General features: G+C 35.3%; 1 protein-coding gene and 1 non-coding gene across 2 annotated transcripts; both read left to right on the forward strand.

The window, feature by feature from the left end:
• Positions 1-19,151: 19,151 nt before the first annotated feature.
• On the forward strand, positions 19,152-54,662 carry LOC117923486 (katanin p80 WD40 repeat-containing subunit B1 homolog). Its single transcript, XM_034841799.1, is given in 20 exon segments — positions 19,152-19,509; positions 19,598-19,771; positions 19,984-20,114; positions 20,343-20,460; positions 20,567-20,793; positions 21,568-21,670; positions 23,616-23,686; positions 23,819-23,893; positions 23,996-24,139; positions 24,265-24,499; positions 24,677-25,192; positions 31,367-31,426; positions 31,503-31,624; positions 34,615-34,740; positions 42,294-42,309; positions 42,312-42,367; positions 42,528-42,640; positions 53,697-53,813; positions 53,913-53,981; positions 54,100-54,662. Coding segments are annotated over 19 exon segments (2,391 nt in total). The 5' UTR covers positions 19,152-19,509; positions 19,598-19,743; the 3' UTR covers positions 54,164-54,662.
• LOC117924418 lies at positions 22,087-22,215 on the forward strand. The gene has a single exon (XR_004652785.1). It is a non-coding gene; the product is annotated as a U6atac minor spliceosomal RNA (small nuclear RNA).
• Positions 54,663-72,089: the final 17,427 nt, after the last annotated feature.

Below are 72,089 nucleotides of genomic sequence, written 5' to 3' on the forward strand. Positions count from 1 at the left end.
CAATCAATTTGACCAACATGACACTTAAACTATGGACAGTGTCCTCTATGTTATTCTCCATTTGTAGGGTCTTACCATTGGTTCCCATAGATGGGGTTCAGTTCAACATCAACCATACTGTGCACTCCATCATTCCAAACTGACTAATTTAGCAACAATTTTGACTGTGTATACAGTGACAAACTTAACTTTATAAATTATCTAAAGCAAGGAAATCTAATGTACTTCAATTTTTGTTAGTGAATATTGGTGTTAATTTTCTACAAAACAATGTTGGCTGAAAAGCATAATCTTTTACAAGTAGGTTTGCTAATTATTTTTAGTATACTCATACAAACAATATTATGCTAATTATTAACTAAAAGTCAATTTCGTCTTAACATCCCACCTTAATTCCCCAACTTTAGTCTGCTATATGAGTAATAGATCTGATAGTTTGTTATAATGACAAAAGAATAAAATATTTTGTATCTTTTGTTAAATGCACAAAGTTTTAGTTGACCAAGAATAGTTTTTTTTTTTTTTAACATTAGTTGATTATCTTTGTTGATAATTTAGAGTTAAGCATTGTGTTGTGTGATTGTTTGAGTTGTATGGCCTCTTTGGTAAGAAACCAAATCTAAATAAATAATTTCATTAAAATACACCAAGAATTGTAGAAGAAGGAAAGTATACTAGTGATGTTGAATAAAACACAATGAAAAACATGAATGGTAAAGTGTAATTTCCATACAACTAGTTTCATATGGCAAATAAAGACATTTTGAAGATAAACATAAATTATGTATAATAAAGTAATAAAAAATGTAATGTGCTTTGTAAAATTAACAGTGAGAGAATGTGGAGAAGAATTCCCTTAATCTCCTTCTTTATAACCCAAAGTAATAGATACAATTAGAGTAGACCATGGTAAAAAGAAAAGACAACCTATAACAAGGTTGGTAATTTTAACCAGAAATAGAACAATTACCTAAAAAAGCAAGTTGGCAGTATAAATGAAAAGAAGGATACCTATAACTTGATTTTAAAAATCCAACACAGTCCCTTACAACCCACCAATTACTTGGATCATCATACCTTTGACATCACAAACTACATGACAACAAAATTTATTAATGTACAATTTTCTCATCCTGCCATCCTGGAAGTTAGAATAAAGATGAGAGTCCATTCAATGACAATATAAGCCTGAACTTCTTCCAAATAATATTGTACGATTGACTATTAACTTTGGTAGCTTTAAAATTGTAATTACTTCGAAAAGTTATCAAAATTAAAGCATGCAAAAGTTGCAGATTCGTGAAGAATAAGTCATTTGATTGACAATCTGTCAACACAAACATATATGACTGTAAGAAACCATTTGTTCAACTCAGGGTATAATTAGGGACATCAAATTTGCTCATGTATCCTATTGGGTCATTAGCAAATTGGAAATCGAAATTGGACAGTAATTGAACAATGAAGACATGAACTGTTAAATATTGTGGGACATTAAGAATTCACATGATATATAATAACTCACTTCAAATTGATAATGAATTGTAATTCCCTCTACCTTATATTTGATGCATGGGAGTATGGTGTTTTTAGGAGATGTTATCATGAAAAAAATGGATTATGTTCTTCCTCCAGGTTTTCAACTGCTCACATGTGGGACTTGGATGTTGGTTCATTGGTGGTCATATAGGTTTTTTCTTTCACACAATGCTCTAGACATATCACTCATCAAAGATATGTATCAAAGCAAATAAGTGGGTGGGTGGTCCTCATCATCATGAGCCATCTACCATGTCATCCATTTCACAGCAGGAAGTCTATAGAAATTAATGCCCTCTAATAGTACCTTAATGCATTCTGGATATTTATGGAATAGAGCAACAACATTTATGAAACAAACCCCAAAAAAGTTTACACAATTGGGACACTTCCACAAACAGTGTAACCGTAAATTGTCAATTTCACATAGAAGATAAAATGATAGGAAAAGGCATGGAACAATTACACAGTAACAGTTCAGCGCAAGGAACTAGTTTAAACACCTCAAACAAAGAATATAAGTGAATGCGAAGACAAGTAAATGAAATATGAATGTGATAACCATTTGGAAGGAATATTAACAATGATAACACACACATGATTAAGTTTACAGACTTGGTAACAACCTATGTACAGTTTTTCCCAAAAAAGTAATGACAATACAGTAATACAAAGGTTTAATAATGGAAGAAGGTGACAACAATAGACTTAAAACAAAAGATTCTTTCACGTTTTCCTGTTATTTCCGAACATATGACATCGAGAGCAATAGACACTCTATTTATCTTGAAATTGGGACATTTTGTATGGAGAGACTTTAGAGAGAAGAAAACCTCATCGATGATAGTTCGTACCAAACCATCGTCATCCACAAAAGACATGTAATGGGTCTCTATATCGAAAAAAGAGTCTGTGTAGATCAACTCTTGCATTGGGAATTTGTAGCAATTGTCTACAAAATCAGCAACATAATGGCCAATGGAAATAATAACAGTTGTTGCATATTCACAAGGGATTCCCAACATTTGCCAACCCCTACATGTGTAAGTACGCTTTATAATGTCCACATTCAAGAAGGTTTTCCCTATATAAACCCCAAAAATGTCATTTCATAAAAGGAGTGACTGGATGTACCTGACCCTTGGCAATATTCTGCAACACCTTATCTTCAATTTTTGGCCCTATAGACCCTTTCAATTATTGGATTCCTCTTTATGCTTCACAAGCATAGAGTCTAACTTAGCCATGTGCTCTAATAAAAAGTTACAAATCGAGTGATGTTTTTCATTCCTTAACCAAACATTTAACAACTCGACAAGGTTGGTGGTCATTTTATCTCATCTTTGTTTTGAGAGTTTTGACATGGCCCAATGATCGGGTGCATTTTCTTCTACCCATGTGGCTAAAGCATCATTGTATTTTTGTAGTTCATACATGGAAACATTATAATCATGCTCTAACCTTACATAGGCAATACTATCTAGGAATTGAAGTGCATTTTCTTTACCCCTGTTCCCTTTTGTTTATGGTTGCTTAAGAAACTACTAAAATTCTACTTTAAGTGACAGTAACAATAGGCATGGTTTTCAAGGCCAAACACCTCGAGAACACTATGAAGGAGGGTAGAATTTTTATCGAAGATGATAACAACTTCCTTATCTCCAACAACTTTTTTCAAGTTTTGAAAAAACCAAGACCAATTCTTATAATTTTCAGATAACATCACGCTAAAGGCTAAAGGGAACATGGAGTCATTAGCATTATATGCGGTGGCTGAAAATAACGCACCCCCATATAGGTCACTCATGTGGGTTGAGTCAATAGCAATGATAGGTCGACACCCTATTCCAAACCCTTGAATAAATATTGCATAAGCAACAAAGAGTTGCTCAAAATGGCCATCACTTGAATGACTCGACTCAACTCAACGACGATTCCTAGATTAGTACTAACCATTCTCTTGCACATCTAAGGCAACAATTTGTAATAATATTTGGGTTGTCCATAAATGTGATCCTTTGTCTTCTCCTTTATTTGTCATGCTTAAAGATAAGTCAACTACATCCCATGTTGTCTTACGAAGTCCTTACAAATTTGGCTTGGTTAGTAATTAGGAGATGACCTTTTGACATCATCAATGACTAATGAGGCATGCTTGGATCTCATTAAAGGTTGGGAGGAGGTGACATCTTCCAAACTATGGTTGTGGACATTTCGAAATGTGTGAAACTGAATGATTTTGAAACCCCTTAATGTACGAGCAATGACTTTCCAAGGACATTCGTTAATTGTGCAAACTTCTGTCATGTGTTTTGGGTTATTCCTCTTGAAGGAATATCGGAATCTATAAGCCAACAACATCAAATAAACCGTATTTCGAAACTCAACAACATTAGGAAAGGTTTGTCTACTACCTATAACGGCATTTTCAAATTGTCTTGACTCAAGTTGAACTATATTTGATTGAGCACATCTTTGGGAAAACCCGTATAAGTCAATTGTAGGGGAGTCATTACAAATTTCCATTGGTGGATCGACATGAGAGGAAACTACTTGTATCGAATTAGAACCAACAATAGGTGTTAGGCCACTACAAATAAGACATGGAAACAAATTTGTCAATTATCTACATATGTTTCAAAAGTGATTAAACAAAGTTAATATGATGATGCTAAGCCCATATGTACCTAGTTTATGCGTTCAACCCTTCACCAACTTTTGTACATGGGGAAACATAGACAAAACAAAACATGTTGTTGAATTTGAACATCTTGAGTACGACAACTTCATCATGCAATAGTAGTATACATGATGGGTCAAATGGAGTTACCTTCTAAAGGCTAGAGTGGCGAGCTCTCAGAACATAGCACTTGACCGTGAAATCCAATTTGATTGATTTTAGGTTAATGTTCAATTTACCACACAATTTTGAAACAAATTTTGCATGTGAGATATTTCCGCTAACAACAATGCATTTGGTCTGACCATATTTATATTGTATGGACCCATCAGCACACTTAACAACCTCACCGCCTTCGTGAATGTAATAGAATATGTCTTATTCGATTTGCTTAATCACAACAAAATTTGTTACAAACAATAAAACAACGAATTACATAAGAATTAGGTTTGGTAAGCAGCTAAGGTGAGATACTATGCAACAATAAAGTAATAAGTACCACCGAACAAAGTAACTAAGGTTCACATACATAGTAAGACAAAATGTGCATAAGTAGTACCTAAGGTTGATTAAGGTAGTACCTAAGAATGGTTAAGGTAGTACCTAAAGTACAATAACTACTATAGCAAAGGTGAACATACTGACCACACAATCTCTTCCAAACCTTCAGCGATTTAGTAATGGACTAATAATATAGATTCAAATTTGGGGTATGCCTTCTTACCTATTATCAGGTTGAAGAAAAAAAAGCTTGCTAAACAATTGATACTTCAAAACACAATGAAATTATAAATGTGGTCGGTTTTTCACAACACTTTACCATGCATTTGTTTTTAGAGGTAGGTCAAAAGGTACAAAAAAAAAATAAAGTTTTTTCAAACCTGTAATCTAGAGTCCCAAAATTCTCTAAACCACAATAAAGTTGCATATTTTGTGAGAATTTCAAATTTTTTTAGACAAATTCTTTGCCAATATGGAAATTGCAACCAACTTATAGAATGAACGACATGTTAATTATCATGTTCTTGTTAAAGCCAATTCTTAAAGTAAATAGTCACCATCCTAGCTCTCAACAACAGGATTTGGATAGTCTTTCACTCTCATATTCGAAATCAGATTTACTATATCAAACAACCAATTATAGATTTAATGGTCATTTCAAATAATAGATTGAACAAGTTAGAAAAAGAATTGAAAGTAAAGATTCAAATTGTTTATTCAAAACTAAACTTCATTTAAAGGATGTAATTTGTAGCCCATAAGCTTCTAAAAACTTAGGTTAAATACATTCAATAAGTGCTACTTCAAACAAACTTACATTAATGAAAATAACAAAAACATTAAAAATAAAATATTACTTTTGGGACCCAATCATTACCATCCCTAATTGTCATAATGAACAAGACATTTCTCATAAATATCTATAAACCTAAAGGATGGACAAAAGTAATAGTAGGATACATCAAACCATCAAGCACGATGTTGACCTTAAAATCATGTTAAAACAACATGCATAAAACCTGTTCTTATTGATATGAGCAAATAAACCAACCTCAAATGATTCTCAAAAAAAACTGTTCAGCGTTCATTCACACTGACAACTAATTAAGACAACTCCTCACAATACTAACAACTCTAACCAAAACCAAATTTATCTCATTCTAATTGCATGCTTAACCCTTCCTTTATACCCAAATTGTATTTTTACGTATTCATAACTATGTTTGTTTTTTTTGAGAAAGGACAAAGGACCTCATAAAACTGTTTGAATTTTAAAATTTTATTGACATGAAAACATTTTGAAAACAACATGTTTGCTAAACATGTGATTTGTTATAAAAAAAAATCAATATTTATACATAAAGTAGTTATAAACCTACCATTACATAGACCTAAAAACACAAATCCACTCAAATTACTTTTTCATTTCTTAAACAAGAACAAAAAAGAAGTTAATAAATCCTAACACGGAAATTTGTCTATTGCATATCAACCACACAACATTAAGTAAACTCATTCTTTCAAATTCAATTCATTCATTGAAGTTGTTGGTGAACCCTCCACAAAACTTCTATAGGTCAACCCTTAAGGATAACACCCAAAGTACTACAAAAGTTGTAATGACTCTTTCTTTGGTTTTTCTTGGCAAAATTTATTACATTAAAAGGTTTTATATTTTGGATAACAGAGAATCACAATCAACCATGAAAATGAATTCCAAAGGCGCCTAAGCCCATATGATGACCCTTAGTCATTTAAGCCAACTAATGGTTTATATAAACCCTTTTAGTGTTTAAGGTTAGATAACTTTTCATTTTCCATCATTTAGAGAAAAAACCCTAACCATCATTATAATATATTTCATTTGGTTTGGAAGTCAATTATTTTAAAATTTAAAAAATCCCAACTTATTATGTAATTCAATAACCTTAAATACTTCTAACATTGGGGATTTATGAGTCTTATTATTATTATTCGTTATATACACAATGTCATCTCTTATTCAATAAAAAAACTTTCTTTTTATCTTTAAAATTACCCTCAAATATCTAGATATAATTATTCTCTTCTTCATATCTCATAGTTTTTGTTTTTCATTTCTTGTCTTTTCATCTTGACTCTTTATATTTTTATGGACTACTTGATTATGGTTATGTTCTTTATTGTCTTCTTATGGACATGCCTATAGAGAAGATTTTAACGTGAGTCAATTGAGGTTATATCTTGAAATTGCTATTGATTGTTAGTACCCACATGTAGGGAGGCAATAACAATTTTAAGACAACGTGTTCTCATGTGCCTCACCAAGTCAGGCTAGTTTTTCTTATCTTTGTTAATTTTATTTTACGTAATCTTGATTTATCATTTGTTATATGTATTAAAAGTTACATGTTTTTTATGTAGTAGGAAAATTCCTAACAATTAAAACCACTATTCTTCCTAAGTAGAAAAATATAGCATATTTGATTTCTATATAGGTAACTATGTAGTGTTTCAAATTAATAGACATTGGATTATAAATTATTGTAAGAAGGAATAAATTTTTGTCTTCTATTTAATTTAAATGTTTTAAAATTCTTTCTTTTTTTCCTTTTTAAAATCATCTTTCCTTTCATTTGACATTGGTATATTGGTGTTTGAATAAATCAAGTGTTATAGAGGAAAAATAAGATCATGCTCTAATGTTTCTTTGAGCTATTTGCATGAAGATGTGTGCAAAAAGAAATGAAAACTTTCTTGAATCTAGAAATTAATTCTACCTTGACATACTCGTTAGAAATTTTTAAATATTGTTGATGTTTATTTAGTTATTCATTTTTCCTAAGATTATTTTGAAATTGTTGGATAGTAAAAGTATATGCTACAATTTTATTTGTTTGTAGAAATTGTCCTATATGTGTTTGATTTATAATTTATTTGTTGAAAATTGTTATTAAGAAATTAAAGTTATTAGCTAAGTTATTTTATAAAGTTTATAAATTCTCCTTAATCTACAACATCAACTCTTATGTGGGAAAAATCTATCATAAGGTATAAAAGAATTATCAAATTAAGTTTTAGTATTGAAAATTACATGTATAATACAAATAGCCTTAAAAGATTTAGAGTCTGTTTGGTAGTGATTATAAAAAGCGTTTTTAACCCTTCTAACACTAGAAGATAAAAATTTTCAAGTGTTAGAAATGCTAGAAACGTTTCTTATAATTACTATCAAACACACTCTTAATCTTCTATACATATATAGTTGTAAAATTTGATAGATTATGTAAAAGGTAAAGATTGACAATTTTGTTCTAGAAGGGAAAAAAATGAATTTTTCATATAAAAAAATCCTGCATTAATTTAATCTCTGACCGAAAAATTAAGGAAAAAGGAAAAAAAAAATCAGAAAATATTTCCTTATATATTAGTATTATTATTATTATTATATTATAAGTAGATTAGGCAAAATCATTGGATTAAGATTTGTTTTGATAGATTCAAATTTTAAGAGTTATTTAAAATTTTTATTATTTTTAATATTTTATTGAGAATTTAATTTATAAATTATAAGTTATTAAATCAATTAATATATAAGAAGAACTAAAGATTTAAAGAATTTGAACCTGTTATAGTCTCTAATATTAAGTAATAAAGGTCCAAATTTTGGTTTTGTTTTGTAAATGTAATAATCTTCTAATAAAATTTCATATATATATTCAAAACGTATATAGAAGGTAATATTACATATAATGGATTAAATATTTATTTTATAAATAAATAAATATAAAGGAAATATTTTTGTGATTATGATAGGATGAGAAAAAAAATGATTAATGGTCAAAATACATTAAAGAATCTAGACTACATTTTTAAAGGAAAAGATAATTTAGTGATAATTGATATTAATAGAGAAAAAAGTATACAATGACAAATGTTAAAAAAACATTTAAACATTAAGAAGGTTCTATTTTCAAGGAAGTAATGAAGAAATATGTTTAATTTTTAAATATTCATATATACTTGTTATTGGAATCAACTTAATATGAATGTATTATGATCATCTTTATATTGATTTACTGGGATAATTTTAGACTATAAAAATATACTTGAAAAGCAAATTATTTATATAGTGGTATGAGAATTATTTTGTGAATGGTAATGAAAGTAGAGAGAAAAAAAAAAACCATATAACTAAAAACATGTTTATTAACTTGGAAAAAATATATTTTCTAAACGGATCACTTTTAAAAAAATATATCTAATATTAACAATGGTAAATGCATTTCAACTTATCACATGAAATGCAATCAAGATTCTCTCTTTAAGGTATGTTGGTCCTATAAGGAAAATATTTATTGTGACAAATATCTCAAAAGTTTTCAAATATGAGGCTGAACTATTCCCTATTAACTCTTATGAGAATCAAGATGCTAGTGCTTGACTATTAATAGTGTTAACTTGCTTAAAATCAAGTCTCATATCAATATTATATATGTGACATGAAGAAGTTTGGTTTAAGGACCTAGTTCAAGACATAATTTACTATGAATCCTCAAATAAAAACTATCAATACTAAGTTTAGGTTCAAGTCCTAAAGAGACTTATACTGATGCATAATATAAAGTTTCTCAATTCTTTCTTTTGTTATTTATTTTATTTATTGTTATTTATAAAGTTTTAAACCTTGTGGGGATTGTTGGAAATTTAAAGTTTAAAAGTTTAAAACTTTGATTATATAAAAATAGGATAATTATAATATATTTCACTTTGGAAAGTCAATTATTTTTAAGGTTAAAAAATACAAACTTAATATGTAATTCAATAACCTCAAATATTTCTAACCATTAAGGAATTATGAGCCTTATTATTATTATCCATTATATACACAATGATTATCTTTTATTCAATAAAAAAAGACTTTCCTTTTATCTTTGATATTATCCTAAAATATTTACATATCATTCTTTTCTTCTCCATATCTCATAGTTTTTCTGTCTTTTCATCCTAAATCTTCATATTTTTTTGGGCAACTTGATTGTGGATGTGTTCTTCATCATCTTCTTATGGACATGCCCGTAAAAGAGATACTATTGTAAGCCAATTGAAATTGTATCTTGGAATTGTTATCGATGTTGGTACTCACACATAAGGAGGCAATGACAGTTTTAGGTCTCTATTCTCATGTGTTTTACCAAGCCAAACTAGCTTTTCTTATCTTCATTAATTTTATTTTATGTAATCTTGATTTATCTATGTGGAAAGTCTCTAGAACTCTCCACATCCCTATTCTGTGAAGTTGTGGTGTAACCGAAATGCACACAAGTGACCCCTCTCAGAATGCATGATGGCCACGTGATATGATGACATACGTCTAAGATGCAACCAAGTGGTCTTAGCTGGCATATGGTAAAAAATCATTCAAATGTCTTGATCTCTTCATCTCAAAGACTCCTTAGCTATGTTGAACCTACATCCTCATATCCTTAAGTAAATAAAGAGTACCACAACACTAGTAAGTAATACATATCTATAGCCATAAAGCAAGTCACACATTAACGAGAATTAAAAGTGATTACATTCAAAAATATAGCTAAGGTTAATTCTCATGCAAAATAAAATTTAAATATATTCACATGCCATTTAAAATTAAAAATAAACTTCACGTAATCAACAACAAAGATCAAAGCTATGTAATTAGAAATCAATATATATTAAATCAATATAATCAAATATCAAGATTTCCATATCATGCACATAAAATCAAATTATCCATTGCATGTGATCAAATACCAATACATCCCACATACAATACTCATCTAATCCTAAAACCAAGCAAGAAAGGAAACAAAATCAAACCTAAGTGCACCAAGAAAAATAATTAGAAACAAACAAAATCCTAAACTAAAATCAAAGTCCAAAGATAATGACTGAAAGAGTCACAATATACCATCAATAAAAGCTCAAAAACAACTTGGAAAATGACCATAAGTGCACAATAGGGCAACAAAGGATGTAGGAAAGAAATCTTGGATGGAATGTGCCAAGAGGACAAAATAGAGGGTCTATAATAATCCTTTGCAATCTCTTCCTCAAATTTTATTCTCAGTGTAGCATGCAATAGAGAGCTTACAAAATAAGCTAAGAAAAAGAAAATCAAACCAAAATGAACAAAAGGAGAAATAAAAGACAAAAATGGAATTAAAAAAATAAGATGAGAAATGGATCATCAATCTTGTAATGTGGATCACATGGGCAAATCCTCATTGAAAAATTCCCTCGATCACCTTAGCACCATCCCCTGCAATGACACTATTTTTGATCGATGGATTTTTGTCATTTATCATATCAAAACAAAATTTTGGCCAATCAAAAATGGATTTTAGCAAAAGTTACAATAACATAGCGATTTTAGGAGTTGTCCATTGGAATTGATTATTTCTGATAATTAACACTTGAATGGGAAAAAAGAAATGAATATGATCAAGTGAAACTGGATTGACATTTAATTATGAAAATGAAAATAACAATGATTTCAAATTGGGAACAACAATTCAATGTAAAACAACCAAATTTTTAGAGAAAACTAATAGGAAAAAGAAATTCTTGGAGTTAGAATTTTCTAGAAAACAATCTCTACGGTCAATAGGTGTTGAGATCTATTTTTCATCAGGTTAGATTAAGAATTTAAATTCTCATCTAAACCGATTTTTTATTTAGCTTTAAGTCTAGATATAATTTTTCTTCAAATTAGGTAATTTAATCCAAAAGACCAATTCAATTCATGTGTATTTCATTCATCTTAAATCATATTTAAAATTCAATTAATCAATCAATTTGATCAAATTACCTTTGCAATTAGAGCTCATTTCTCTAATTCACCATAGATCTTGACTCTAAATCCTCCTTCCTCCTAGAAAAATGAAATTTAGTCACTCATGCTTGGAGATTTAGACTCAAAAAGCATATTTGGTTAGTGATGAAGTGTTAGAAAATAGAGAATTCTATTGAGAAATTTTTTTTTATAAAATTCCAAAATCCTTAGTGTCAAAAGGATTTTTATGAGAAATTCAAGTTCCTATTTATAGGCCAAGGTCAAGTGAACACTTGGCAACCTCTCATTGGTCTTCTAGAACTTTCAAGATTGAAAAATCTAGAACTTGGAATTAAAAACACCATTTCGTGCAAGTTTGGATAATTTTGTATAAGGACTATCATTTTTGCATAGTTGTGCAAAATTCAATCCTGAGCAGCGACAATAGGTGGCCTTCTAAACCATTTCATTGCTTCATACGAAATTTCGCATTGTGTTGTGAAATCCATTTTTTTCACTACAACAGATTCCTCTTTCTGAACCAATTCACACAGTCATACAAAATTTTCGTATGATATGCGAAATTGCATTATATGGTTTTTTTAGCTCCTTTTTGTCATTAATTTCTTCAATTTCCTTTTTTGACTCCAAGTTAGTTATCTCCAATCAGCCCAAATCCTAGTCCAAACCAATTGCATTACTTCATCCATTATGCATTTAGATTATAAGACACATTATTTACCCTTTTCAAGTCGATTAATATCTTTTGTCACTCAATTCATCCAAATCACACCTTGAAATGACTTCAAACCTCACAAAACTTGTTAATAACTCTTACAAGTGCAACAACATATTAATTGGGTATTTTAGGCAGAATTACTATTCAAAATATGTAAAATGTATAACAATTGTTATTTAGAATATGCCATTTTTAAGTAGTAATTATTTCCCCCAACCAACATATTGCTAACCTCTTAGCAATGATATGACAAAAAGAAAGAGTACTCAAAAAGAAATTATGAGTCACATAAGCAAATCATTTGGAAAATATCTTGGAAATTTCCATAACATAAATGGTTGATAAACAATCACACCTCATTATCCATAGGTATCATCAAAATCTCAACTTATTTACTATCTCTAATGGAAAAAATATCATGCAAATCAAAGTATCAAATTAAGAGACATCCATCCCGATTCCCCAAAATAATCTTTCTAAACAAGTCTTGAGTGTAATTAAGCTAGCCCTTGAATATAGTACTCAAAAGTAATCCTCTTGCCAACCTAGTTCAATTCATCTCAAGCAATAAAAATCACTCTTTCATAGGTAAAAAAACTTACCTATCTTTATTTATTTATGTTTTTTTTTCAAATGACTTATTGTATGAGTGCAATGTTAAAGGTATTTCTAAGTATACGGTTCATGTAGTGGGGATTCATCGATGACTAATAACCAGAAAACATAGGGCACCAAGTTTATAGTACTATTTCACCAACCACTAACTCCTCTAACTTCACCTCGAACTACTTAAAATAAGATTCAATACCTTAGCACCTACAATTAAGCTCATAGTTCACTTATCCACCTATGTAAAGAGCATTGAGGTTGGTGACTTCCAACTAAAATAGCTTAAGGCACTGAGCTTCAAAGATCTTTGGGTCATATACCCCTTGGACCTTTCTTGGGTTTCAAGGTGAACATAACTCAACCTCTTTATTCATTAACTTTTTTTTTTCATTTTTTTTTTCAAATTAGGCACATTGGCCTATTTTTAAGGTGCCTTAACTCAATTTCGAAAGTAATCCATGTTACCAAGACAATTGAATCAAAGTCTCAAGGTTAGATTAGATTTTCATTTAATATCCGAGTCTAAAGTGCACAATGTATGTCAAAACTCAAATAGAAATGATCCTTGGAAAATTGAAAACTTCAAAGTCAAATTGACTTCAATCTACACAAAAAATCTTCTAAGATCAAGCAAATAAGCTAGTATTCTAAATCAATTTCTTTTAAGTTAGGTATGTTCATTTATCAATCACAAATGTTATAGTCTTCTAAAAAGAAAAATTCCAAATAAGTCACAAGATTTATGAAAAAGATTTGGGTTTAGGATCATTCAAACCCTTGATATGGTTTCTAACATACCCTATGAGACCAAACTTTTAATTTTTAATTGTTTCTTTTGTACTTAAGATCTTAGATGCATGTACCATAAAGCCCTAACGGATATAAGATCACTGAACAAAATTCACCTTAAATTTTTGAATTCAAGGCCTTATGTGTACAATCCAAGTTCAACCAATTTGAAATAGGCTTCCTAAGTATTTGTTTAATTCAAATTGCCTTAGATTATTTAGATTTTATAATTTCTCAAGTTTTTAGTCCAATTATAATATAATTTTGGTAAAAGTGGTCAATGAGAGTGTGCCACATGTTAAGGTTATGCAAATACTATAAGGAACCATGGATTTCTTCATCCCCAAACCCTGAATTGAATAGGTGCATATAATCTACCTTAACTCTCTAAGTTCTATGCAACAAAAGCGAAAAATAACATTTTTCTTATTCTAGGATCTAGATTAAAATTATTAGAAAACTTAACTTTTAATTTAAACATTCCCAAATTGATTCCATAAAGTGAAAATGAAGCCTAAAGAGTTAGTTATCTGGAAGTCTTGTACACCCAAAATCTTTAACTTGACTAAACTAATAGGTCCAATTGTCAACCAATCATCGTTTCGGTTCAATTTGGCACTTTGAGCCATCCAAGCTTTGGACTAGCCTCGAACCACCGAAATTGGCGATCAGACAAGTAAATCAGCCGAATTAGTCGATCCTTCCTAAGCCGAACAATTCACCCTAAATTGATCAATTCAAAAGTTTTTTTTTTCCATCTAAATGATGTCATTCTATGTGAGTATAAAACTTCTCCTTTGTCCATTTCCCCCCCAATAAAGCCTTAACCTCCTACTGCTACTACCCCCTTGCTGCTCCAACTGCAATACTACCGATGTTGATAGCTCAACGACTACGTAATCAACAATCCTCTGAGTCTTCAATAGTGAGTTGCAAACTTGGAATGTTGTATTTTAAATTTTTATTTTAATATTTAATATTTTATTGCATATTGAATATAAATATTCTTTATTCATTGAATCATTTCTACATTTTGTTTAAATTTTATATTTTTGTTTACTTTATTTGAATTTTACATTGATTTTTAAAATTTGTGATTTGAATTTAAATTAATGAAATCGTTGAAAACATTAGGAATTAATTTTTTTTATTTTAATAATATATAAAATATATATTTATGATGTCATCGATTCGATCGTTGGTTCAATTAGTGAACCATGAAATGGTAACTTTTTTAATTCAATGATTGGTCCAACTCTGGAAACATTGCTCCAGAGTGTGGGTTTTAAAATGGTGAATGCCTTAGCTCTCTCTCTATCTCTTTGGAAGTAGAAGACGACCATCAAAAGCCTTGAAAACCCTAACCTCTAAAGGGTATTTATAGGGTTCCCCTACTAGGCTTAAGTTACTTGAGCTCACCAAGGCTTGAGTCATTTAATTTAGTCCAAAATAGGTCTTAATTGATTAATTAAACCATACATTAGCCTAAGTTACTTGAGCCCACCAAGGTCATCTAGAAAATCAATTAGCCTAATTCAGAGACTTTGTTCACTATCCCTTGTGCAACTTTGTTTAATTACCAAAAGTCAATCTAAAGCCAATCTAACCCTCATAAACATGTCGTCATAGTATATGCATTCAGAGTGGGGACCATTGGGACCCATATGAGTACTAGTTCCCTCATAATTCAATTTTAAAGTTGATTCAATATTTCACAAAAAAAAAAAAAAATCAAATGAGATAAAGTTTGAGTCCATGACCTAGTATCCATTGCATGCAAACTTCCTATGAACTAGTGTCTATAATCTAACAAGGTAGTATTATCACCTATCAAGATTACCTCTTCAATCATTAAGTTATAGATCCCACTTATTATGTGATCAATTGACATACTCTAGTTCCAAGGAGCATGTGTCAAATTTTCACTAAGAAAAATGTTATGACCATAGTTTTCTAGATCACATGTCCTTTGGATTACCTAATGGGATACATTGTCTTAATTTATGAAATATCATAGTGCATCTATTGAGAATACTTATTATCACTAGCCTTTATCAACGGTGACCCAGTAAATAAGGATACGTAACCATTTTAGGGTCTCATCCATAGGTCAAAGTCTCATGTTGACTTTAACATATACTTAATATCCTCTCAATGTTAAGAGTTCATACAATATAGTAGCTTGGTGAATCATGATAACTGATAGTTGATAACCTTACGTCATGATTCACCATAAGTCTTATTCACTGTGCATCACATACACTAGTACACTCACCATGCAAAAATAATCTTGATGACCAATACAAGTTATTCCTTCAATTAAGAGGCAATGCATTATAGTCTCAAAATGGATTGCCCAATTCCATGAATCGATTGTGAACTACTCATCACTTTGCAAGGAACTTATAACTTTTATCTTATGTACAACTCCTAATACACCCAAGTCATGTACAATGCAAGTGATGTGGGTGTGTATACTCAAATAATCAATTAATGTAAATGAGATAATAAAAGGAAACTAAGAAACATAAATAAATAAAATTATAAATGAATCTCTATCCATTGCATCATATCATTAAATCGATGGTAAATAGAAATCATAAGAACAAAATCAAGTTTCGAATGCAAATCTTGAGTTATAGAATTCAAATTGATTGTGATTGACCATCGACCCTAAAAACCTTAAGATCACTATAAATAGAAAACCCTTATCTACTTTGAGTTTTATCCCTAAAACTAGATTGTGAATCCCCTTGACTTAAACAATTGAAGTCAACAATCAATTGTTGCTTATTTTTCTTTAATTAACTTCAACTATCACAACCAATCCACTCATCATTTTACCTTAGGATTTAAATAAAGTGATCACCCTAGGCTAATATTGATCAATTTCATAAGCCAACTTTAGAGAACAATACCTGAAATACTACGCATCTGAGATGACTCGATCATTGTTTTTTATAAGTTAGAGTTATCACGTGTTAAGATGTAGTATTTAGGAAAAACATAGATCAATTTAGACAAATCACTTAGAGTTATCATCTCCACTAGGCTTTTTATCTCTATGTCCTTTTTTTTTGTAATATTATATTACTTGCATATTAATTGACCTAGTTCTTGTAAGGATGTTTGATTATGTTTAAGTCTAATAAAAAGTATTTAATTAATAAAAATTAAGTTAGATGCTTGATTAATAAGTATAATCAATTGCATATTATATGAAATATGTTTTTATCTACTAAAATTGGTTTAGATGTTTGATCAATGAATTTGATGACTCATTATATGAAGAGTGTTTATAGCTTTCTAAACTTGGTTAGATGCTAATTAAAGAATATAATTGATTACGTATTATCTCAATCGGGCTCTTTATTTTTTAAATTAAAAATTGTGTTATGAAAAATTTAAACTCAAAGCAATATGTTTAGCGAGACATTGAAGTGATTATGTTGACTTTAGCATTTTCATTTAAGAGATGATTGTCAATTCATGTGAATTGTATTTTTAAATCTTAAAAAGTACTTTTAACTTAATTTATTTATGTATTAGAATTTATGATTAGTAATTTTTAAGATGTTGGATTCCATATTTGGGAGCTTGAAGATTGGTTTTAGTGTGGATAATCTAAATTTTAGTTATGCTAACAACCCTGTTGAAACACAATTCATTGAAAGTGAAGTTCAATGGATTGAGATTGAGGGATCATTAGAGATCTAACTATTGTGTTTACAAGGCCCTAAGGGCTCATAATAAGGGACTTGATGAAAATCACTCTTATTTAATAAGAGAGTTGAATCTTCATATCTCACATTTAATATGGAAATGGTAGGACAATGACGGTGGGGTAAAATGATCTAAAAGAGACCTTAATCCGAAAATATTTTCTCATCATATCTTATTTGTACCAGGTAGCCGACACATGTCCTTCAAGTTAAGTCACCGCACACGACATTGAAACATTACATTGACACAGAGCAGAAGAAGAGTAATACGACAAGACTATTGGTTGAGAATTGAGAGGTTAAAAGAACATATATGAGAGTGCTGCCAAGATGGTAATCGAGACCTTAAAATAATGATTGTTGTAGATAAATAAATTTTAACCACGAGAGAAAGAAAAGGCGGTGGCAGACGGACATCCAGCAATTTTTACCCTAGGAAATGAAACAAAACTTTCTAGAAGCTACGATTGAAGAGATTCCAAAAGTTTTAGTAACAATTAGGCTACTGGCATTGCAACAGCAGAGGGAGATAAACAAGATGAACGACCAAATTGAGTTTGGTGGAATCAGTATTTGGGAGGCAATGCACAAAACTTGGAATTTAAGTTCCCTTCAATCACTATTTTTGAAAACGATTTTTAGTTTTTAGGCAAAAAAAAAGATACGGTTTGACAAATGAAAAATACAAAATAATTTTCTATTCCTAAAAATAAAAAATAAGATGTTTTTAAAAATATTTTTTAATTATTTTATGATAATTGTTTTAAAAATCAATCATGAAGAATAATTAAAAATAAAACACAACATATAAAAGTCATTTTACATTTATAGGTAATATGTTAAAAATATTTTAAATTCCTAAATAGATTTTTGTTTTTCAAAACATCATAGAACACTTTTTAAATAAAAGCCTCAAGACTTGTTTGACAACTATATTTAATAAAAATTTTATGTTTTTTAGAAAAAAAAAATGTTTGACAACCAAAAATTATTTTTATAAATAAAAAACAAAGCGTTTTAAAATAAAATCATTTAATTATTTTTACCTATTTTTTAAAATATTGTTTTATAAAATAATTATATAAATATATAGAAGGATTAAAAAAAAATCGGATATAAAAATTATTTTTAAAGTATATTTAAAAATATTAAAACGTTTTAATTTTTTCAACATATTTTTATTATATAAAACATTTTTTAAAAACTATCTTTCAGAATTGTTTTTAAAAACAGGTATAAGATTCCATTTATTAAGGCTTTCAAAAATAGTTTTTAAAAACCTTTGTATAAATATCACAAATTTATATATAATGCAACAAATTTTAATTTTATTTTTTTTGATGTTTTCAATTGTTCCCAAAGAATGTTCAATAAAAAACATCTTAACCTCAATTTTGTTATTAAAAATGACAGATTTTTAGAATAAACTTTTAAAAATTGATTGAATGAAAAAAATTTGCAAATATGTTTCTTAAGTTAAAAAACTAAAACTATTTTTTTTTAAAATTTGTAAAACATAAATGTTATCTTCATCTTTTAATCAACAATAGTGGCAATAGAAAATGAAATATTAAGTTAATGGAGGGGGGAGACCAGGAAATGGAGAGAATAAAGGAAATTAGAAAAGGTAGGGAGATTCATGAGTAAGAGGAAGTGGTGGGGTAGCGCAGGTACAGTTTTGATTTTGATTTGGCGAGGGAGGGAGGGAGGAAGGTAGAGAGAGAGAGAGAGAGAGAGCACTTGTTCTAATTCTAAGAAACAAAAGAAAGAGGGGGGTAATTTTCACGTTGGGCTTATATCTATCTTTTCTCTTTCCTTTATATTTAAGATAAGATTAAAAATGAACGCAAGAATTATAATGGTGTTGGCATCGGTGATGGGGGTGAGATCCTGAAAGCGCCCCGTCTCTTCCCTCCCACCCCCCTGCCCCCTTTGATTTCTCCCCTACACATTCGGGAAATCCCTCCTTTCAGTGCCCAACACCCATAAAAATAGAAAAAAATCCTTTGGGTATTTTTGGAACGCCCAAGGAGTGAGAAGAAAGGAGAAGAGCCGAAGAAAAGCCCTCCCGAAAGACTTGTTGGCAGCAGCTGCAGCGGCAGCTACCCAAGTGAAAAATGTCGGAAAGGTGTCAGTGGTGATGACTTTGAAATTCCTTTTCTCAGAATCTTTCCTTTCTGATCTATTGAATATATGCAATGGTAAGCTGATAATGCGGTTGCCAGGGGAGGAGATGTCGGATGTGGCGTGGGTTTTTGAGATCTGGAGTGTTCCAGATGGAGTAAGATAGAGTGAAGGTGCTGAGAGAAATGCTGTTAGGTTTTTGCTTTCGTTTCCTCCTGCAACTGTTTTTCTTCTCATCTCGCTCTACATGACGACCAAACGTGCTTACAAGCTACGTATCCTTCTCTATCGTTTTGGGTTCAATTTCTAGGGTTTTGATTTCCACATTGCAATGCCGTTGCTTGATCTGGGTTTATTTTTTTATTTTTATTTTTTGAAGCATTCGCTTCTGCAGATCCCTTCTCTACCCTTGCTTCACAGCATTTGTTATTTTGAATTTTGAATTTTTACTTCTCGAGAAAATTCCTTGACCACGGTTTTTGAACAGAGGAATTTGTAGCACACTCTTCCAGTGTAAACTGTCTCAAGATTGGGAGGAAGTCATCCAGGGTTCTTGTCACTGGTGGAGAAGATCACAAGGTGAATCTTTGGGCCATCGGCAAGCCCAATGCCATACTGGTAACTACTTCTTACTCTCTCTTTCTCTTCTATTCTGATTTCCCCCTTTTTCGTAATCCATCGTTTCGCATCGGCTGGGAATTTCAATATTTGGTGGATAGCACCGGTGTGTTACAAATGCCTTTTTAGGTGAACAACTCATGAAGCATGACATGTAATTTTAGAAGACTAATGAACTAGCAATCTTTGACTGTGGATTGTGTCTCATTTGATCTGGTCTCTATGCAGAGTTTGTCTGGGCACACGAGTGGAATTGATTCGGTAAGTTTTGACTCTTCAGAGCTGTTGGTGGCTGCAGGAGCGGCAAGCGGCACAATCAAGCTATGGGATTTGGAGGAGGCAAAGAGTATGCACATTAGACCTTGGGTGTTTAATATATGAATTCTGTTCTTTTGATATGTTGTTAAACTGATATCTAGAGATTTTCTGTTGTAATGTGGTTTTTTGTATAGTTGTTCGCACGCTTACTGGCCACAGATCAAATTGCATATCTGTGGACTTCCATCCATTTGGGGAATTCTTTGCATCTGGCTCTCTGGACACAAATCTTAAGATTTGGGATATCCGAAAGAAGGGGTGTATCCACACTTATAAGGGCCATACACGAGGGGTCAATGCAATCAGATTTACACCAGATGGCCGCTGGGTTGTGTCTGGTGGAGAGGACAACACTGTGAAGGTTAGAATTGCTTTTCATCCGAGTTCATGTTTTACATGCCACCGATTGCTTTATAATCTATATGTATGCATTCAAATTTCCTGTAGTGTTCAGATAAAAATGAAGATAAGTTCTGATCTTACACCAAGAAAAAAAAAATGAGATTAGGCTGAAAACTTTGGGAACCTATGTAATCGGAGCTCAGAGCTCTACACTTGGCCTTTGTCAATTTGGATAAATTGACATGGATATATTATGTGCATATGCATAGCCATGCAACCAACCTTGTGACTTGAACTGTGGAATTTGGTGGAAGTTGGTGGTAGAACTAAAGGATGGCTTGTGCTGATATTTAACTCTTTGTTGCAGTTCTTTTTGATATGATTTCATCAAGTTAAACTGTTTGTATATTCATGTTTTTCAACCATGGCTACAGATGCATACTCAAACACAATTAATACATGTACACGTGCGTTGCCAGGTGTAGGGTCTGACTACTGGAAAGCTGTTTAATCATTTCAAGTATCTATATTCATGTTTTGCAACCATAGCTACAGAAGCATATTCAGAACACAATTAATACACGTACACATATGTCATCAGGTGTAGGGTTGGACTACTGGAAAGCTGTTTAATTATTTCAAGTATCACAACAACCACCTTAGTTCATAGATTTGCACCATGTTAACTTTCTTTTTATAGCTGAAAAATATGCAGCTTCCCACTTACATGTTTGTGGTTAACCTTGTAAGTGTTTTTTTAATCATCTTGCCAATAAAATGACTACTTCAACAGCTGTGGGATCTGACTGCTGGAAAGTTGTTGCACGATTTCAAAAGTCATGAGGGCCAGCTTCAGTGCATAGATTTTCATCCTCATGAATTTCTGCTGGCAACAGGTCAGAAATCTTATTGTATACTGCATTCCGTGTTCTCCCATTTCTATAATTAAATGCAAATTTCATTTTGTTTATTGCATGCAATCTCTCACTATGGCATGTTGGTGATGCATCTCTATGTCCCTTATATATCTTTGGCATAATTATAGTTAATGCATGATATGTTTTTCTGTTTCCCAAAGAAAATGGGCATCTAGACATTGGGAAAGTTATAATTACCTTATGATGATGACAGGTTCAAATCCCTCCCTTTTTGAATCTGGTTTCTCAAAATGTTTTGCTAGCTTTGAAGATCAAAGAATGATATGTTTGTAGAGATATCAAAATATTTAAATTTCTAGTATGTTGCTACATTCACTTCAGTGAAGTTTTAGTGATTGCAGGCCTTGGAAGGGTCAGACTCCTTCAACCTGATTGAATTGCACAAATTGACAAGTTGGCATCTCCCCTGACAGGGACGGGAACGGCCTTTGGGCTTTCCTGTTAGCACACATCCTAGATCTAGCTAGCAGCTTTGGTTGTTCCCTCTCTTGGTCCACTTGTTTAGCTAATATAGTTGCAGATCATTAGCTAAACATGGAGCCAAGGAGATGGTTTCTTCTGTAGGGGATTTTTTTTTTACCCCTTTTAGCTGTTCATTGTTGCATATTTTGTACATGTTCTTGTTTCATACTTGATCAGTATAGCTATCTTGCTACTTTTGTTAGGTTTTCCTCTTTTTGATCATCCTTTGTATTTTGGAACGATTTCTCATTCTTAGCTTGTACTTAAAAATTTATTGTTGTTAGGTTTTTCCTCTTTTTGGTCATCCTTTGTATTTTGAAAGAATCCACCCCTTGTACTTAAAATTGATCTCAGTGAGTAGTTTTATTTCTGATTAAAAAAAAAATCTTTGTCATCTTTATAGATTCCCTAGACAAAAATAACAGGGAGCTTTTAGTTTGTGGAGATATGATTACAGTGTTTCTCACCATCGGATGCAATTAGGGTGGATTACCTTAGAAAGTAATCATGAATCTGGTTCCTTGATTGGGGGGAGCTTGAGCCTTGTTGGACTTCAGAGGATCTTTTCACTGCTTGGTTACACTTTCTTTTCCTTTCTGGGGTTGGAGTTTTGGGTTTCATGAGATGGATTCAAAATTTAATTAAGAGAGGATTGTAATTTGCAATCTTCAACACTGATCATTGTACTCGACTCTTAGAGTTTTCTGCCTTAGCATTCATCTCTATGGTTCTTTCACTTGTCACAAGAATTTCTATTGTTTAATTTCTTATCTTTTATCTTGCTTCTGTACCAATTTAATGTCTGAATTCACAAAGAGCTCATACCTATGGTTTAGATATCAGTTCATGAAATTTAAGCTATATACAAGAAAGCAAGAAGAAAAAGGATTGAAAACCCTAATCTAATCTATTAACCCATGAGTTTCATCAAGGTTTGAACCTAGAATTCTGTATATTATTGAATGTCTCTTGAGCTAAAATCTAGATACAAGTGTGATCTAGTCATTATTAAATATCATTGTTCAGAGTTCCTAAGCCCTATAACTGCTTTAGAAACTCAAACCTGTTCCTTAAACTTAACTCTATCAACAATTGTTTATTCAGTTTAAGAATGGGATTTTAGGTATGCTGTACATGCCCCTCCTGTTGTTTCCCTTTTTCTTTTATAACCCTTTTTAGAATTAATAGCATGAAAATAGCTTAGTTTTTTATGAGTAAATTGTTTCTTTACCATGCATCTTATCTTCATTGTTCTATTGTGTATTGCATACTTTAATGCAGTATTGAGAGAGGAAAGTCTTCCTAGCCTCCTGTTTTGGCATAATCAGCATAGATCTTGTTTTATGTTTTATGCTCTGGCATATCACACTTTTGTTCTGTCATCTAAAATTGTGTTTTATATGGTTTATTTTACTTTAACTTTGGTCTTGTCCTTTCACAGGTTCAGCTGATAGAACTGTTAAATTCTGGGACCTTGAAACTTTTGAGTTGATTGGTTCAGCTGGACCTGAGGTAAATTTATGCTTTATGGCTTTGTCACTGTTGGCTCTTAATAAGATAAGCCTAAGTTTCAGCGTTGAAAAAGTATCTGTATTTTCTTTTTATGTGGATGATTACCACCTGACTTCTTCTCTTCTATTCTAGACCGCTGGAGTGCGTTGTATGACTTTCAATCCTGATGGGAAAACTCTACTCTGTGGGTTGCATGAAAGTCTGAAAGTACGCCCTTTTGTGTTTTATTATATTAAGACCCTACTCTGGATTATATGAAGACATTCCATGTTCACTAATTTTTACTCAATTTCAAACGATACTTTATAGGTTTTTTCATGGGAACCAATAAGATGCCATGATGCTGTGGATGTGGGGTGGTCTAGATTATCAGATCTTAACATTCATGAGGGAAAGCTCCTGGGCTGCTCATACAACCAAAGTTGTGTTGGAGTCTGGGTTGTAGATCTCTCGGTATTACTTAGTTTCTCACCATCTCTATATTACATGTGACTTTATTGTTTCCCTTGCACTGATGGTGGTAGATAGTCTGAGTTTCTAACTGGTGTATGGTTTGTGACACTTAACCTCTTGAACAGCGCATAGAGCCATATGCAGTTGGTAATGTGACTCGATTAAATGGTCATTCGGAATCTAAATCTAGTTCAAGTGGGAATTTGTCAGTACTGACAGAAAACACCACAAAGGCTAGTTTGGGCAGGTTATCCATTTCACAAAATACAGAGCTGATTATGAAGGAAACAAAATCTCTGGGAAGGCTGTCTGTCTCTCAAAATTCAGATCCTGTTGACAAGGAGACAAAATGTTTGGCATGTATGACAAATTTCTTTTGTTCTTCTTTTTTTTTTTTTAATTATTAGTCGTTCACTATTAGTTTTTACTCCTTGTATATGTTTCATGTGTGTGTGTGTTTTACTTGGTGAAAAAAGCTTTTTCCTGAGCTTCAGATTTTGACACTGTTTCTTTCTTGGTTGTACATACTGGCTGAAGCCACAGGAAGTGTACCTGGTACTCCTCAAAGGGTCAATTTAAACACTGGTCCAAAAACAACTTTGGCAAGTTCAACAACAGCTCCAAAGAGGATTTCTGCAAAGGCCCATTCAACAGCAAATGTTTCAGCCTTTAATAAATCAGATGTGATACCTGTAATTGTCCCCAGAACTAATGTGAGGTTGGATCAGGCAGCTGAATCCAGAAAGGAAGTTGGTGTTTCTGGAAGAACAATTCCATTCTCTTTGCAGTCAAGAACAAGTGATTTCCGGAAGTCTCCAAATAGAAGAGATGAATTAGAGAGACCAACTGTTTCTGTCCCATCTGAAAATGCAGGTTCCAAAGCTACTGATCTTACCACAGTTGCAGATAGGAATATTTTTCCTGCGGTTAAGTGCTCAACTCCAGGAATTTCTGCAGCTGAAAGAAATGTGAAAGATGATAGGTGTATTGGATCTGGCAGGCAAGAAATGAATTCAACGATGGAGCCACCTCCTAACTACCACCATGAAAATTGTATGTCTCACTTCTTAGAAACACAGTTTTTCACCTTGTGTTTTCGGCTGCTTGTTTGTTGCATTGTTTGCTGTATTGAATCTTAGAAATATTTGTGCCAATTACCAAAGGGACAAGATAATAGTCACATTTGAAAAAACAACCTCCACTTGTTGAAAATTGTAAATAGAACCTTAATTTAACATTTTTACCCTTTGGATGTGAGATGGGGATAAAAAATTGGATGGAGGGTATTTTTATCCAAAAAAGGTTATATTTTATGTTTTTAACAGATGAAGGGTATTCTTCTCAATATGTGATTGTTTTATCCTTTTTAATTGTAGAACCCTTTTAAGTACCATCTTCATAGTTTAAGGTATGAATTTTATATTGTTACACAATACATTTTGAGCATAATAGGATTTCTGAAACCAGTGGTATGTTTTTGTCATCTCATTTCATCTGTGTTACTTATGCCTGGTAGCATCTTTCTGTTGTCCAAATCAATGCTTCTTTCTTGTGCATTTTGATGAAAAAGATGCTGCAAATTCAGTTCATGATTGGCTTTTTTATTTTTGATAATATGATGGGTTATTTTTATTTTTGTTAAGGTGACAGTTTATCTTTATTTTTGATAAGAGGACAAATTATCTTTATTTTGGTGCTTTTATTTATAATCTGTCTCTTTCTTATGCATGTATTCTACCATATCAGACATTATGTTGTAAGTTTTATTGTTTCTGTTAGTTTTAGGAAAGGGTTTATTCGATGGTCATTACTTTGTTCATAAGATGATCATATTTTCAGATCAGAAATGAAGGATAATACCTTTTTTATGTGTGTTAGGGAGAGAGAGGGGAAGAAAACAGGGGGATTGCCTGGGGGTTGGGGGAGTGTGTTGAAATCCCCTATAAAAGACACCATCTGATTGGCTCCTTGATTGGCTAAGGGATTTGCAACATGATTTTCTAAATGAGGAGTCTAAGAGAGAGCAATCTGCTTTCACTGTTTTTGCTTGTGCTAGCCATGGAGGCACTCGGTTGCCTTCTTAGAAGGGAAAGGGAGGGTGGTTTTTTGATTGGTTTCAAAGTAAATGGTAGAGATGGAGAGGGATTGGAAGTTTCTCATCTGTTGTTTGTTGATGATACATTGGTGTTTTGTGACGCCTTTTCAGACCAAAAGACATACTTAAGTTGGTTGCTTATGTGGTTTGAGACTATTTCGGGTTTGAAAATTAACCTAACCAAGAGTGAGCTCATTCTGGTTGGGAGAGTGGAGGTTTTGGAGGAGTTGGCTTTTGAAGTAGGTTGCAAATTGGGTGTGCTACCAACCACTTATTTGGGGCTTCCTCTAGACGCCGCTCATAATTCTTTGGGGGCTTGGGATGGGTGGAAGAAAGGTTTTGTAAGAAATTGGTAATGTGCAAAAAACAATATATTTCCAAAGGGGGGAGACTAATGTTGATTAAGACTCTACATTAGCTAGCTTGCCTCTACTTTATATCTCTATTCCATGCTGAAGATAGTATGATTAAGGTTGGAGGACATTTAAAGGGATTTTCTTTGGGGAGGTGAGACCTTAGAGAGTAAGCCTCATTTAGTGGAGTGGACTACCATTTGTTTAGACAAGAGAAAGAGGAGGAGGAGGAGGGGGTTTGGGGTGTAGGAGTTAGATACCTTTACCTGCTCGACAAAGCCCCTCCTATGTAAGTGGAATTGGCGTTTTGCTACAAAAAGGGAGGTATTCTAGAGACAAATTATTTGTGGTAAATATGGGGAAGTGAAAGGGGGTTGGTGATCTAAGAAAGTGAGAGGTAGCTATGGCGTTGGCCTATGGAAGGCAATAAGGAATTTGGGGGAGTTAGTTAATTATAGAATGTCCTTGGTGGGCAATGAGAGAAGGGTTAAGTCATGGAAAGATAAATGATGTGGTTATGAGCCTTTATGTGTTTCTTTCCCCTCCTTATTTGCCCTCGCTAGCTCCAAAGAGGCTTGGGTGGTGGACTGTGGATGCATGCTAATGAGAGGGAATTTGGGTTCCTAACTTCTCTAAGCCTCTAAATGATTGGGAGATTGATATTGTGGAGTGCTTTTTGGCTAGGCTGTAAGATAAGGAGGTAGTTGAGGGAGGTGAGGACAAGGTGTGTTGGGTAAAGACAAAGAGTGGATCCTTCTTTGTTAAATCTCTTTACTCTAGCCTTGAGGTGGGAAGTTTAGTGTTGTTCCTAGTAGGTGTTGTGTGGAATGCGTGGGTTCCTCCTAAGGTAAGTTTTTTTGCTTGGAAGGCAACTTGGGAAAAGCTTTGACTCTAGATGAACTATAAAGGAGGGGTTGGTCATTGGCCAATAGATGCTTCCTATGTCAATCTCTTGAGGAGTCTATTGATCACATCCTTTTGCATTGTGGTAAGGCAAGGTTGTTGTGGAAGCTCTTGTTCTCACTTTTTGGGGTTTATTGGGTGTTGCATTTTACTATTAGAGAGACTTTGTTAGATTGACATAACTTTTTCGTTGGAAAAAAACGGAAAAAAGTTTGGAGAGTAGCGCCTTTATGCTTTTTTTGGACAATATGGAAAGAAAAATAGAAGATCTTTTGAGAACATGGAGTTGTTTGTTCAAAGGCTGAAATTCTTGTTTCTATGCAACTTATTTATTTATTTTTTTTGATAAATAGTTTATGTGCAACTTATTAACTTGGACCAAATTGATTATAAGGGAAAACTCGATGTCTGTAGTTGATTTTATGGGGAGGGAGTAGTTTTTTGTTTTCCTTTCCTTTTTTGGTGTTTTTTGGCGGCCGTTGTATACATAGTGTGTACTTGGTGTGCCCCTTTTTGGTACTTTTCAATACTAATCTTATTTATTTATTAAAAAAAAATTGAAGCTACAAATTGCGCTTCCTCAATTTTCTCTTTTCTGGATACTTGAGAAATAATAATTGTTGAATCCCCCTTCATTTAAAGATTGGAAGGACTAGAAGCCTTACCTTGACATCTGACATCACTAGGATCTTTGCCTTGATGGCCAAATACTCTTTTGCAGGTTTGGAAAAGGCCCTCAAAACTGTGATCTCTAATCACACCTCCATTTCTTAATTTTGCTGGGTTACCTAGAAAACACCCATAAAAATTTAACTTGACAAAACCCACTGGCCATACACTAAAGAACTCTTCCTTTAGGGAGTCCCCCAAAGTCCCTAAAGGAGGCGACTGTTATAGCTGTCACACCTATGAGGAGACCCAATCTATCCCATTAAGTCCGAACAATGTATGCTCCAATGCAATAGGGCAGTGAAGGACTAAATGATCAATGGGTTTACCACTCCCCAAGTGCATACCAAACTGCTTTAGACTGAAAGCTCTCTCTTTCTCTCATTTTTTATTTTTTTTATCAATCAACCAAACAGATGGAGTCTTTTATTATTTAGAGAACATTTAACAACACAGTCACTTAAATTTGTGATCTCAAAAGCTTTTGCTGCCGCTTTTTCTGTTTCACCTTCTTCCTTATCACGATTAAAAAAAAGAATGCTCCCTAAATTCCAAAATGAAAGGAAAAAAATTAGAACTTAAAAAGGTGATAGGAAGAGTGTCAAGAAAGACGCATCATGAAAATTCATTTCTACAATTATTTTCTTCTTTATTCTTCCATGGAAAAATGCAGGTGGTTTCCTTTTGGTGTTGGCAAACCCTTCAAGTGCAAAACCCCTGGCAAACCCTCTTCTTCTTCTTCTTCAACAAGATTGTCATCAGTGTTGTACACAAATTGGGTGTGCTTTCCTCTAAACTTGTGTATTCTATTCTCATTCATGCTGATCTTGCTCATTCCTTCGCACGGTTCATCAACAATTCCTCCATCATTTTCATATTTTTCTTCCTCAGTTGATTTCTTCATGATAATCTTCTTCTTCTTCTTCGACTGCCTCTTATTCATCTTCGTCCTTGATATTTGCATTATCCTGAATAGACCAAACTGAAGCATCATTGTCCTCATGGGGTGTCTTCTCTTTGCACTCTGCAATTTCTGATTTTTCAGAGAAATCCAACAGTAGAGGGTGAGTTACTGGACTTGTTTCCAATTCAATATTCTTTTTCTTCTCCCTGTCAAAAATATTACTGGCCACCTTGGAGATCTTTAGTTCTTAGCCCATTGGAGAAGGCATCACCAAAGTCATGCTGCTATTGTTGATACTTTGCTCCACTGTAAGATTCAAGACTTGGGGTGTGTTTGTTGGAGTTGGGGCAAGAAGCATAGGGCAATTGATGAGACCTTGAACATGAAGAAAGGGGCAGTCTTCCAATGAGAGTCTCAAAAGCCCGGCCCTTTTTCGACCTTCTGCAATAGGGTCTTCACCTGACCCCTAAGCAATGCCTCCCCAGACCGAGGGGTCATCTTGGCTTGATTTCTCTTTTTCTTTGCGATGGATGACACTGGGGTTTCCAAGCTTCCCATTGAAAGTCCAACAATGGGAGAATCATTCGTTACATCAATGAGCGTATACCGTTCTTGTTGCTTCTCACGTCTTTTTCTTGATTTCACACCCTCATCAGATTCTTCAAATATCTTTGATATGGGAAATTTGTTTGAAGCAGCCAAGGTTTGGAACCTTGTGACTCTTCTTGCAGATGATTGAGTCTCCATTGAAGATGAATCAAGAAAGAGGTTGCTGGAGAACGATTTGGATGACAGAGAATGTGGGCCGAAGAGGAGGAAAGTAGAGAGAGAAAGCAAAAAATATAAAGGGAGATGTTGCTGAAAGCTTTACCTATCTAAAAGAGTGAGAAGGAAGGGAATGACATGAAATAGATGGGATCTAGGGATGATAAGTTGTTGGTCAATTCCTTCTATGTAATTCTAGGAGAAGTAGGGAAACATCTTTTCATTGAAAGGTGAATGGTATATAGCAAAGTGCCCATAAAGGTTGCACTTTTTGCATGGGCAGCTTCGTGGGAAAGTATCTTGACTTCTGACAACCTTGTGAGGAGACGAAAGATTCTTTCAGTCGGTTTTATGCTGGCAAAAGCAGAAGAGACTGTTGATCATCTATTGTTGGATTGCTGGTTGGCTTAAGGTGGCATATGTTGCATGATGTCCAAGTCAGCTAAGGAGAATTTTTTGGTTGACTTTGCAGATTTGGGCTGAAAGAAAGCTGCTTTGGTATGCTTATTTATGAGATTGAGTACTTGGAATTTGTATGCTTATTTCCCGTGTCCTGTTTTGGTTTTCTTTTATTTTTTTTAAGGAATTTTCTTTCCTTCTTGAGGTTATCTCTTTTGCTTTTGGTGATAGTTGGTTCTCATAAAAGAGTTTTAGCAGTCAGTTGTTGAAAAACTGACCTCCTGTTATGAAATTCCTTGACCAAACTATGTTCTATTCTCATCTCCCAAACTGCTTTTCCCATTCACTTTCTTTTTACGATGAAATATTTCTTAGCTTGTTTGAACCACCTGATAAATTATAACCTATTGATTACATGGCAGACACTTGAAAACTCAGCAAAATAAAACATTAAGGTCTTATGCAACAAAATAAATCTTATTACAACACTCATTAAAACTGGGATGAATTGACAGAAAATGTGATTACCAACTTATCCACTAGCACCTTGAATACACCTGTTCTCAAAGTTTACCAAGTGCTTGCTACCTTGGCCTCTTTTAGATTAATCACTTGCAAAAGGAAGAGTAGACTTTGGTATACTGATGTGAAAGCTAACTGGATGGAATATGGATCAAAATAAGATGAATATGACAAGAACTGAACTGCTTCTCTAGGAAAAGGAGAAATGTTTCCGGATAGTTATGGTACTATACAGATTTTTTACCATGTTTATCTACTCATCTTGATGCAGGAAAGCCTTAGCCCAAAAAGGTTCTGCTACATGAATCCTTTTATTATAGGTAGGATGAATCCTTTTTTGCCATTCAGCTTGATTGGAGCTATATCTTCTCATTTTTCCCCTTTTACCCTCTGGGTGCTTTGAAGTGGAGTCTAATCACTGCTATGAACTGGTGAATTTGTTAGTTTCTGTTGTGCTAAGTTTCTTCACTGCCTGATTCTTTTTGCCTTTAATATGATTGAAGGGTTGATGGTCTTCCTACTATTATGAGTGAGTTTCTGTATAAATGTTTTGGGTATCTGTAGCTTGACTTGGAGTCATTCACCTTGATTCTTAAGCTCCACAATTTTTGTTTCAGATGACACACGGGTGCATAGAGCAAACAGAGATGCATGCTCTATTGAAGTTCAAAAAGGAGGTATATCCTTTAATATTCATGGCTTGGTGCTTGTAAGTGATGAAGTCTGATCCTTTGTACTGAACAAAAAATGCAGGAAGAACCCGTTCGCTTGTTGCTAACTGGGAGAAGAGAGAAATATCTCCCACTTATGAGGGACATACATCCAGTAATTTCTCTGGGACTGTTTCTGCATCTAACATGCTCCCATTTAGTGCGGTATGTGATTATTGCTTTCATATCCCCTTTTTCTATCATCTTTCTTTCCGTCCCTTCTGGCAGGTAGCACAATTTTCAGTAGAGAAAATTGAATCTAATAGTAGTGGCTCTGGGTGCATGATCAATGATTATATTATTTACTTTGGAACACCGTGAAACATAGAAGTTAAAAAGAAATTATTTTTATATTCTCACTTTTGCTTGATTCTAACTGAGAAATTGAAATGTAAAATGATTTATTTATGAATTTTTGCTTATATTGGGAAAGACTTTTCTGTTAGATAGGCAAATAAGTGAAGACATTAATTAGTTCCTAGCAACAGGGGGAGTTCATGTACACAGGATGTATACAAAGAATGCCAACATAAGCTCATGTTATTCAGTAACAAAATGTATAGCTTCAACGGTTTTAACATTTTTCTTTCTTATGCTTGAGTTGGAACTTCAACTTGAGGTGTAATTCTGATTTTAGATTGGAAAGGATCTCTATTCTCCTGGTTGTTATCAGTGCTTTTGATGTCTTACTTTGTTTCTTGTTAAAATAATTTTGCTAGCGATGGGTGGTCTATGTTATATGAGTTTGGGTACAAGTGTTGGGTGCAGGTATGTGTCTATGTGTTTGACTTTTTCTTTTTCGCATATAAAATTTTAGGATACAAGAACTTGTTTGAAAAATAATTTTGGATGGTATTTAAATATGATATAATAAAGAAAATAATTAATTAGAAAATAACATCTCCTTGATAAAATGCTCTCTTTCTTTTTTTCTTTTTTCCCATTCTTAACAAGAAAAAAAAAATTCTAAATGGTCAATATCCAAAGCAAAAATAGCAATATCTACAATGATCCCATACCCACTCCTTTGTCATGTTGTGTTAACATGGGCGCTTAGGGTGAAGTTGAAGAGTCCAAGTATCATAGATGATGGTAACCGTTTCTCCTACAAATCAATTTTTTTTTTTTCCCTTGACCAAAATTCTTAAGCATGAGCCAATTGGAAAAATTAGAGAAATTGTATTCTTTTTTTCAATTTAAGAAATGATAATTATTTATTAAAAGTGAAACCAACAATAGGAGGATGAACTATCCTTCAAGGGAAAATGCAAAAACATAACTGTGCAAGAAATAAAACAAAGCAGCATAGTGCCCCCCACCCCCCTCAGGTAGGTATGGACTCCCCTTCATATGTCACTAGCTATGAATTGCCTAGCTAAGCCAGTCAATCCACTGTCTGGTTAGCCAAACAGGGGATCCAAGTGTAAAAACTACCCAACTCTCCAGACAAATTAATGATTTTACTGATCTAACTTCCAGTTTCCAAAGTCCTTGCTTTTCCTCTGAGAACCAAGAGAGTTCAGTTTTCTTCCACAAAGAAGTTATGGAATCCCCAAAACCTTGCCTAAAACAAGCCTTCTGATAAGGTTAGAATCTCAGCCCCTATCACTCCAGTGGGCTTGGAGAGGATTCTAACCATTCTGCCCCAATTGATTCTAATAACAACTGGTGTTATTTATTTATTTTATTGATTTTAGATTATGTATATTGGCTGAAGATATAATAACCCACTTTAAACCTAATCTGACACAGTAATTTGAAACCTTGGTCCTTGTTTTCCATTTTCGTTGATATATCCATAAACCTTGAGGTGCATTTGGTTCAAGGATATAGGCATAGGTTGTGTATAGAGATCCTATTCCCACATCTGGTATATTAGTAGGCTGCATATAGAGGGTGTGATAAGTCATTCATATTCATATTTGTATCCCTTCTTTATGAAATCCCAGGGGGGTGGATGGGATCTCCAGTAGTAAAAATATGGAAACTATGGCAGAACCTTGATGTAATTATGGTCTATGTTTCAAATCCGTTTGCATGTCAGTCACTACATTTTGCAAATAACTCCACTTTCTCAATTAAACCATCTCAGTTCCCAACAATGAGGAGTTTTTCTCTATTCAATCAACCCTATTATCCAAATTACTCCACCTTCTCAACTTGATAAGCACAACCCTCCTTTCTACCCCAACTAGTAAGAGTCCATTTCTATACAACCATTGCATTTGCAAGCAAAAGGGTAGATGAACAAACATTAAAAAAAAACAGTATCTGAAGGTTTACAAGTGGCTGAATATTTATTCCATAAGGGATTATTTGATCAAATCGTACCACTTAATACTTCAACGGGTGTTTTGAGTGAGTGAATCCAACACTAGCGCGCGCCCCCCCAAAAAAAAAAAAGAAAAAGAAAAAATCAACTGCTTTACCAATAGTTGAGACCCAATCGGGAGATGTTTCGGGTTATATTCCTATGAATGTAATTTCCATTATAGATGGACATATATTCTCATAAGCCAATTTGTTCAATGGGGGTGGGGGGGTGGTGATGATTTTAGTAGCAGTGGGCGGCAAAGTTCAATTATTTTGCATTCTCCAAACTACCATACCATCTTAGTAAGACAATTACAATCACTCCATTCTCCAAATTACACTTTACCTTTCCAATTCCATGCCAATGAAGAGGCGATCTCTGTATGGTCACTTCATGCTCCAAATTACTCTACCTTCTTAGTTCCACTTCCTCAATTCTACGTCACTAGGAAGTCCATCACCATGCTGTTACTGATTCTCTAACTACTCCACCTTAACTTGAAAATGAGGGGAAATCCTTCTGTCATTTCACTCTCCAAATTACTCTATCACGTCAATTCATCAGCAAAGAAGAGAATCTATTCTCTCAAATAAATCCTCTCTCTCATACACATACACAGAAACACTTTCACACATACGCATACATACACCATATTTTTCAAATATTACATATTACCATGGATCAACTTAATGTGCAGGGGAAATATTAAGTTACATTTTGTATTAGACTAGTATGTAGACCTACTTGTCTCTTTGATATTCTCCAATATATGTTTTTAGCTCCTTTTGCCTTTCCTATGGATGACAACATGGATGTTTTTTTTTTTCTGAATTTTAAACAGAGAGGATATACTCCATCTACTGAAAAGGAAGCAGTGCCTGCCAGTGATGAAGATGCTATTACAGATATAATGGAACAACACGGTCAATTTGTTGGCTCTATCCAGTCTCGCTTATCCAAGTTACAGGTGATTTATGATGAAAAAGTAGAGTCAGCTTGTGGATTATGGGAATGTCATTCTTAGCCATTTGTACTCCAGATTAACTCAATGTCCATGGAGTCTTTGTTTTTTTTGATAGATAATGTCCATGGAGTCTTATCTGCTTTTTTTTGAATGGAATGGATTTACATTTGGTAATTTAAAATAAAGGCTGGGTGCAAGGGAGGAGAGTCTGAACTACATGTAACCAGCCTTATGAAAGGCCTTTGTGCCCCTTCAAGATTTCCAGGGAAAGGACAATGAGGATAGCTGAACTCCTAGATTTGCTTCAAGGCTAGAATTTGTGTACATGCAGACATGTTATATATATATAAATTTAGTCATATGTTCCGCCATGCCAATGGCTTGATTAGGGACTCTTCCAACCAAACTTATGGTCATATATTTGTAGTCATCTCATCCTCATTTTAACATTTCTTACGGTTTTTATTTTTATTTTTAGTTTTGCTGCAAAATGGTGTGTGGGAAATCAATTATGTGAAAACCGGTCTAATCTATTTTTTTTAGAAATTCCAGAAAACATGGAAAATGACAATATTTTTTTTTTCTCTTATGGATATAGAATGAGTGTGATTGACTCTTTTTTTACAATAGATGATCTCTCTCTCTCTCTCTCTCTCTCTCTCTCTGTCCTATCTGCAAATCTTTTGAGCCCCCTTTCCTTCTGTCCTCCTTCTAATTTCAAAGTATTTTCCTTTTGCTTTCCTTGCAATCCTCAGTACCAGGTTTGTGTGTTTTGCCTTTTATTTTTTATGTAGAGCTTCATATCCCCTTTTTTTTGATAGGTAAAAGCAATTTTATTAAAAGCACCTCAAATGTGCCTGAAACAGAAAGGGAGGCAGCAAGGGGATATGAAGCTCTACACTTCATATCCCCTTGCTGCCTCCCTTTCTGTTTCAAGTTAGCCATGCATGACATAGAATCATACTCATCACAGCATCTTCTCTGCCATAACTGATGTCGGGCCATGCTAATGGGACTGATTGTTTGAAGAAGGCCCAAGGGGCTTTAGTGGGCTCACTTAGGGTGTTGAGAGCCAGAGGCACGGGCTGGCCCTTAAAGGAAGTGGCCTTTATTTCTGGACTATCAGATTCCCCTGTTCTTTTTAGGGATGCTGTGGTTACGCAGAGAGTGGGTTTGGAATTACAGAGAGATGGAGATCAGCTTCAGGGCAAACTTTGCGATTCCCCTTGTCCTATTTCTGAAGAGGATGTCAGGCTTGCTCTTGAGTTGTGAACTCCAGACGCTCTGATGCCTTGAGTCCTGGTGCCATGGATGACATGTTTGGTGCCATGGATGACGCGTTTGGCGCCATGGATGATGCGTTTGGCGCCATGGATGATGCGTTTGGCGCCATGGATGACATGTTGATGGAGGCCAGCTCGCCTTGAGTCCTGGTGCCATGGATGACATGTTTGGTGCCATGGATGACGCGTTTGATGCCATGGATGACGCGTTTGGCGCCATGGATGACGCGTTTGGCGCCATGGATGACGCGTTTGGCGCCATGGATGACATGTTGATGGAGGCCAGCTCGCCTTGAGTCCTGGTGCCATGGATGACATGTTTGGTGCCATGGATGACGCGTTTGATGCCATGGATGACGTGTTTGGTGCCATGGATGACGCGTTTGGCGCCATGGATGACGCGTTTGGCGCCATGGATGACGTGTTGATGGAGGCCAGCTCGCTTTCCAGGTCAGAACTCTTGTATCTCTTCTTTTGGGGGTGCGGGATCTTCTCTACTACTCCTTCTTTGCCCTCTGGTGTTAAAGCTGTGGGAGCCTTGTTTTGTTGGGAGGATCCAGGTGGCCTTTGGATGGATGGTGACAATCTTGAGCCAGAGCCTGTGTATTGTTCAGCTAGATGGCTCGGAGGTACAGAGGGCAACTTGCCTAGTGAATGTCGGGGGTAGTGAAGTCACAGGAGGAATAGTTGAGGATGCCTACTCCGACGAGGTTTCTGGAAAACTGCTCTCATTTAGTAGGTTCGTAGGGTTGCTGGTGCAGGGCCTTAAGAATGAGTTATTGACCTTGTTATGGAGACTGGAGTGTAGAAAAAGGGGCAAAGATATCATTCACAGAGGAAAAAAGAGCCCTTTTCTCAGGTCCAGATTCAAGAGAGTTATGAAAGCTGAAGTGCTCCATTAATTATGGGTCCTCTTTAGGTTCAGGAAAAAGGAGCGGAAAAAATGTTGGGTAGTATTCGAGGTGTGCTAATGTTAATTAGAATACTCTCTTGGAATGTCAGGGGAACAAATGATAAGGATAAGAGGAAGGTAGTGAAGGCTTTTTAAGATTGCAAAGGGCAGACCTGGTTTGTTTACAAGAGACAAAATGCAGGCTCATGCCAGATTTGGTAATGAGAAGTTTGGGATCAGGAAGATTTATGAAATGGGGAAGTGTGAACTTCAGAGGGCAGCCAGGGGGCATTTTAGTCTTCTAGGATAGTAGAGTGTAGGAGCTATGGAAATAAGGGAGTATTCTATCTCGTGTTGGTTCAAAAATTGTGATGACAATCTCATTTAGGTGTTTTCTGGTGTTTATGGGCCAGTCAATAAGTCTGTGAGAGAAGCCTTGTGGTCTGAACTTGAGGATATTAGGGATTGTGGAATGATCCTTGGTGCGTTGGTGGAGATTTCAATGTGGTCAGATTGCCCAACGAAAGGAGAAACTGTCTGAGAATGTTTACGACAATGAGGCGTTTTTCAGAGGTAATTAACAAGCTGCAGTTGAGGGATTTGCCTTTCACCAGGGGCTCTTTCACTTAGTGTGGCGGTTTAAATAACATGTTTGCTTCTAGACTTGATTGTTTCTTAGTCTCAGAAGACTGGGAGAGTCACTTCTGTGGCCCATCTCAAAGTTTGTTGCCTAAACCCACTTTTGATCATGCTTCGATTTTGCTGGATGGAAGAGGGATCAGAGGCAGAAAAACCCCTGTTTGCTTTGAAAATATGTGGCTGAAAGTAAAAGGGTTCAAAGACTTGGTCAAGAATTGGTGGACGAGTTATAATTTCAGCGGATCCTATAGTTGTATTCTTGCTAGTAAATTAAAGGCTTTGAAACAGGATTTGAAAGTTTGGAATAGAGAGGTGATTGGGAATGTCTCCTTGAATAAAATTATTACTTTTAGTTGGATTGGTTTTTGGGACGCCAAAGAAAGAGACAGTGGTCTCTCTTTAGAGGATTCTGAGGCTAGAAGATGCGCAGTGGAGGACTTCAGTAAGTGGGCAAACATGGAAGAGATCTCTTGGAGGCAAAAGTGAAGAGAATTGTGGTTGAAAGAAGGCGATAAAAACTCAAAGTTATTTCATAAGATGGTTAATGCTTGGAGAAGAAGGAATTTTTTATCTTCTATTACAGTGGATGGTAGGAAGTTGACTGAGGGGATTGAGATAAAGGAAGGGGACTTCAGTAAGTGGGCAAACATGGAAGAGATCTCTTGGAGGCAAAAGTGAAGAGAATTGTGGTTGAAAGAAGGCGATAAAACTCAAAGTTCTTTCATAAGATGACTAATGCTCGGAGAAGAAGGAATTTTTTATCTTCTATTATAGTGGATGGTAGGAAGTTGACTGAGGAGATTGAGATAAAGGAAGGGGAGGTTAATGCGTTCCAAAATATTTTGTTAGAGATAGGGAACTAGAGACAGAGCATTTTTTGGGTTGTTTTCCTCTTTGGACAGTGATGAGGTGGGGCTCCTTAAGGTTGCTTTTTCTGAGGATAAGATCCAGACTGCACTCTCTAGTTTGGATAGGGATAAAGCCCCTAAACTGGATGGATTCACTTTGGATTTTTAGCAATTTTGTTGGGATATAGTCAAACATGAAGTAATGGGCTTTTTTTTTTTGCTGAATTTCATGATTCAGGCCGTTTTGAGAGAAGTTTAAATTCCACCTTTATTGTTCTCATCATACCTAAGAAAAGGGGAACAAATGATTTGAAGGATTTTTACCCTAAAGCTTGGTGGGGAACCTTTACAAGCTTCTAGCTAAAGTTTTGAAAAATAGATTAAAAAAAGTGGTGGGGAAGTGATTTTGAATTCCCAACATGCCTTTGTTGAAGGTAGGCAAATTTTGGATGCTATTCTTACAACAAATCAAGCCTTAGACTCAAGACAAAAAGTGTAAAGGGTGGAATTATTCGCAAGATGGATATTGAAAAGGTGTATTATTATGTGAATTGGGGTTTCTTATTAGCGATCATGGGAAAGATGGGGGTTTGGGGCTAAGTGGGTTAGTTGGATGAGATGATGTATTTCTTCAGCTCGTTTCTCGATTTTGTTTAATGTTTCTCCAATAGGCTTTTTCCAAAGCTCTAGAGGCCTAAGACATGAAGATCCTCTTTCACCTTTCCTCTTCATCTTATCAATGGAGGCGCTTTCTTGTATTTTCATGGCTATCTTAAGGGTTTCATGGCTAGTGGCCGAGGAGGTGAGAGCGTGGCAATGTCTTGTCTTTTATTTATTGACGATGCCTTAGTTTTTTGCGATGCAAGCAAGGACGATGTAGAGGTCTTGAGTTCGGCTTTCATGTGGTTTGAAGCGATATTTGGGTTAAAAATCAACCTTCACAAAAGCGAGTTGATTCTAGTGGGGTGGTTCCTAGTTTGGAGGACTTGGCTAGGGTGCTGAGTTGCAAAGTGGGCTCTCTTCCATCTTGTTATTTGGGTCCATCTTGTTATTTGGGCCTTCCTTTAGGAGCTGCTTTCAAATCCCCCCGTGTTTGGGATGTAGTGGAGGAGAGATTTCAAAAGCTGCTTGCTTTGTGGAAGAGACAATACTTGTCAAAAAGGAGGGAGATTAACTTTGGTAAAGAGCACTTTCTCTAGCCTCCCAATCTACTTAATGTTGTTGTTTGTCATCCTTAGCAAGGTGAGCTTAAGGGTGAAAAAGATTAAGAGAGATTTCCTCTTTTTTTTTTTTTTTTTTGTGGGGGGGGAGATTCCTAAAGTAGGCAACATTTGGTGAATTGTTCTATTGTTTGCATGGATAAAAAGGATGGGGGCTTAGGTATTAGAAATCTTTCTATGCTAAATAAAGTTGTTCTTGGAAAATGGTGTTGGAGATTTGCTTATGAGAATAAGTCTTTTTGGAAACAGGTGATTGTAGGGAAATATGGTGAGGAAGGGGGGGGGGGGGGGGGGGAGGAGATGGTGTTCTTGTGCTTCAAGGGAAGGTTACAGAGTGGGGCTATGGAAGGCGATTAGGAATGGGTGGATAGAGTTTAACAAAAAGGTGGTTTTTAAGGTGGGGGATGGTAGAAGAGTACAGTTATGGAAGGATAGGTGGTGTGGAGAGGATTCCTTGGAAGGTGCTTTTCCAAGCTTGTACTCTCTTGTCTACTCCAGAGATGCTTGGGTAGCTCAGTTGTGGGGTCAGATTGGGGAAATAGATCAATAGAATCTTGTATTCACCAGACTTAACAATGATTGAGACTTGGAAGAGGTGGAAGCTCTTTTCAGAAGCTTACATGAACATGTGCTTAGAAGGGACGACGAGGATGTCATGTCCTAGCGGGTTTAAAAAAAAGCCTCTTTACTGCTAAGTCCTTTTACTCCTCCCTAGTTCCTTGCAACGGTACATAATTCCCTTCAAGCATAGTTTGTAACCCTTGGGTACCGAAGAGGGTCAACTTTTTTTACTTGGGAAGCAATTTGGGGAGAATTCTAATAATGGATCAACTAAAAAGGAGGGGTTGGCTTTTACCAATCAGGTGCTTTTTGTGTAAAGCGGAAGAGGAATCAACAAATCATTTGCTTTTTCACTATCCCAAGGCAGCCATGATTTGGCAGCTTAATTTTGCTCTTTTTGGTGTTCAATGGGTTATGCCCAATTCTATCAAGGAAACCATTCTAAGTTGGCATGACTCCTTTGTTGGGAAGAAAAGAAAAAAGGCGTTGAATGCTGCCTTTATGTTTATTTTGGACCTTATGGAAGGAGAGAAATAGAAGAGCCTTTGAAGACATCAAACTGGTGGATCAAGCTATTTTACAGTCTTTTTTGTACATGTTTTTGGATTGGGTTAGGGTACATGTAGGTTTTAGGTCGTGGTCCTTATTCGATTTCATTGATTGGTTGGGATGAAAGTAAGGGGGTGATGTTTTGCTTTCTCTTTTCTTTTCGGCCTTGTTACCTTGTATACATCGTGTATACTTTTAGGTGTACTTCATTAGGCTTTCTTAATACAATTGCTTTTACTTATAAAAAAAAAAAAAAAAAATTTAATCAGCTTTTACAACATTTTAATGAGAGTTGATGGCAAAACAAAAAAGAGAAAAATGATCTCATTCTAACATATTGAGAAGGATGTTTCTCGTACTGCACAACTGGTATTTTTTTTTTTCTGGAGTATAATTTGTAGAATATGATTGAAGTGGATAGTAAAGGTTATATTTATTAAACATGTACTGATATGGCTATCTATATATCTGTCTCTTCCTTTATTGCATTTCTATTCGGGTCAGCATAGGTTATGCATTATCAAAATTCAAAATTTTATTTTCTATTCAATGAAGATTGAAACATGATAATTTGGATTTACTATGGGCTTCATATATAGATTAGATAATTGATTAAATATGGGACAATTGTGTTTTGGACCCAGTTGGGCCCAAAAATTAAGATTTGGCCCATAAAAGTTGCATAATTGATGGGAAGAATATAAAATGTGAAGAGACCAATATCCTTCAAAACTATTTTGAGTATTTTCTGCCATAATGTTTGACAAACTTTTTGATCTTAATTTTTTTTAATAATTATTATGAAAATTTATTATTTTAGAAAACTATTTTTTTTTTAAATATATTCTAAAAATATATCATTTAAAAAAAATAATTTTGACATATTTTTAGTTATTTTTTACATACACAATTTTAAAAATATATATTTTTCAAGATGTTTGATTTTTAAATAATAATAACAATAATTTATTTGTATTTTTTTGGAAAAGGGTGTATTTTTTTCCAAATCACTAAATTAAATTAAATTTTATTGAGTTTTACAAAAGAAATAGAATTTAAATTAATATTTTTCTAATTTTTTTTTCCATAGTCAATAAAGGTCATTTTTGGAAATATAAAAAATTCATATCCTTCTTCTCAATTTTTACACTTATATGATGAACTTATATGGACCAAAATTTAATTTTTGGGCTCAACTAGGTTCAAAACACAATTGTCCCATTAAATATCTACGTAAGAATTTATGTTTTGGGGTTTACATACCAAGCGTGCCTTCACAGAACCAGAAAGGAGAAGAAAAAGAAGATAAAGACTTTTTCCAAATTTTATGGTAGAATATGAATTAGGCCTTTTAGTTGCAACTAAAAGGGTTTTCAAACAATGATCATGGGTGTGTGTTTTTCTTTTGTTTTCCTTTTTCTGTTTAAAGTAAGAAACATTTGTTGATTTGAACATTTTTTTTAATCTATTTTCATCAGGCTACTGAATATCAAAGATCTCATTGCTTTGACTATTTTTTATCAACATTAGGACATTGCTGACTATTGAGCATAACTATTTGCAGGTAGTCCATAGATTTTGGAAAGGAATGACATTAAGGGGGCTATTGGTGCGATGGAAAAGATGGCTGATCATTCTGTTAGTATTTTGCATTCAATTGTTTCTCTAGAACCTTTTTGTCTTTTCTTGTTGATTTTTTTGTTTTTGAATTCTTGGATTGGAAAAAGAATTTAATTTTGTAGCACATTAGTACTAATTCTTCAAGAGCCTATATTATTCCATATATTTCAAATTGCAGGTCTTTGCTGATGTAATCAGCATTTTGAGAGAAAAACCTGATGTTGTGACACTGGAAATTTGCACTTCTCTCCTGCCACTCCTCACGAGTCTTCTTGAAAGTGAGATGGATAGGTAAGAAATTTGGTACTATGTGACTTTCCGCTCTATTGTTCTGCCCATTCAGCTCTGGTTAGCAAATCACCTTTTTTCCATTAGTTCCAGGAAAAAAAAAAATTTCTTATCTGGTAGACAACTATGCTGCCTTAATGACTGAAACATGCTTTTTTCATTTTTGTTTTTCCCAGTTTTCTTATTTGGTTACTTGCACTACACTACTATAAACTGCATGTGTCTAGTTTTACTTCAAATTCACAAAGAATGGAGTACATAGGGACCATCTTTTTTGTAAACTTAGAGACAAGCAACTCCTTATCATGAGAACAGTGATTCGAACCTGAGGTAGTGCCCTGGTTAAACATCTTAATGAAAGCTTGGATGGAGCTAGATGGTGATGATCACTTCCTTTCTTAGAGGGCAGAAATTTTTCTTTTCGCTTACAAATTATGCCTACTCGACATCAATGAAGCTGCTTATAAGTTTAGGAGAGAACAATGAGACAAAGATTAAGTTATGAAGTAAGGGTATCAAAAGGTCAACTGCTTTTTATGTTAGGAAGCATCAAAGGTATCTCCTCACTTGGGTAATTGATGAAAATATCTTTGAGAGAAGAGTGACTTGCATTTGAATTAGAAAATGTATACGATAAAGTCCTAAAAAAATTTGTTGGCTTTAGAAAAGAGCAGTGGTTCATGGGGGTATTCCTGTATTCTTGAGGTCATGTACAGTGAAGTGCTAACTTGTATGAGAATAATTGGAACACAGCCAAGGAAACTCTCAACCGTAATAGGCTTATTTCAAAGATTAGCATTTAGCCCTTGTTCATTTTAAGAATGACTTTCTAGGCCTGTTTAGGAAGATATCTCCTGATGTATGTTGTTTGTTAACAATATCAGACAAAACTAGACTACTGGTTGGAAGTATGGAGACACTTCTAAACTACACATTTAGGATAGGCACATTTATGACTATCACTTGGTCCCATGTTTCTCTTTCATTGATTAATAGTTTACATGACCAAGAAATTATTGCATTTTTTTGTAAAGGATGGAACATTTATACAGTTGACATTTACAGGGAAAGGAAAGTTGCAACTTTTTGCAAGTCAATTGCAGATGGAGAAATTATAGTTAAATCTTGTTTTGAGGTTGTAGTAGACTGACAATTTACAGGGAAAGAGATTTGGGACTCTCTAGCTCCTTCAAAAGTGACATTCCTCTTGTCAAAATATTGTGTGAATGACCGAATACCTTGGCCTTGAGTTTTGTATATTATATATAGACTTTACAAGGATGCTTTACATGGAAAGCAAATAAAAAACAAATAAATTACAGCATGATTCTAGCTCTATACATGTAAACTATAATCTATCAAATAATATATGCTAACTGTACAGAATAATCAATGGAGAAATAAGGAAACATTGTGGGCTAAAATAAGGAAAGAAGGGTGGACTAAATTAAGGAAGGTGTGGACAGCAAGTGTGGGCTAAAATATGGAAGGTGTGGAGGGCTAAAATAAGGAAGGTGTGGAGGGCTAAAATAAGGAAGGTGTGGACAGCAAGTGTGGGCTAAAATATGGAAGGTGTGGAGGGCTAAAATAAGGAAGGTGTGAAGGGCTAATATAAGGAAGGTGTGGACAGCAAAGCTGTCCTTTGACAGCCCCCCTCAAATTGATGCAGGTTGATCAACAAGCATCAATTTGCTACTTAGCAAGCAATGTCGATGACGAGGGAGAGCCTTGGTGAAGATATCAGCTATTTGTAAGTCGGTGGAAATATGTGGAAGAGTGATAACACGAGCTTCAAAGGCTTCACGGATAGAGTGACAGTCCACTTCAATATGCTTTGTGCGCTCATGATAGACAGGATTGGCCGTGATCTGAATAGCGCTTGTATTATCGACATGTAGAGGTGTAGGATCGGTCTCAGAAAAATCTAACTCCGCAAGCAAACCTCGAAGCCAAATGATTTCAGAACAAGCAAGAGACATCGCCCGGTACTCAGATTCTGTAGATGACTTAGAGACTCTGTCTTGCTTCTTACTTTTCCAAGATATCAATGCATCACCTAAGAACACACACCAACCAGTGATGGAGCGACGGGTATCCGCACAACCAGCCCAATCAGCATCACTATAAGCAGCAAGGCGAGTAGAATTGCCTGCAGGGAAGAACAAGCCACGAGTAGAAGTGCCTTGAACATAGCGTATGATCCTACGAACGGCAGCCAAATGAAGATGACGAGGAGTCTGAAGGAACTGGCTGACTTGCTGTACAGCAAAAGAAATGTCCGGTCTAGTAATGGTGAGATAAACAAGGCTACCCACCAACTTCCTGTATAAACTGGGATCAACAAGTAAGTCGCCCTCCTCTTTGCGAAGCTTGACATTTAATTCCATGGGAGTATCAACAGAAGTAGCCCCTTGTAGACCAGCTGTAGCCACCAAGTCACTCGCATACTTATGTTGATTGAGGGAAATACCAGAGGGACTATGATGCACCTCAAGACCAAGAAAATATGTGAGAGACCCAAGATCTTTCATATGAAAGGACTCGGAGAGATGAGTTTTGAGCTGACCAAGTAAAGCAGAATCGGAACCAGTGATCACAATATCATCAACATAAACCAAAAGAACAACAATACCCATGTCTGATTTCCGAAGAAACAAGGAAGTGTCATACTTGCTCTGCCTGAATGAAAATTGTAATAAAGTGGTGCGGAATTTATCAAACCAGGCTCTCGGAGCCTGTTTGAGACCATAAAGAGAGCGACGAAGCTTACACACATGTGAAGTTGGAGAGGGAAACAATCCCGGGGGTGGCTTCATATAAATACACTCTTTAAGATCCCCATGAAGAAAAGCATTTTTTACATCCATCTGATGTAGTGGCCAATCACTGGAAGCAGCAAGAGCTAGAATCGTACGAACAGTAGTCATTTTAGCCACAGGAGCAAAGGTCTCTTCATAATTGACACCATATTCCTGATTATTCCCAAGTGCAACAAGCCGAGCTTTGTAACGATCCAAACTTCCATCAGATCGGACCTTGACTGAGTAAACCCATTTGCAACCCAGAGGAACAATAGTGGGAGGACAGGGCTCAATGTCCCAAGTGTGATTGGCCTCTAGAGCGGCAATTTCTTCCTGCATAGCTTGTCGCCAACAATCATGCTTAGCAGCATGTGAGTAGCATGTGGGAATATCAAATTTGGACAATGCAGCAGTAAGGGCTGAAATAGAATTGCTAGAACTGGAAGAGGGAAATCCATACCTATTCGGAGGTACAGACACTCGAGAAGAGCGACGTACTGAAGGTGCTGCAACTGACTGCATCTGGAGCGTGGTAGGATCAGATATCGGGTGAGCCACTGAAAGAGACTGTGGGCGGGAGCGTCTCGTATACACAATACCTGGTTGAAAGCGAGAACTGACTGGATGAAGATCTGAGAACTGTTGCTCAAAGGAGGGAAGGACCACAGTAGAAGAGGATGACACAGTAGAAGAGGATATAGGAAAGAAATGTTGATTTTCAAAGAAATAACATTCCTAGAAATACGTGTACGATGTAATGTAGGATCATAGCAAACAAATCCCTTTTGACACATATTATATCCCAAGAAAGCACATCGAACAGATTGAGCAGATAATTTATGTCGCTCATGAGGAGGTAAATGAACAAAGCATACACAACCAAAAATACGAAGGTGATCATAACTAGGTTGCTTAGCAAATAAGCGGAAATAGGGAGACTCCATATGTAGGACTTGAGAAGGTAAACGATTAATCAAGTGAGTGGCAGTTTTTAGAGCCTCTACCCAAAACATGGATGGAACAGAAGATTCTAACAAGAGAGTACGTACCACATCTAAAAGATGACGATTTTGCGTTCGGCAACTCCATTTTGTTGAGGAGTAGAGGGACATGAACGTTGATGAATAATACCCTTAGAAGCCAAGAATGCTTGAAACTCAGTAGACAAATACTCACCACCGGAATCTGTGCGTAATGTCTTAATAGAAGTAGAAAATTGATTGTCAACATACGCTAAAAACTCAGTGAAAGTACGAAAGACCTCAGATTTAGAGCGAAGAAAGTAGACCCAAGTAAATCTGCTATGATCATCAATGAAAGTCACATAATATTTAAATTTCTCATGTGAACTAACCGGGGAAGGTCCCCAAACATCACTATGGATAAGATCAAAGCAATGAGATGCTCTACTTGCATGCAAAGGGAAGGGAAGAGTTTTACTTTTACCAAGTTTGCAAGAATCACACTCAAGAGATAAAGAATAACGATCCTTATTACCAGGTAAATCAGAGTTTAATACATGAGATAAGATTTGAGTATTGGGATGGCCTAAACGACGATGCCACACCATACTAAGATCTGAAACATTATTACAAGCAAAAGACTTAATAGAAGAAAGTGGAGAAAATCTGGAACGGGTAAAAATAGTGGAAACAAGCGCCCCACTTTAGGTCCTTTGCGATCGGCTTCCCCGTTACCTGGTCCTGCACAACACAACCATTACCAGAAAAATTAACAGCACAATTGTTATCAACTAATTGGCCAACAGAAATAAGATTCGTGGAAAGCTGAGGAGCAAGAAACACGTCAGTGAACTTAGAGGAGGCATCGCCGATAGCAGCTATGGGCAAAGAGCTGCCATTGGCAGTCTGAATGGAAGATTGACCAGCGTAGGGCCGAACATGACACAAAGCGGTGGATTATTAGTCATGTGATTAGAGGCCCCCGAGTCCACGTACCAGAGTTTAGTAGAATTGTTACCTTGAAACCCCATTGCTGATAATGCTGAAATTAATATCTGTTGCACCATTTCTGGGGTGCAGTAATCTGGTGCAGGAGGTGCAGGAATAGAGCACGCAGCTGAAGGAGAGTCGTCTGTTGCAGAAGTTGCTACAGGAGGGATAATAACCGAAGTCTGAAATGCGTGGGCCTGACGATTCTGGGGGCGAATACGACATTCTTTGATAATGTGACCCTTCTTCTTGCAATAAGAACAAAACTTCTTAGGGCAAGTGGCAGCAATATGCCCATATTCCTTGCAGCAAAAACACTGCAAGTTTTTAGAATGCATAGGTGGTCCGCGGCCTTGGGCAGCATAAGCTACAGTTGTCGTCCGGAACTGCCATGAGATTGCTCCAAAATAGCTTGAGTACTAAGGCGTTGCTCTTCGCGAAGTAACTCACCAAAACAAATATCAAGAGAGGGAACAGGAGATCTATTCAGTAAAGAGGAGCGGACAGATTCATATTCCGGACGTAGTTTCATAAGAAACTGATCACGCCGGGTAGTCGCGTGAATAGTCTGAATAGTTGAAAGAGCAGCAATAGGAACATCCGCTGTAACCAAATCAGCATATTCATGCCAAAGAGTCAGAAATGCTGAGTAGTAGTCCTGGATGGAAAGACTACCATGTTGAAACGTGGCAATCGCATGTTCTAATTGAAAGCGACGAGCATCGTTATCCTGATGATAAACTTTCTTCAAATAAGCCCACATAGATTGAGCAGAGCGATGGGGCCGCAAGTGGGTGACAATATGAGGCTCCACTGAACCAAGAAGCCAAGACATGATGCGTGCATCAAGCACAGCCCATGAAGGAGAAGACCCAACATCCTGAGATTTGTCAAAGTTGATGGTTTTTCAACATCCGTGCCATCAATATGAGCCCAAAGGTCTTTTCCCTTGAGAAAAAGTTCAAATTGAAATGCCCAGGTAGAATAATTTATGCCTGTAAACTTAACACACAGAGGTGCGGAATCCATAGAAAATAAATAGACTTGACCGAAAAAAATAGAACCCGAGACAAAAGGATGGACCAAAAAAAAATCCCAGAAGAAAACTGAACAACCACAGAAATACTGAGAAAAATGGTTGTGGTTGGGTGCAGCACGGATCAACACAGACTTGACCGAAAGATACGAGAGGCACCTCCGAAACCGAAAAGACAGAAAGAATTTGAGGGAAGAAAAATTAGCAACCTTGCTCTGATACCATGTCAAAATATTGTGTGAATGACCGAATACCTTGGCCTTGAGTTTTGTATATTATATATAGACTTTACAAGGATGCTTTACATGGAAAGCAAATAAAAAACAAATAAATTACAGCATGATTCTAGCTCTATACATGTAAACTATAATCTATCAAATAATATATGCTAACTGTACAGAATAATCAATGGAGAAATAAGGAAACATTGTGGGCTAAAATAAGGAAAGAAGGGTGGACTAAATTAAGGAAGGTGTGGACAGCAAGTGTGGGCTAAAATATGGAAGGTGTGGAGGGCTAAAATAAGGAAGGTGTGGAGGGCTAAAATAAGGAAGGTGTGGACAGCAAGTGTGGGCTAAAATATGGAAGGTGTGGAGGGCTAAAATAAGGAAGGTGTGAAGGGCTAAAATAAGGAAGGTGTGGACAGCAAAGCTGTCCTTTGACACCTCTTACAGGCAGCAGTATGGGGGATGATCCTAACAACCGGCCAGCTTATAAGCTGAGGAAAAGTTCTTAAAATTGGTGCTACATGTGCAAGAAGGATGAAGAAAAGGGCCTGAAGATTTTTTATTTATTAATTCTCTTACTTTCTATAGAATACAACATGGTATATATGTACAAGAGAATGGTGCAATCAATCACCATAAGGACCGGGACTCAATCTTAACTGATTAGAGAATAAAATCTCCACTAAACAAGGAAACACATTAAATTAGGAACTAATAACAAAATACCAAAATGGCCTTAACAAACCCTAGAATTCCTCACTAACTTTAAGCTAGAATTCCACAGGGCCAGTTGTCTTCTGGTGCATTATTCAGTAGCTCAGGACCTTTGGTGAAAAATTGCTCTTGTTGGAGTTGCTTATATTGTGTTGAGGGCTGGGAAAGAGATATTTTCTAGGCCCCCCTCCCCAGTTCAGAAAAAAATGGGATTATGTGGGAAGGTGAAAGAGACTCTTTTTTGATCTTTATGCATGAATGAATTGAATCCACCACACAGAAGAGTTTCAACGTGGTTATATTGATAGGTCAGATGGTGGTTAATGTGTATAGGTTTTATGGTTTCTTTTGTTTTGTGTTTTCTTTCTTCTGGTAGTAATACATGGGACGCGTTGCTGGTGTTTTTATATATTTTCTTTATTACACATCGAAAGGAAATCAATGGTCTTTCCCCTTCTTTAATCCTTTTACTAGCTGCATCCTTCCCATACTTTCCTGGATGAAAGTTGTTGGGGCCTTGAAATAACAGTTTGTACTCCTCTAAATCCTTGTCACTAATTTTTTAACCTGCAATGTTGATTTGGAAACTTGAAGCTCCTCTAAACATTAATTAAACTTTAGGTGATCCATAGTGGAGTCAATACTGATAAGATGCTTCTGATTTGAAGGCCTAAGAGAGCTCATCGTCCAAGCATTTTCCATCTGCAAGTGGGTTGAAGAATCAACAGATCATTTGTTCTTATATTGCCTTCTGGTCTTTTCTTTCTGGCATTAATTGTTTGATATGGTGGGGATCCTGTTGGTGTGTTGAGACCATCTGGGACAAATTCCACTACCTTTTTATTCCCTTAGGGCTTATATGTTTATGGATTTTTTTGGAGTCCGTTTGAACATGACTAATTGGGTCATGAGTTGTTTCTCCAGGAGAGCCTGGTTTTGCATGGTTACCTTTTAGGTAAGAATAAAATTTAACTTTAATAGGTGTTCACTGGACTATCCAAGCCAGCTGAATTTTGAAGGTGTCCTTAGACTCGAATGTTTGGCCACATGTTTGCAGTTTTTGGAGGCCAGCAGAGGGAGGTGATTCCATATTGGTTGATATTTTAACCTTGTTGGAGGGCTTATTGAAGCTTTTGGTTTTTGGTCTTTACAATTTTGCAGTTGAAGGAGATTCTGGTAATTATGTAGGGCTCTTGACCTTCGGGTTCCTTGGTGTTATTGCCCATTTATGAGAGAAATCCTTGAGTGCCTTTCTTTTGGATGCTTGTGAGTGGGTACCTAGGAAATCTACTTTAGAAGTTGATGAGTTGAACAAAAGTGGAGCATGTACTTCTGAAGATTTCCATGCATATTTATTACCCTCCTTGATTGTTGCTTTTTTTTTCTAGATCTTTATTTTTGTTTTCTTTTTTGCTTTTCTTTTTTGTTGGAAGGATTCCTCATTTTTCACCTCTATATTAAATCTTCTTTGATATCTTAATAATGAGTCTGTTTATTTTTCAGAGATAAAAATGGAAAAAGATATAGCACTAAAAGGATGTGGGAAAGGCTGGAAATAACTTGAGTCAAGGCAATGAGAAAAGGAAATAGTGGCCTATAATTTAGGGAAGGTATCAGCCTAGATAGAGTTGAGTGGAAAAAAGATTTCAGGTGACTGACTCAAGTAAGTTGATCGGCTCAATTATTCGCATGGTGGTGGCTGTTGAGTTTTGTGTAGTTAAAAGAATGAGTCAGTAGGGGTGTTTCGTTAAGGATGGAATCTGGTGTGGCCAATTTTTGTTGTTTATTTTTTATTTTTTATCTTTTTTAGTAGGTAAATTTTTGTCCTCATTGGGACTTGAATCTGGAACCTCCAAGAAACCCTTTACAACTTAAGTGTACGCTTCAAGGGCAATCCGGTGGCCATTTTTGTTCTTTTTTCATTCTTCACCCTATAATTGTTTTGTGTGACAAAAATAGTTAATTGAGTAGGAGGAAGTTAGAACTAGGTTCTATTTAGCTCCCTTTCAGATGATGCCATACCTGTAGAGGATGCATTTCCTAACTCTTACTATTGCTCACTAGACTAGGATGCCACTTCATAGTCACTCATCAGGAAATTTAAGGTATATGTATTGTGAATTTGAGGGTATTTGGTGAAGTAGCTTAATAATTTAATGACTTAATGATTGAATTTAAGTTGTTAAATACATTACATATGTTTGGTAAAATGACTTAAAGTTAAAAAGTGGCTTAAAGTGATAAGTCAAAATAATTAATTTTTTCTAAATCCCAAATATCCTTTGCTTTTGTAGCACAACTCTCTTTTCTTATTTCTGGCTTATGACCTCATTTCTGAATATCAGTGAGTGTAAAATTTAAGTTTGGAAATATTTTTTTGTTGATTTTAACAAATAGCTTAATACTAACAGTAAGAATGAGGTAATAAATTTTAAATGGATAACCTAAACATATTTTGACTTGAAATTATCTTAAGTCATTAAGCATTATATATTAAGTTCCAAGCACCCATTTAGCCTAATCCCAACTAGCAAAATCTAATTCCCAGGCTCTTTCATTAGAGAAGTTGCATTGCTTCAGGTTTTTGATAACAATAGATCTTGACTCACTTACACGTTTATTTTTTAATAATATTAACCTCCCTTTTGATTTAATCTTAACTATCAAATCCAGTGATTGAAAGTGCCAATGTCATAAAAGTCATGAGAGATCTGTTTCAAAAATACGGAACCCTTATTTGGATTAGTTAACTTTTGAAAGACTGTCATTCCCTTTATTTTCTCACATGAGAAGGGTGAACAAGGGCATAATAGTTTTTAAATAGTCAACTGAACAAGGCTGAATCACCCCTTTTGAAACAAAAATCTAGTGAAGTCGTGCGATAGTGCCTGTGAACCTTTACATAGTATTTAGATACATGATAGCATATCTATGTACCTGTTTCAATGTCTTTCACAAGCACCAAATGGTGTATTTTGGGTTTTTTGATGATATTTTATCTGTTACTAAGATATATTTGTCAACTCAAATGTTAAGGGAGGCCAAATACACAGCATTAGAAGATAAACTAAGGGCAGGTCCCTTGGTCCAAAGTCATCATACTAACATTCAACCAATTGATCAACAAGATCTAGGCTACAAAGAGAGTATGAATAGAGATGGCAGTGGGTGGGTTTTTGGGTAATCCATCCCAACCTGCTTGGGATGGGTTTGGAGAAGAGCTTAGCAGGGAAGGGTTTGGGAATTTTTCAAAAACAAGAATCAAGGTAAATTTGCTACATATTTCTTCTTATTTAAGAAACTACTCATGCCATTTTGTAAAACCCGCCCCTAAACATCACAATGCTAACCCTTCATATTGTCTTTTCATTCTTCTCTCCTGCTGCTGTCAGTCTCCATTCCTCTGCCTCTTGTTTCCGAAATGCAAACCGTCTCCATTCTATTCAGTATTTTCTGCAATAACTCTTTTTTCTGGTTGATGAGAAACTTAGGAAAAGAAAAGATTACGTTAGTTGCTGCAGCTGTTCCTGCGAGATCTTTGTGCACCTTCTTTCACCCTTCTCCTATTCATTGCTTCATGGGATTTTGTTTTTGTTTTGTTTGTCAGATTGGGTTTGTTGAGAGTTTTGGTTTATTAAAGTTAAAAGGCTGATTTTATCATCATCATCATCATCTTGTTTCGTGGTTAACAAATAGATTTTTTCATTTTTTTTAAATTTATTTTTTCTCGACTTCTTTTAAATTTCTCAGGAAACAGACTTGATACTTTATATTTTTCTATTAACATGGCATCCCCACCTACGTTAGTCTGGGAATTGGATTCACTGTCATGGGTTTGAGCTGGAAATGGGATTTTCTTATTTCTCAGCAGGGGTACGGTTCGGAGGGGTGCGCTCCATCCAGAAATGCCCCACCCCCAACCCCTTGTGAATTGTTATCTAAAAAGCTCATTCTTTGATTGGAGCATATTCATTGTGCAGTTTATAACTCATTGTGATTGTAGCTTTGAACATCTGATTTAGCCAATGACCATTTTCATTTAGTTGATCTACAAAAAGCACTCTTCCCATTTCAATTTTGAGGCAAAACAACCTCCATGATTTCATTAATTGTAGAAGTGCTCCATGGAAAGATTGTGTAAGATCATCATCTTTGATCTTGCCCCATTTTATAGTTGATACGATGAAAATTGTAATATATTTTGTGCTTCTCTTTTTCAGCTCCTACTTCTTAGACCTTTTTTAACTTTCATATAATACCTGTTTTTAATTGCAGCCATGACTTAACAGATTAGGATGCAAGTATTTAACAACCTTTTCCATGTAATAGGCATTTAGGCATTTCTCTTGAGATGCTCCTTAAGCTGGTGAGGATATTTGGTTCAGTGATCCATTCAACTTTATCAGCATCATCATCTGTTGGTGTAGATATTCAGGCAGAGCAAAGGTTGGTCTGGCTGCATCTCTCGTCTTTGTTTTTTTGTTCTCTAATTTTTGGATATTCTTAGTCCTAACTGAACGTGCTGCTGCTTAATGGGTTTCAAAGACTGGAGCGCTGCAATCTCTGCTTTATTGAGCTTGAAAAGATCAAACACTGCCTGCCTGCCCTAACCAGGTACATATTTCGTTCATTTTAATTAGCCCCTTTTTTTGTTTTCTTCGCTGTTGAATTGCATGCTATTTTAGTTATCCTAGTGTTGCCATTTCTGTCATTCCTCTTTTCTTTTTCATAGAAGAGGAGGTTCAGTTGCAAAATTGGCGCAGGAGCTGAATCTAGCACTTCTAGAAGTACTATGAGTGAGTGGTAATTTTTGGGCTTTCCGTGGATTAACTTATGGTGCTTTGAGGAAGTGAGTTTGTGCATTTTCAAGAATTCGGCCCATCTCCATGCAGCATCTCATTGTGCGGTGTGTGTGATGTTGTTGAACCCCTTGCCCCTGGCCATTTGATGCTGAATGGAGACATTAACTAAACACTAATTCCTACTTCATTAACTGAAATCCAAAGGCTAATGGACAAGTCCCTCTTTACCTCCTTCAGCTGGTTGCTGCACAGTTCTGGCAACTAGACTCAGTTTCTGCTTGGCGGAGAAGAATCAAACCACGCCATGTGACACTCTAACCCAATGTCTGGTACATCAATTTGTGACTTTTGGCTTCATGAGTGAAAGAATGTATCAATTTATAATTTTTTTTTTTATATATAAATACAAATGCGTGTCAAATGATAGCAGTGCAATATTTGGACTGTCAATTTGTTGGAATTCTGGAAATGAAGCAAATTTATGGTTTCCCAATTGTGCCTGCAGTATGTCGTCAGTCATGATAATTAATTGGAATGGGAGAAAGAGGGGGAAAGAGTGGTAAAGAAACTTGAAGTGTTAACTTATGAATGGGGGTCGAGTGTAGATTAGTTATTCAAATCACCAAAACAAGCTGTAAAAAAGAGGCCCATATATTTACATACAGATCCCTATAGTCTTTTTGAGTCGCAAGTAGTGGATATGTAGAAGCGAAGATTGACAGTCATGATGCTGGAATCTCAGCTGAGCACTTATCTGATGAGCTATAATAGTAGCCTCTCAGGTTCTGATGTTCATGTATTCATCCAAAGTGCTCCCATATATTTGCATGCATAGAATCATGTATCAGACGGCATCGATGTTTTGATTTGACGAAAGAATAATGACCTGATTAGTTATCAACACCGCACCTGATGTCTAATCTCCCTCTTAGAAGAGTTGTACTCTTTACATTTTGTTACTTTAAAATAAATTGTCATTTAGTTGAATAATCCAATAAATTAATTTGCTCCACATCTTTCCTAGTTCTTTCTTTCAAAATAAGTTCCTTCCCAACAAACAACGCATTTGCCTTGGGGCTCATTGATATTCCACTTCTACGTCCTCGTTGAGGACCAGGGAGGTACTATTCTTGGAGATAAAAGTGAAAGTTAGATTACAGTAAGTAGACCTGTGAAGTTTTCTAATTAAACTTAATTTTAAAGGATGTTCTCTTGGGTTATGTTTGGTTCTTAGAAAATTTGAAAGAAAATGTGAGGGAAAGAAAATAGGGAGGAAAGGTGGAAGGAAACAAAAAATGAAAGAAAATAAAAATTAGATTTAAAGTTAATAAATTCTTTTTATATGTTTTTTTAATTTTTTTATTATATAAAAATTAAATAAGTTTAAAATGTATAAATTATTTAATAATTTTAATTATATTTGATTTTCTTCAATATTTGTTATAGTGAAATCAAATATGAGAAAAACCATTTTTCTTAATATTTTTTTCTTTGCTTCATGTAGCCTAAGTGACTTGGGCTAGGTGGAACATGGAGGAGTTATTTGAGACGATAGGGGTGCTATTGTTTCAAGCTCATTCTAAATTAATTGCTAATTTGATTTCTCTAAAGAAATCTCTTGTAGCAATTGGATAGTTTAGCACGAAATATACCAATTGTTTGCTGCTCTTGATGTTTACATCCATGCATCATAGAATTGCCTTTTCTGGGTTTGTGAACCTAGAATCATAGAGAGAAACAAATGTTTTTGCCCTGAGACCTTCTCGATGCATACCCTAATGATGTCGTTTAATCTAGCCGGATAATCCCTTTTGACATAGTCAAAGATATTCATAATTGTTTCTCCCAATAATGTAGTTATGAATTCCCACGTACTGGTAGTGCCATGGTATGCAAACCATGCTCTTACTGCATTTGCTTTCCATATGTTTATACCAAGACTCTGGGTCATATGACTTCTATACCAAGAGCATAAAATGGAGGGTCTACGATATGACTTCTATATCTCTAGATCTAGGTTTTAATATGGTCTTTGTTGTTACGTCTTCTATTGCTATATATCTAGAGAGATTAGGGGGATATTGCATGCACCCTATATGATCTAACGAAGCAATCTAGGTTTCTCAAGAGTAATTCCATTATATGCATATTTTGATGGAATCATATTTAAGACAAGATTGTGATATATTTGACATTAAAGTTGAAACCATTAAAGTTCTTGGGCATAATAGACTTATTTTAGCCCATATTCTTCATTAAAGTTTATTTTAGAAAAGTTTGCTAACATTAGTGCATGTTCAGGATTACATTGAAAGAAAAATGCAGGATTGTTGCATCCATATTAGAAATTTATTTGTTTAAGCTATACTACTTTGGAATTGTTATTATAATTGGCCCTTATTGAATCTTGAGAATGAAAACTTAAGTCATCCTTATTGATGAAGAGGAAGAGGAAGAATGTTGGAACAAAAGTGGTCTTAATGACTACATTAAGTTTTTGTTTATTAAAAGTTTTGGTTCATCATTTCCTCTACATGTATTTTTGTGATATTAAATTAGACTATCTTGAAAAGCACAACACTTATTTAAGTTCCAATTTATTAATTGGAGAAAAATTCAAAATATCTAATTAATAGTTCATTGATAGGAAGAACCATAAAACACCTATTGAGGTTCTTTGTCCCTCTCTCACATATATTCATTTGAAAGCATTGTACATGCCCATTACTATGGAGTGCATATGAGAGAGGAGGAAAATGAAGATCAAGGGTATTACTTGGAGATCTTCCAATTATATTAAAGTTAAACACTATAGGTTAAGGAATGTTTTCTTCTTCGTATACTAAACATTATTTTAAAATTTGACATTAAATGCTAAATAAAGAAATTTCTAGCAATAAGCTCCGCTTAATAGTGTAGATGTATTTTAAAGTTATGGGGGCTCATTAGGTTGAGAGTGAATAATTTAAGATCAACCAAGAAATGATATGTTAATTTCTTTGTTTAAGAGGTTATTTGGAAAAAAAATAAATTATTGTAACCCAAAAGTTTATAAAGTAGCGCTAAGAATCAACTAAGAAAATCAAAATCTATTGTTGAAATACACTTTGTTATCTATGACATGTTCTCCTGGTTTGGAATTCCTTTGTCTCTCTACTACAAATTAATAGATGTTTTCTTAGGGTGGAATGAAAGTTTCATAAGATAGAGGACTAAATAGTTAGCCCTTCTTAGCTTGTTTGTGTATCGAAAGGAGAGGGACCAAAAAATATTTAAGGATCTTCATTGATAGCAAAACTAGAATAGTAATTTATCTTTTTGCTGTGCATAAAAAGTTGGTAGTGGTCTATATATAATGTTCTTTTTTTAGATTTCACTCATGGTTTGGTAGAGCTCAAGGTTATGTTTACCATTCATATATGCTATTATGTTAGTGAATCATCAATGCAACAAGGATACGTTGAAAAAAAGAGGCAAAACTAGAAGGTAGCCCATAGCCTGATAGAGTTAAGAAATGTAATACTAAAGACAATATGCTTCCATTGTGTGAAAGTCTAGCGACATAATATGTTAGTGAAAAGACGTCCACCTAATTACCAAAGCAAAACTCTTGACCTTAATCATATCATAATTTGCTTCACATTTGAGCCGTATTTTCCTTCCAGAAAACCTGACAATGTTATTTGCATAAGAACATTAAAATGATTAAGTTTTTAGTACCACGTAGGGATGCAAGTTTGTCTCATAGGCCTAGAGCCTAGCATAAAAGTTCAGCTAGACCCACATCTTGGCTTAATCTGAGCCCAGACTAATCTTTTCAGGATTGGAGGCTTGGAATGATTTTTGAGCATTAAAGCCCTCAAAAAAATTTAAAATAGGATGAGATGTGAACCCTTGACAAAAGTGGGAGACATGAGATGCTACCATCATGCCAAAATTAAAAATTAAAAATCTAATTATCTATATCTATTCTATTATAAAAGTACAATGTGTTTGTCAATATTTTTCCCCAAAAATGTCGTATCAATACCTATAATACATTATTAATTAATATCAATTTAAGACCTAATCAAATCCTAAAAAAATAAAGCTTTAAACCTACAAAAACCCAACACAACTCATTGTTAATTAATATTAATTTCATACAATCCCATCCAGGCCCCCCCAAAAAAAGGTTAAGAGACTTGCCAAAATCCAATAACCTAACCTATAATTTATAGAAACTAAAACCTAAAACTTACAAATCTATTAAATAAGTGATTTTATTTTTGATTCCCACGAGGTTGTTTCTAACCAAATTGACAAAACATAAGGTAAATTGTACTAGTTTTGTTTGTATTCTAATAAGCTTAGCATGAAGTACTAGTTGTAAGGGGAACTTCTTAATAATAAATAAATCAGTAAAGAGGAAATGAGGATGTTTTGAAATTATGTTACACGTTTTTAGGAAATGTCAAAAAATATTATTACTTTTACAATCAGATTGAGGAAACTCATTAAGTTCATTCCTCCAAAATTGATAGAGGATGAAAACAAAGCATAAAACTTATGCAGACAATATGTTGAATTATCTAACAAGACAATATTTAATTTCAAGTTTAAAATGTTAATTATGGACATAACTTCCTACACCCAAAAACCTAACCTGAAAAATATACAAACTTTTCAACCCCAACAACCCAACAAAACATAATTGACCAACCTATGTAGAAGCTGAAGTATGGAGCAGCTACCATAAGAAGAACTTGCAACATTGTTGGGAAATAGTTAACCACCAAATTATTAGCCTAAGAGTTGATAATCCCAATTTTGATGATAACAAAATAAAGGTTAAAGAACACTAATTAGTTTGTTGTTTAAGTGCATAGGTTCAAAAAGGTAACATCAGCATCTATGCCCTAAAACTTAAGTATCTCCTTCAAGAATTGTCTTACATGAAATCTAAGTTTTTGTGCTCTGCGTGCAGATGGAAAGTCTTACCTAGCCTAAGAGACTATCTTGAACTTCAAGCTTTTCATAAAAATCTTCCAAAGGTGTCTTAAAAATAGTTATTGAAAAAGTGTCTTAGACTTGAAAATTTCTCAAAATATCTGTTAAGATTTGGTTAAAAAATGATTTAAATTCTTATAGGTTAGTTAAAGAAGGTCTTAACCCTAAAGCATGCTTCAACTTTGAAAAATATCAGGCTAGAGCACATGTGGACAACCAACTAGATGTCCACTTGCTCTATTTTAGTTGGGGAAGCTTTTGCCATGCATGTGGATGACTTGTTGTATGTACACTTGCTCTATTTTGGTTAGAGAGCTAGGCTATTGGGTTTCACGTGGATCACCATCTGATTGTCCACTTGCCTATCTTCTTTTTGGCTTATAAAGGCTTTTTGTGGCTCATTTAATGCTCCAACAACTAATAGGTGGATGACCATCTAATGGGCTAGTTTGATATATATATATATATATATATATATATACTTGACCTTTGGTGCATTTATGAGTACACAAAAATTTGAAAATCATATTTATTCCTCATCTGACCTTCTTGAATCCAAACAAGTGCCTTGAATTCAAACTTACCTATCCTAATTATAAAGCGTACTTAAACTAGAGCCTACACACATTTGTAAATCAACTCTTTGTGAAGTTTTCTTCATTTATTTTCATTTCTACTTGATAAAATCAATACATGAAGAGTTAGGGAATACTCCTTGGTTGATGTAAAGGTTTATTGGAACCTTGTAATCCAAGTGTATAAGATATTTAAGAGCTTTGGTTGGGAAAGCTCTTGGCATAATGAAAACACCTCTAATCTTAGGAAAAATATAGAGATAGTGTATGTAAGTGTTTGCCAAACCATTATGAATTGTTATTTCAATTCCTCTTGTTAAGACAGAGCCCTTAAAATCCAATAAATAAGAAGCCCAATAAAAAGCCAATAAATACCCTTCTTAGAGATTATGGGTCCCAGTGGTCTCCGCTCTAAGCTCATATACCATGATAACATAGTTTATGAGGGTTGAATTGAGTCTAAATTCACTCTTGTGCATAAGGATGTTTTGGTTAGTACATAAGGTTGCATAGCAAATAGTGAACAAGTTCCCTGAATTGAACTAATTGATTAATTAGATGACCTTATGTGGTTAATTAATCAATTAGGACCCATTTTGGGCTACATTAAGTGACCCAAACCTTGGTGGGCAAGTCACTTAAGCCTAGTAGGGAAACCCTATAAATACCCCTTACAAGTTAGGGTTTCCATCATTTTTTAGAGATAATTGTCTTCCACCTCCAATGAGAGAGAGAGAGAGAGAGCGCCTAGTATTCCTCAATTTCAAAACTCATACTTTAGAGTGCCAAGATTGTGGTTTGAGTCATCAAGTGGAACATCTTGGGTATACGAGACCTCTAGAGTCTTCAGGCTTCATCTTCATCAAATAGAATTGATTTGGAAACATTCAAATCAAAAGTAAAGTTTTCTAATGACTTTTCTCTAAATCTTAAATTATCAAAAATTTGATTTATTCTTCCATTGCATAGGATCTAGAGGCTTAGGGTAGTTTGCATGCACTTATATACGATCTAGAGTATGGGAACAAAAATATCCAAGTTTCCAAACAGATGCTCTTCTTTTGGTGAACGACATAGAGGTGGTGAAAAACAAACACTTCGGACATATCTTAAAAGCAGTGTATGGAATTAAGAGCTAAGCGATGGAACCATGCCAAGGCTGGCTCATGCAAGCTAGCTATGAATGCTTTGTACAAGAGCACATCATTGCCTATATCAAGGGTCATAACCTAGCAGTAGAGCATAAGGTGGTCAAATGGGTCGTTATCATACATGGTGATGGTGAACTTTGGGGATGATATAGCCTCTTGACAACTCAAATTCAACTATGTGAGGTGTGAATGGGCTAGACAACATATCAATGGTTGGTTGTCCTCAAAGGCATTTGAGGTAGGCCTTTAGTGGGAACCATGTTGGGGGAGCAAGATGATCCATCCTACCCAGGTTTGCTAAACACCATGGAATGGTAAAGCCTGTTGTGGTTTGTGCACAAGCTGGGATGCTATGGTCTTAAGGTCTTTTCATGTATGACACTCATGGCTTCGTCGGACTCATTCTGTGCGAACATCATCAACACATAATGGGCTATCTGTTAGCCTTTCAAATTGAGCATGTCAGAATTGTGGTCTCATGTGGGTAGCACCTTGGCCCCATGAGCAACCTATGAGCAATGTAAGGTGCAACATGTGGGATGAAAGCCTTAGAATGGTATGCAAATTACTGGTGCACATGGGTAGTAGCAACACACATGTATGTTGAATGCCCAAAGAGTGAGAGACTGAATGCCCAAAGAAAGAGAAGTTGAATGCCTTTATTGTTGCTGAAGAAGACAATGAGTCGGAGACTCCCACAAGAGTTAACCATATTTAGTTTTTGAATACAATTCAAGCAGAGACCCATAAAGGCCCGATGCATGTCGAGTTGGTAATGAGTGGACAGAAAGTTATGGATTTGGTGGACAATAGGGCGACCCACAATTTTGTTGCGACGTGGGAAGTAGCCAGGCTAAGCTTAAAGCTTAGCAAGGATGATAGCAAGTTGAAAGTCGTAAACAACCAAGCATAGAAGACCCATGACTTGGCAAAGAATGTGGTGGTACAATTGGGGATTGGAAAGACATTATCAACTTCCTTAGTGTGCTATTGGATGATTTTGACTTCATATTGGGCAATGACTTTTTCCAGAGAGCAAAGATAGCCTTATTGCCACATTTGAACAAAATGCTCATAATGGATGAGACACAACCTTGCTATGTGCAGTGACTGAACAAGCTACCTAAAAAGTTGTATAATGAAAGGACTATCTCTACCTTGTAGGTGTAGAAAGGTCTAAGGAAGCGACAACTTATGTTGCTACCTTGATAGAGATCAAACTAGAAAATATGGTGGAAGTTCCTGATGGAATTGTGCTAGTTCTAAAAGAATATGTAGATGTGGTGCCTCCGGAGTTGCCTAAGAAGCTTCCACCAAGGAGGCCCATTGACTATCAAATTGAACTAGTGCCAGGGGCTAAGCCGCTTGCACAAGTTGCGTATCGTATGACTCCATCGAAATTGGTGGAATTGAGGAAACAATTAATTGAGTTGTTGGATACAGGGTTGATCTTACAATCACGAGCACCGTATGGGGCACTAGTACTCTTCTAAAAGAAGTAGGATGGGTCGTTGTGAATGTATGTTAACTATCATGCACTAAATAAAGTCACTATCAAGAACAAGTATCCAAGACCATTAGCTACAAACTTGTTTGAAAAGCTGACAAAGGTTGAATACTTCATAAAGTTAGATCTACAATTGGGATATTGGTATGTTCACATTGCTAAAGGAAATGAGTCCAAGACAACTCATGTGACTCAATATGAGGTTTTTGAGTTCTTAGTTATGTCTTTTGGGCTAACCAATGCTCCTACTTTTGGGATTGACCCCTAAAATCAAGACATGATGTAACAAAGTTAGACTTAACTATCCCCTTATTATCCATTTGGTGTATTGACATTAATTTGAGCATTCAATCTATATCTCTTACATTGTACATGACTTGGTGCATTAGGAGTTGTATAGAAAATACAAGTCATGTGTTACTTGTAAGTAGATAAGTTGTCTATAGTCAGTTCATGGATTTGGGCAATTCAGTAGAGACTGTAGTGCACCATCTCCTAATTGGAGGGATGACTTGTCTTGGTCGTTGAAATGAGTTTCCCATGGTGAGTGCACTAGTGTATGTGATGCACACTGGATGGGACCTACGGTGAATCATGATGCAAGGCTATCAATTGTCGTAATTCACCAAACTATTGTACTACATGAACTCTCAACCTTGAGAGGATATCGAGTCTATGCCAAAATCAACATGAAACTTTGACTTATGAGTGAAACCCTAAAGTGGTCATATATCTCTAAGGATTAGGTCAGTGTTGATGGAGTCTGGTGACAATAGGTATTCTCAATAGAGGCACCATGATATCTCACGTGATTGAGACAACGTGTCCCTTTGGGTGATCCAAAGGACATGTGATCATGAAATCTGTGGCCATAATAATTCCTTTACTGAAAGTTGACATATACTCTTTGAAGCTAAAGTATGTCAATTGATCACATAGTAAGTGACATCTATAACTCAAGGATTTGAGAGGTAATCTTGATAGGTGATAACACTACCTTATTAGATTACATACATCAGTTTATGGGGAGTCTGTATGTAGTGGATAGTAGGTCACGGATCTAAGCACTTGGTATCTTGTTGTAATATACATAGGGTACTAGAGTGCAGTTGACTCTCTATAGTGGGATGTTGAGTTAATTTCAGAATTTGATTTTGAGGAAGCCCGTACTCCTATGGGTCTTAGTGATCCCCTATTTGAACTCATATTCCTTATTGACACAATTTATGAGGGTTGGATGAGTTTTTAGTTCTCTTTTGTGCATAAAGACATTTTGGTTATTACGTAAGGTTGCATAGAGATAAGTGAGTGGTATATTTGAACTGAGCTAATTGATTAATTAGGCCTTTTATGGTTAATGAATCAATTAGAAACCTTTTGGGCTAGATGTGGGCTTAAGTCACTTAAGCTTAGTAGGAAGCCTATAAATACCCCTTTAGGGGTTAAGGTTTTCAAATCTTGCCCCCTTCAGTCTAGTGAGAGAACCTTAACCTCTACCTTTGAGATTTTCACTATCTTAGTGCCTAAACAGAAGGAAGAGTTATCAGACAGAAGATCATAGCATTTACGAGATCCCTTATGAATTTGCAGTTATCTACATCAATTGGAATTTATTTGGGAACATCCGGATCAAATGTATGTGACTTTATTCTCTAGATCTATGTTTTCTATGGTATCCATATTTTTTTGAATATCTATTTATTTGTTGCGATAGATTTAGAGAGCCTAAGATAAATTTGCATGCACCCTACATGATCCAAGGCATGAGAACGAAGTAATCTAGGGTTCTTAACACCTGCCACGTTTTGTAACCTCATGAATGATGTTTTATTTGATTTTGTTAGCCTAGGGGTTCTCCCAATCGGATTTTGATGATAACAAACCATGGATAAGTGACTAATTGGTTTGAATGGTAAAGAATCTCAGGTATAAATTTGGAAATTCATCAAAGGACCAAAGGGATACAAGATCGAGACTATTGGAAGACTTTTGATCATAGGAAACAAATGTAAGATGAATGCATGGGTGCACTTAGGTTTTTTTCATACATTTTCATGCATATTTGAAAACTCGGTTTATTTGTTAAAATTTCGATTTCATTAAAACCCAAGTTTTATCAAATGTACTTTAGGCAAAATGTTTCAAAATTGGCACATTAATTTACCTAAAGACCTTGCCTAAGTGTTAGAAAAGAAAGGAATTGAAAAAGATAGGTTTTCGGGGCCAAAAGGCTGAATCGTTCGAGGCTCTGGTCAATTGGCTCAACCGGTTGGGGAACTGGTTGACAGATTACCCTTGTCCGGTCGAGGTCCAATTGAGGAGTGCCAAAACACTCTTTTTCATCTAGTAGCTTTCTTTTCCAAGTTGAGGTTCCATTTTTCTCGGTCGACCTCCGGTTGAGGTTCGGTCGAGGCAACGGTAACATGCCAAAGCATTAAATGCTCCAACGGCTAGTGAACCAGTTGACCCCCAGCTCGACCGGTTGAGGCTGCCTTTTGCTTTTCTTGGTTTTCGAGCTTAGAGACCTATAAATTGAGAGCTCCACTTTATTTATGATATGGAGAACACTTGCAATCAATTGTTTACCTACTTGTTCTTGGCTTAAAAGCTTTCATTTCTTTCTTAGTGCATTAAATCATCACTTGCATATCTTTTAGTGCACCCTTGTGAGTCATCCTAACTTTGTTTTGTATTTGAGCTATCTTTGAGCTAGGTTGAGGGATTCTTTCTTGTAAAACTTGAGTGTTAAATCCTTCAAGAGGTTTGAATCTTGAAGAGATTGTGTAAGAGCCTATTGGAGTCAGAATCCAAGTGCTTGAATTTGTTGTGTTGAAAAAGATATGAAAAACCCAATTCACCCCTTTCTTGGGTGTTTTTCTCATTTAAGCATAATTTTTATTTTCTCAATTGGTATAAGAGCTAGACCTTTTGTTTAAGACCTAATAGTCTAAGAGGAAATGGTTATTCCATCAAACTCATCTCACAATGAAATTTTTGTAAACCATAGAGCTCCATGTTTTACGGGAACCGACTATCCCTATCGGAAAACTAAAATGACTTGGTATTTACAATCAACTTATTTAGATGTATGAGATGTCATTGAAGATGACCCAACTTTTCCTACAAAACTAGTTGATGGAGTCATGGTTCCAAAACCCAAGTAAGAATGTAATGAGCTTGATAGAAGACATTTCAATTAAATGCTAAGGCCGTTTTTACTTTGTAATGTGCTATGGATAGAAATGAATATAATAGAATATGTCAATGCAAATCGGCTAAAGAAATTTGGAGATTGCTTGAGATAACTCATGAAGGAACGAATCAAGTGAAAAAGTCAAAAATTAATTTACTTGTACATAGCTATGAATTGTTTTTTATGAAAGAAAATGAGACTATTGTTGAGATGATTACTAGGTTTACCGACATTGTCAATGGTCTTGAAGCATTGGGAAAGACCTACAAGGAATCTGAAAAGGTGATGAAGATATTGAGGTCACTTCCATCAAAGTGGCATACAAAGGTCACCACAATTCAAGAAGCAAAAGACTTGACCAAGTTGCCTATGGAAGAGTGATAGGGTCATTAATGACATATGAGATCAATTTGGTAAAGAAGCTACAAGAAGGTGAAGACAAAAAGAAGAAGAGCATAGCTCTCAAAGCTACAACCAAGGAAGAAGAAGATGTTGAAGAAGAAAAACCAAGTGAAGAAGATGATGATTTAGCCCTCATCACAAGAAAACTCAACAAATACATGAGAGGTGAAAGGTTTAGAGGAAGAAAGTTCACCTTTAGAAGAGACCTTTCCAAAAATAAATCTTCATCTCATGGTGACAAGGAGAAATGATAAGAGAAAAGAGATTTGGTGTGCTTCAATGCAAAAAACCGGGACACATTAAATATGATTGTCCTTTCTACAAAAGAGAAGCCAAGAGAAGAATGAAGAAGACAATGATGACCACTTGGAGTGAAAGTGAAGAATCCTCCGAAGAAGAAAAGGATAAAGAAGTGGCAAACATGAGCTTCATGACAATAGATGAACTTGATGAGGTAAAATCTAACTTTAGTGATGAAGATATGCATGATGTTTTTGAAGAATTATATGAGGATTTTGAAAAGCTTAGTTTGAAAAATAATTCTCTTGAAAAGAAAATTCAAGAACTTGAAGAAGTGAAAGAAAAATTTTCAATTGTTGAAATTTCTAAAACTCATCTTGAAAAATAAAATGAGATTTTGAGAAATGAAAATGAGATTTTGAAAAAGAAAAATGAATGGTTGACTTTTTCTCTTGTGGACAAAAATATTTTGAAATGATCTTAGCTAACAAAAAATGTGTTTTTGACAAACAAGGGCTAGGATTCAAATCCTCAAAAAATCAAAGTATTTTAAAAACTATTTTGTAAAAGAATCCTCAAGTGCAAATCCTTATACTACTTGTAACTTTTGTGGAAGAGGAGGGCACATTAGTAGCACATGTCCCTTAAGAAATGGTTCTTAAAAGAATTCAAATGTTAAAGCTAAAAAGGTTTGGATTGAGAAATCCAAGATCACTAACCCTCAAGGACCCAAAAAGATATGGGTACCTAAATCAACTTGAATTTTATTTTGTAGGGTTCAAAGAAGGATAAGTGGTTCTTGGATAGTGGATGGTCAAGACACATGATCGGGGATGAATCAAAGTTTGCTTTCCTTATAAAGAGAAATGGAGGATATGTTACCTTTGGAGACAATGCAAAAGGAAGAATCATTGGTCAAGGCAACATTGGTAATGACACATCCTCTCTTATTGAAAGTGTTTTATTAGTGGATGGTTTAAAACATAATCTTTTAAGCATTAGTCAACTTTGTGACAAAGTTTTTAAAGTGATTTTTGAAACATCTCATTGCATCATCAAGGATATTCAAAATGATAAAACCATCTTCATGGGCCATAGATGTGATAATGTTTATGTTATAAATATTGCAAAATATGATAGCCATGATAGATGCTTTTCAAGCATGCATGATCAAGGTTGGTTGTGGCATAGGAGGTTGGGACATGCTAACATGGACCTCATTTCACAACTCAACAAAGATGAACTTGTTAGAGGCCTTCCCAAAATAAATTTTAAAAAATACAAAGTTTGTGAAGCTTGTCAAATGGGAAAGCAAATAAAAAAACTCTTTCAAAAACAAAAATTTCATTTCAACATCTAGGCCTCTTGAATTGTTGCATATGAATTTATTTGGTCCCTCTAGGACACCAAGTCTTGGAGAAAAATCTTATGCATATGTTATTGTGGATGACTTCTCTAAATACACATGGGTCTTGTTTTTAAGTCAAAAGAATGAAGCCTTTTATGAGTTTACAAAGTTTTGCAATAAGATTCAAAATGAAAAAGATTTTACAATTACTTGTATAAGAAGTGATCATGGGAGAGAAATTGAAAATATTGATTTTGAAGAATATTGAAATGAGCATGGTATTAACCACAATTTTTCGGCTCCTAAAACTCCTCAACAAAATGGGGTAGTTGAAAGGAAAAATAGAACTCTTCAAGAAATGGCTAGAACCATGCTAAATGAAAACAATTTAATAAAATATTTTTGGGTCGAAGCGGTTAACACCTCTTGTTATGTTTTAAATAGAATATTATTGAGGCCCATCCTTAAGAAAACTCCCTATGAGCTTTTGAAAAACAAGAAACCCAACATTATCTATTTCAAAGTCTTTGGGTGTAAATGTTTTATATTAAACACCAAAGGCAATCTTGGAAAATTTGATGCAAAATCGGATGTTGAAATTTTCCTTGGTTACTCAACTTCAAGTAAAGCCTTTAGAGTTTTCAACAAAAGAACCATAGTTGTAAAGAAGTCCATCCATGTTATTTTTGATGAATCTAACAATTCTCTCCAAGAAAGAGAGAGTTTTGATGATGATTTAGGCTTGGAGACCTCCATGGGAAAATTGCAAATTGAAGATAGAAGGCAATAAGAAGAAATTGGAGAGAATCCCAAGAAAGAAGAATCACCTTTGGAACTACCCCCTCAAAAAGTGCGAGGTGAATCAAGCCAAGACCTTCCTAAAGATTGGAAGTTTGTCATCAACCACCCACAAGATCAAATTATATGTAATCTATCTAGTGGGGGTAAGAACTAGATCATCTCTTAGAAATATTTGCAATAATCTTGCTTTTATTTCTCAAATTGAGCCTACGAATATAAATGATGCTATAGTTGATGAAAATTGGATGATTGCTATGCAAGAAGAGTTAAATCAATTTGAAAGAAATGAAGTATGAGAATTAGTGCAAAGACCTTCAAATCAAAGTGTTATTGGAACTAGATGGGTTTTTAGAAATAAAATGGATGAAAATGACATAATTGTTAGAAATAAAGCAAGATTGGTAGCCCAAGGTTATAATCAAGAAGAAGTGATAGATTATGAAGAAACCTTTGCCCCCGTAGCTAGATTGGAAGCCATTAGGATGCTATTTGCCTTTGCATGTTTTAAAGACTTTATTTTATATCAAATTGATGTGAAAAGTGCTTTCTTAAATGACTTTGTAAATGAAGAAGTATATGTTGAACAACCACCCGGTTTTCAAAGCTTTAATTTTCCTAACCATGTTTTTAAACTTAAAAAGACGCTTTATGGTTTGAAACAAGCACTTAGAGCATGGTATGAAAGATTGAGTAAATTTATTTTGAAAAAGGGTTTTAAAATGGGAAAAATTGACACAACTCTTTTCATAAAGACCAAAGAAAATGACATGCTTTTAGTTCAAATATATGTTGATGATATTATTTTTGGAGCTACTAATGTCTCTCTTTGTGAAGAATTTTCTAAGTGCATGCATAGTGAGTTTGAAATGAGCATGATAGGAGAACTCAACTTCTTCATTGGACTTCAAATCAAACAACTAAAGGAAGGAACCTTCATCAATCAAGCAAAATATATAAGAGATCTTCTCAAAAGGTTCAACATGGAAGAAGCCAAAACAATGAAGACTCCGATGAGCTCATCCATCAAGATTGATAAGGATGAGAAAGGTAAATCCATTGACTCAACTATGTATAGAGGCATGATAGGTTCTTTGCTATATTTGACTGCTAATCATGTATAGTGTATGCTTGTGTGCTAGATTTCAATCTTCTCCTAAAGAATCTCACTTAAGTGCTGTAAAACGACTTCTTAGATATTTGAAAGGGACAATGGACATAGGCTTATGGTATCCTAAGGGTGATAACTTTTTTATTAATTGGATTCTTGGATGTCGATTTTTTCGGTTGTAGAGTTGAAAGAAAAAACACTAGGGACACTTATCATTTCCTAGGACACTCACTTGTTTCATGGCATAGTAAGAAGCAACATTTAGTAGCTTTGTCAATAGCGGAAGTCAAATACATAGCAGTCGGTTTGTGTTGTGCACAAATTCTTTGGATGAAACAAACACTTAGTGATTTTAATTTGTCTTTTGAGCATGTTCCTATTAAATGTGATAACACTAGTGCCATAAACATTTCAAAAAAATTCCGTGCAACACTTTAGGACTAAGCATATGGAGATTAGACATCATTTTCTTAGAGACCATGCACAAAAGGGTGACATTACACTTGAATTTGTAAGCACAAAAGATCAACTTACCGATATATTTACAATACCTCTAAGTGAAGAACAATTTTTTGATATTAGAAGACAACTAGGGGTGATTTCTTTATGATCTAATGATTGCTTAATGAATTCTTGATGAATATACCTTCTAATTGCATGAATTTCACGTCATATGCATCATATAGACATATTCTTAGTTAAATGGTCAATTTTTGACCAAAAATCAAAATTTCCTTGGCATTGGACATCAAAATTTGGGGATTTCAACTGAAATGGGTAGGAGAAGGATCAGAAAAAGAGAAAATGCACAAAAGGTAAAAAGTCAAACTCGTTGACCGTTGACCAGGCGGTCGACCGGTTCATCGAGCTATCGATTTAAATACCCCTCCCACGCCTCATTTTCTCTCCCGTTTTTTCTGGTTTTTCAAGTATTGTGCCGTTTTAGCTGCCCAGAAGTGCTTTTTGACGCCATTGCAGCAAGTTGAGGGGTTCAGATTGATTTTTGGGACCTAGGGCTTCAATTTTGGGACGACTTCTCCTTCAACACACGTCACAACCAGTTTCAGTTCTATTCCCACGAGCCTAGGGCTTTTTTTGGGTTTTTTTTTTTCTCTTGGTTGTGGTCTGTTCTTTCTCTACCAACTTCATCCCCTTCTTTTTTGACTTTCTGATGGCTCCTAGGAGAGAGACGTCTGCCTTTAGGGCAAAAGGCAAGCGCCCTGTTGAGTTGTCTCAGCCTGCTCAGACAGAGGTTCGTCGAAAGGTGAGGTTCGACACGACCCTCTTCAGCATTGTGGAGGATTATCAGAGATACAAGCAGAAGTTCGCTTAGAGAAAAGTGGTTCCAAGGTGAAATATTAATTTCTCCCAACTACAACATTTTGGGTTTGAGGGACTTTTCGGATGGATGGGTGGTTGCCCGTAGTGATTATTTCGGAGCCGATTTTTTCGAAATTAGTGAGGGCATTCTATTCGCGAGTGACATATGGACTTGGTGGACTGATTATTTCCACCGTTAGAGATGTTGAGATCCAGTTGGACTTGGAGAGCATCTGCCGCATTTTCAACATTGCTCCAGTTGGACACAGTGTATATGAGTCCAAGGCTTGGTCCACTGTGCCGGGTTTCGAGTCTAGAGAAGCTATTCAGAGAATGTACGACATTGCAGATACCCAGGGGATGGGCAAACCATCGGCACATAGCCTGACCGTGAGTAGTCGAGTCCTTCACCACATGATCTGCTCTATCCTACTGCCACGAGGCGGGCACCGAGACAAGGTCTTCTACCTTGAGGCATTCCTCATAGACTCAATTCTGACGGGGAGACGGATTCACGTGGGATATCTGATGATGATGCACATGATATCATGTTGTGAGAGCACGACCCAAGTACTCCCCTACGATAGTTTCCTTACTAGAGTATTCAAGAATGTCGGGGTTGATTTGAGCAGAGAGATAGACTTCGAGGCCCCTAGTATTTATGATACATATGATGAGCAGTCCTTGGGGTGGATGAAGTTTGAAAAGACCCCTGATGGCTCTTGGATTAGGAGAGCAGAGTGACCACCAGCACAAGCCCGGGGACAGGGATAGGTACATCCCGGAGTAGAGGAGGAGGCCGAGATCCGAGAGATGGAAGTGGGTTAGACCCTCAGAGAGGCTTTGAGTAGAGAGAACCCTAGCTTGACATCCCTCCACTCCAGTCCGACGGTGTTCAGTTTGAGGCCACTTTTCTTGAGCTGATGATGTTTGAGCCGACATACACAACGGGACCGTCTTCTCAGCCATCCTTCACTGAGCCTCCTCACACCGAGACATCACCTCATCAGGCACCTCATCAGGCATCTCACACTCTTGATTATGCGCCTTGGATGGATTTATCTGCTCAGATAAGCTCACTTGGCACTCGCATGGAGGAGTTTGTTGTAGTCAGTGATACTCGATTCTACTCCATGGAAGATCGCATAGATCAGTATTAGACTGGCTTCACTTCTCAGTTTGAGTATCTGCAACAGAGATTTGAGCGTATGGAGGATCGCATGGATTAGCAGTAAGCTACATTTGAGCATCTCCAGTAGAGGATTAAGTGCATTGAGAGTTGTCAG

The sequence above is a fragment of the Vitis riparia genome, chromosome 10, assembly GCF_004353265.1.
Source record: "Vitis riparia cultivar Riparia Gloire de Montpellier isolate 1030 chromosome 10, EGFV_Vit.rip_1.0, whole genome shotgun sequence".
NCBI classification, from domain to species: domain Eukaryota; kingdom Viridiplantae; phylum Streptophyta; class Magnoliopsida; order Vitales; family Vitaceae; genus Vitis; species Vitis riparia.